The sequence below is a fragment of the Brassica rapa genome, chromosome A06, assembly GCF_000309985.2.
Source record: "Brassica rapa cultivar Chiifu-401-42 chromosome A06, CAAS_Brap_v3.01, whole genome shotgun sequence".
Taxonomy (NCBI): Eukaryota; Viridiplantae; Streptophyta; class Magnoliopsida; order Brassicales; family Brassicaceae; genus Brassica; species Brassica rapa.
In genome coordinates this window covers 15,216,266-15,284,983 of record NC_024800.2, presented here as the reverse complement: position 1 = coordinate 15,284,983, position 68,718 = coordinate 15,216,266, and the positions used below count along the sequence as shown (strand labels likewise).

Here is a 68,718-nt window from a genome sequence, read left to right as displayed (position 1 = left end):
GCAAATCAAGCTTCTCACAATTGATTCATCCTTGTTTGATTGGAACGACGAAGAAGCTGTGCTATTCCCAAACTGGGAAACTGGATTCACCTGATTTGAAAGTGGGATAACTTGTTCATCCCAACTACTATGAGATTTATTCAACTTCCAGGTGATTCTCCACCACTTTATGTATCCAAATAAAGCTTCTCACAAAGTGATTCATCCTGGTTTGATTGGAACAACGAAGAAGCTGTCTTATTCCCAAACTGGGAAACTGGAATCACCTGATTTGAAAGTGGGATAACTTCTTCATCCCAACTCCTATGAGATTTATTCAAGTTCCTGGTGATTCTCCACCACTTTATGTATCCAAATAAATCTTCTGACAAAGTGATTAATCCTGGTTTGATTGGAACGACGAAGAAGCTCTGCTATTACCAAACTGGGAAACTGGAATCACATGATTTGAAAGTTGGATAACTTCTTCTTGCGAACTCCTATGAGATTTATTCAACTTCCTGGTGATTATCCACCACTTTATGTATCCAATTCAAGCTTCTTACAAAGTGATTCATCTTGGTTTGATTGGAACGACGAAGAAGCTGTGCTATTCCCAAACTGGGAAACTGGAATCACCTGATTTCAAAGTGGGGTAACTTCTTCATCCCAACTCCTATGAGATTTATTCAACTTCCTGGTGATTCTCCACCACTTTATGTGTCCAATTCAAGCTTCTCACAAAGTGACTCATCCTGGTTTGATTGGAACGACGACGAAGCTGTCCTATTCCCAAACTGGGAAACTGGAATCACCTTAATTGAAAGTGGGATAGCTTCTTCATCCCAACTCCTATGAGATTTAATCAACTTCCTGGTGATTCTCCACCACTTTATGTATCGAAATCAAGCTTCTGACAAAGTGATTCATCCTGGTTTGATTGGAACGACGAAGAAGCTGTGCTATTCCCAAACTGGGAATCTGGAATCACATGATTTGAAAGTGGGATAACTTATTCTTGCCAATTCCTATGAGGTTATTCAAGTTCCTGGTGATTTCTCCCACAACTTTATGTATTCAAATCAAGCTTCTCACAAAGTGATTCATCCGGTTTGATTGGAACGACGAAGAAGCTGTGCTATTCCCAAACAGGGAAACTGGAATCACATGATTGAAAGTGGGATAACTTCTTCTTGCCAACTCCTATGAGGTTTATTCAAGTTCCTGGTGATTCTCCGCCACCACTTATGTATCGAAATCAAGATTCTCACAAAGTGATTCATCTTTGTTTGATTGGAACGACGAAGAAGCTGTGCTATTCCCAAACTGGGAAACTAGAATCACCTGATTTGAAAGTCGGATAACTTCTTCATCCTAACTACTATGAGATTTATTCAACTTCCTGGTGATTCTCCACCACTTTATGTATCCAAATAAAGCTTCTCACAAAGTGATTCATCCTGGTTTGATTGGAACAACGAAGAAGCTGTCCTATTCCCAAACTGGGAAACTGGAATCACCTGATTTGAAAGTGGGATAACTTCTTCATCCCAACTCCTATGAGATTTATTCAACTTCCTGGTGATTCTCCACCACTTTATGTGTCCAAATCAAGCTTCTGACAAAGTGATTAATCCTGTTTTGACTGGAACGACGAAGAAGCTGTGCTATTCACAAACTGGGAAACTGGAATCAAATGATTTGAAAATGGGATAACTTCTTCTTGCCAACTCCTATGAGATTTATTCAACTTCCTGGTGATTATTCCACCACTTAAGTATCCAATCAAGCTTCTCACAAAGTGATTCATCCTGGTTTGATTGGAACGACGAAGAAGCGTGTGCTATTCCTAAACTGGGAAACTGGAATCACCTTATTTGAAAGTGGGATAACTTATTCTTGCCAACTCCTATGAGATTTATTCAACTTCCTGGTGATTCTCCACCACTATGTAAAAATCTGTATTTGGATAAATAAAGTAGTCAAGAATAACCAAGAAGTGGAATAAATCTCATAGGAGTTAGGAAATAAAGAAATTATCTCACTTTCAAATCAGGTGATCCCAGTTTTCCTGTTTGGGAATATGGTAACTTCCTCGTCATTCTAATCAAACCAGGATGCATCGCGATGTAAGAAGCTATAATTTGATACATAGAGTAGTGGAGAATCACCAGGAGGAAAAATAAATCTCATAGGAGTTAGGATGAAGAAGTTATCCCACTTTCAAATCAGGTGATCCCAGTTTTCCTGTGTGGGAATATGACAACTTCCTCGTCATTCTAATCAAACGAGGATGAATTGCGATGTAAGAAGGTGTACTTGGATATATAAACTAGTGGAGATTAACCAAGAAGTGTAATAATCTCATAGGAGTTAGGAAATAAAGAAGTTATCCCACTTTCAAATCAGGTGATTCTAGTTTCATGTTTGGGAATATGATAACTTCCTCGTCCTTCTAATAAAATTAGGATGAATCTCGATGTAAGAACCTGTATTTGGATACATAAAGTATTGGAGAATCACCATGAAGTGGAATAAATCTCATAGGAATTAGAATGAAGAAGTTATCCCACTATTCAAATCAGGTGATCCCAGTTTTCATATTTGGGAATATGACAACTTCCTCGTCATTCTAATTAAACCAGGATGAATCGCGATGTAAGAAGCTGGCTTTGGATACATAAAGTAGTGGAGAATAACGAGAAAGTTGAATAAATGTCATAGAAGTTATGATGAAGAAGTTATCCCACTTTCAAATCAGGTGAACCCAATCTTCTTGTTTGTGAATTTGACAACTTTCTCACCATTCTCAAAACGAGGATGAATCACGATGTAAGAAGCTGTATTTTGAATACATACAATCATAGTGAGAATCACCAGGAACTGGAATAAATCTCATAGGATTTATGATGAAGAAGTGATCCCACTTTCAAATCAGGGGATCCATGTTTTCTTGTTTGGGAATATGACAACTTCCTCGTCATTCTAATCAAACGAGGATGAAGCCCGATGTAAGAAGCAGTATTTAAATAAAGTAGTGGAGTTTAACCAAGAAGTGGAATAAATTTCATACGAGTTAGAAAATAAAGAAGTTATCCCACTTTCAAATCAGGTGATCCCAGTTTTCCTGTTTCGGAATATGACAATTTCCTCGTCATTCTAATTAAACAAGTATGAATCGCGATGTAAGAAGCTGTATTTGGATAAATAAAGTAGTGGAGAATAACAAGGAATTTGAATAAATCTCATAGGAGTTAGGATGAAGAAGTTATCCTACTTTCAAATCAGGTGATCCCAGTTTTTCCTGTTTGGGAATATGACAATTTCTTCATATTCTAATTAAACGAGGATGAATCGCGATGTAAGAAGCTATATTTGGATACATAAAATAGTGGAGAATCACCAGAAAGTGGAATAAATCTCATAGGAGTTATCCCACTTTCAAATCAGGTGATTCCTGTTTCCCAGTATGGGAATATGATAACTTCCTCGTCCTTCTAATAAAACTAGGATGAATCGCGATGTAAGAACCTGTATTTGGATACATAAAGTACTGGAGAATAGCCATGAAGTGGAATAAATCTCATAGGAGTTACGATGAAGAAGTTATTCCACTTTCAAACAGGTGATCCGAGTTTCCTGTTTGGGAATATGACAACTTCCTCGTCATTCTAATTAAACCAATATGAATCGCGATGTAATAAGGTGTATTTGGATACATAAAGTAGTGGAGAATCACCAGGAAGTGGAATAAATTTCATTAGGAGTTAGGACATGAAGAAGTTATCCCACTTTCAAATCAGGTGATTCCAATTTTCCTGTATGGGAATATGATAACTTTCTCGTCCTTCTAATAAAACTAGGATGAATCGCGATGTAAGAACCTGTATTTGGATACATAAAGTACTGGAGAATTGCCATGAAGTGGAATAAATCTGATTGGAGTTAGGAAGAAGAAGTTATCCCACATACAAATCAGGTGATCCCAGTTTTCCTGTTTGGGAATATGACAACTTCCTCGTCATTCTAATTAAACCAGGATGAATCGTGATGTAAGAACCTGTATTTAGATACATAAAGTACCGGAGAATAGGCATGAAGTGGACTAAATCTCATAGGAATTAGGATGAAGAAGTTATCCCACTTTCAAATCAGGTGATCCCAGTTTTCCTGTTTCGGAATATGATAACTACATCGTCATTCTAATTAAACTAGGATGAATCGCGATGTAAGAAGCTATATTTTGATGAAATAAATATGATAACCAAGAGGAAAAATAAATCTCATAGGAATTAGGATGAAGAAGTTATCCCATTTTCAAATCATGTGATCCCAGTTTTCCTGTTTGGGAATATGACAACTTCCTAGTCATTCTAATCAAACGAGGATGAATCGCGATGTAAGAAGCTGTATTTGGATAAATAAAGTAGTGGAGATTGACCAAGATGTATAATAATCTCATAGAAGTTAGGAAATAAAGAAGTTATCCCTCTTTCAAATCAGGTGATTCTAGTTTTTCTGTTTGGGAATTTGATAACTTCCTCGTCCTTCTAATAAACCTAGGATGAAACGCGATGTAAGAACTTGTATTTGGATACATAAGTAGTGGAGAATCACCTTGAAATGGAATAAATCTCATAGGAGTTAGGATGAAGAAGTTATCCCACTTTCAAATCAGGTGATCCCAGTTTTCTTGTTTGGGAATATGACAATTTCCTCGTCATTCTAATTAAACCAGGATGAATCGCGATGTAAAAAGCTATATTTGGATACATAAAGTAGTGGAGAATAACCAGAAAGTGGAATAAATCTCATAGGAGTTGGGAAATGAAGAAGTTATCCCACTTTCAAATCAGGTGATTCCAGTTTTCCTGTATGGGAATATGATAACTTCCTCGTCCTTCTAATAAAACTAGGATGAAAAGCGGTGTAAGAACTTGTATTTGGATACATAAAGTAGTGGAGAATCACCATGAAGTGGAATAAATCTCATAGGAGTTAGGATGAAGAAGTTATCCCACTTTCAAATCAGGTGATCCCAGTTTCCTTGTTTGCGAATATGACAATTTCTTCGTCATTCTAATTAAACCAGGATGAATCGCGACGTAAGAAGCTATATTTTGATACATAAAGTAGTGGTGAATCACCACGAAGTGAAAAAATCTCATAGGAGTTAGGAAATGAAGAAGTTATTCCACTTTCAAATCAGGTGATTCCAGTTTTCCTGTATGGGAATATGATAACTTTCTCGTCCTTCTAATAAAACTAAGATGAATCGCGATGTAAGAACCTGTAATTGGATACATAAAGTACTGGAGAATAGCCATGAAGTTTAATAAATCTCATAGGAGTTAGGATGAGGAAGTTATCCCACTTTCAAATCAGGTGATCCCAGTTTTCCCGTTTGGGAATATGATAACTTCCTCGTCATTCTAATTAAACCAGGATGAATCGGGATGTTAGAAGCTGTATTTTGATACATTAAGTAGTGGAGAATCACTAAGAGGAAAAATAAATCTCATAGGAGTTAGGATGAAGAAGTTATCCCACTTTCAAATCAGGTGATCCCAATTTTCCTGTTTCGGAATATGACAACTTCCTTGTCATTCTAGTCAAACGAGTATTAATCGCGATGTAAGAAGCTATATTTGGATAATTAAAATAGTGGAGATTAACCACGAAGTGGAATAAATCTCATAGGAGTTAGGAAATAAAGAAGTTTTCCCACTTTCAAATCAGGTGATTCCAGTTTTCCTTTTTGGGAATATGATAACTTCCTCGTCCTTCTAATAAAACTAGGATTAATCGCGATGTAAGAACCTGTATTTGGATACATAAAGTACTGGAGAATAGCCATGAAGTGGAATAAATCTCATAGGAATTAGGATGAATAAGTTATCCCACTTTCAAATCAGGTGATCCTAGTTTTCCTGTTTTGGAATATGATAACTTCCTCGTCATTCTAATTAAACCAGGATGAATCGCGATGTAAGAAGCTATATTTTGATACATAAAGTAAGGGAGAATCACCAAGAGGAAAAATATATCTCATAGGAGTTAGGATGAAGAAGTTATCCCACTTTCAAATCAGGTGATCCCAGTTTTCCTGTTTGGGAATATGACAACTTCCTCATCATTCAAATCAAACGAGGATGAATCGCGATTTAAGAAGCTGTATTTGGATAAATAAAGTAGTGGAGATTGATCAAGAAGTGGAATAAATCTCATAGGAGTTAGGAAATAAAGAAGTTATCCCACTTTCAAATCAGATGATTCTAGTTTTCCTGTTTGGGAATATGATAACTTCCTCGTCCTTCTAATATACCTAGGATGAAACGCGATGTAAGAACCAGTATTTGGATACATATAGTAGTGTAGAATCACCTTGAAGTAGAATAAATCTCATATGAGTTAGGATGAAGAAGTTATCCCACATTCAAATCAAGTGATCCCAAATTTCCTGTTTGGGAAAATGACAATTTCCTCGTCATTCTAATTAAACCAGGATGAATCGCGATGTAAGAAGCTGCATTTGGATACATTAAGTAGCGGAGAATAACCAGGAAGTTGAATATATCTCATAGTATTTAGGATGAAGAAGTTATCCCACTTTCAAATCAGGTGATCCCAGTTTTTCCTGTTTGGGAATATGACAACTTCCTCATATTCTAATTAAACCAGGATGAATCGCGATGTAAGAAGCTATATTTGGATACATAAAGTAGTGGAGAATAACCAGAAAGTGGAATAAATCTCATAGGAGTTAGGAAATGAAGAAGTTATCCCACTTTCAAATCAGGTGATTCCAGTTTTCCTGTATGGGAATATGATAACTTCCTCGTCCTTCTAATAAAACAAGGATGAATCGCGATGTAAAAACCTGTATTTGGATACATAAAATACTGGATAATAGCCATGAGTTGGAATAAATCTCATAGGAGTTAGGATGAAGAAGTTATCCCACTTTTAAATCAGGTGTCCCAGTTTTCCTGTTTGGGAATATGACAACTTCCTCGTCATTCTAATTAAACCAGGATGAATCGCGATGTAAGAAGCTGTATTTGGATACATAGAGTGGTGGATAATCACCAGGAAGTGGAATAAATCTCATAGGAGTTAGGACATGAAGAAGTTATCCCACTTTCAAATCAGGTGATTCTAGTTTTCCTGTATGGGAATATGATAACTTCCTCGTCCTTCTAATTAAACTAGGATGAATCGCGATGTAAGAACCTGTATTTGGATACATAAAGTACTGGAGAATAGCCATGAAGTGGAATAAATCTCATAGGAGTTAGGATGAAGAAGTTATCACACTTTCAAATCAAGTGATCCCAGTTTTCCTCTTTGGGAATATGACAACTTCCTCGTCATTCTAATTAAACCAGGATGAATCGCGATGTAAGAAGCTGTATTTGGATACATAAAGTATTGGAGAATAACCAGAAAGCGGAATAAATCTCATAGGAGTTAGGAAATGAAGAAGTTATCCCACTTTCAAATAAGGTGATCCCAGTTTTCTTGTTTGGGAATATGACAACTTCTTCGTCATTATAATCAAACGAGGATGAATCACGATGTAAGAAGCTATATTTGGATACATAAAGTAGTGGAGAATCACCAGGAAGTGGAATAAATCTCATAGGAGTTAGGAAATGAAGAAGTTATCGCACTTTCGAATCAGGTGATTCCAGTTTTCATGTATGGGAATATGATAACTTCCTCGTCCTTCTAATAAAACTAGGATGAATTACGATGTAAGAACCTGTATTTGGATACATAAAGTACTGGAGAATAGCCATGAAGTGGAATAAATCTCATAGGAATTAGGATCAATAAGTTATCCCACTTTCAAATCAGGTGATCCTAGTTTTCCTGTTTTGGAATATGATAACTTCCTCGTCATTCTAATTAAACAAGGATGAATCGCGATGTAAGAAGCTATATTTGGATACATAGTGGACAATAACCAGAAAGTTGAATAAATCTCATAGGAGTTAGGAAATGAAGAAGTTATCCCACTTTCAAATCATGTGATCCCAGTTTCCTGTTTGGGAATATGACAACTTCCTCGTCATTCTAATTAACCAGGATGAATCGCGATGTAAGAAGCTATATTTGGATATATAAAGTGGTGGTGAATCACCAGGAAGTGGAATAAATCTCATAGGAGTTAGGACATGAAGAAATTATCCCACTTTCAAATCAGGTGATTCCAGTTTTCCTGAATGGGAATATGATAACTTCCTCGTCCTTCTAATAAAACTAGGATGAATCGCGATGTAAGAACCTGTATTTGGATACATAAAGTACTGGAGAATAGCCATGAAGTGGAATTAATCATATAGGAGTTAGGATGAAGAAGTTATCACACTTTCAAATCAGGTGATCCCAGTTTTCCTGTTTGGGAATATGACAACTTCCTCGTCATTCTAATTAAACCAGGATGAATCGCGATGTAAGAAGCTGTATTTGGATACATAAAGTAGTGGAGAATAACCAGAAAGTGGAATAAATCTCATAGGAGTTAGAAAATGAAGAAGTTATCCCACTTTCAAATAAGGTGATCCCAGTTTTCTTGTTTGGGAATATGACAACTTCCTCGTCATTATAATCAAACGAGGATGAATCGTGATGTAAGAAGATGTATTTGGATACATAAAGTAGTGGAGAATCACCAGGAAGTGGAATAAATCTCATAGGAGTTAGGAAATGAAGAAGTTATCGCACTTTCAAATAAGGTGATTCTAGTTTTCCTGTATGGGAATATGATAACTTCCTCGTCCTTCTAATAAAACTAGGATGAATCACGATGTAAGAACCTGTATTTGGATACATAAAGTACTGGAGAATAGCCATGAAGTGGAATAAATCTCATAGGAATTAGGATGAATAAGTTATCCCACTTTCAAATCAGGTGATCCTAGTTTTCCTGTTTTGGAATATGATAACTTTCTCGTCATTCTAATTAAACCAGGATGAATCGCGATGTAAGAAGCTATATTTTGATACATAAAGTAAGGGAGAATCACCAAGAGGAAAAATAAATCTCATAGGAGTTAGGATGAAGAAGTTATCCCACTTTCAAATCAGGTGATCCCAGTTTTCCTGTTTGGGAATATGACAACTTCCTCATCATTCAAATCAAACGAGGATGAATCGCGATTTAAGAAGCTGTATTTGGATAAATAAAGTAGTGGAGATTGACCAAGAAGTGGAATAAATCTCATAGGAGTTAGGAAATAAAGAAGTTATCCCACTTTCAAATCAGATGATTCTAGTTTTCCTGTTTGGGAATATGATAACTTTCTCGTCCTTCTAATATACCTAGGATGAAACGCGATGTAAGAACCAGTATTTGGATACATATAGTAGTGGAGAATCACCTTGAAGTAGAATAAATCTCATATGAGTTAGGATGAAGAAGTTATCCCACTTTCAAATCAAGTGATCTCAAATTTCCTGTTTGGGAAAATGACAATTTCCTCGTCATTCTAATTAAACCAGGATGAATCGCGATGTAAGAAGCGGCATTTGGATACATTAAGTCGCGGAGAATAACCAGGAAGTTGAATATATCTCATAGTATTTAGGATGAAGAAGTTATCCCACTTTCAAATCAGGTGATCCCAGTTTTTCCTGTTTGGGAATATGACAACTTCCTCATATTCTAATTAAACCAGGATGAATCGCGATGTAAGAAGCTATATTTGGATACATAAAGTAGTGGAGAATAACCAGAAAGTGGAATAAATCTCATAGGAGTTAGGAAATGAAGAAGTTATCCCACTTTCAAATCAGGTGATTCCAGTTTTCCTGTATGGGAATATGATAACTTCCTCGTCCTTCTAATAAAACAAGGATGAATCGCGATGTAAGAACCTGTATTTGGATACATAAAATACTGGATAATAGCCATGAGTTGGAATAAATCTCATAGGAGTTAGGATGAAGAAGTTATCCCACTTTTAAATCAGGTGTCCCAGTTTCCTGTTTGGGAATATGACAACTTCCTCGTCATTCTAATTAAACCAGGATGAATCGCGATGTAAGAAGCTGTATTTGGATACATAGAGTGGTGGATAATCACCAGGAAGTGGAATAAATCTCATAGGAGTTAGGACATGAAGAAGTTATCCCACTTTCAAATCAGGTGATTCTAGTTTTCCTGTATGGGAATATGATAACTTCCTCGTCCTTCTAATTAAACTAGGATGAATCGCGATGTAAGAACCTGTATTTGGATACATAAAGTACTGGAGAATAGCCATGAAGTGGAATAAATCTCATAGGAGTTAGGATGAAGAAGTTATCACACTTTCAAATCAGGTGATCCCAGTTTTCCTCTTTGGGAATATGACAACTTCCTCGTCATTCTAATTAAACCAGGATGAATCGAGATGTAAGAAGCTGTATTTGGATACATAAAGTATTAGAGAATAACCAGAAAGTGGAATAAATCTCATAGGAGTTAGGAAATGCAGAAGTTATCCCACTTTCAAATAAGGTGATCCCAGTTTTCTTTTTTGGGAATATGACAACTTCCTCGTCATTATAATCAAACGAGGATGAATCACGATGTAAGAAGCTATATTTGGATACATAAAGTAGTGGAGAATCAGCAGGAAGTGGAATAAATCTCATAGGAGTTAGGAAATGAAGAAGTTATCGCACTTTCGAATCAGGTGATTCCAGTTTTCATGTATGGGAATATGATAACTTCCTCGTCCTTCTAATAAAACTAGGATGAATTACGATGTAAGAACCTGTATTTGGATACATAAAGTACTTGAGAATAGCCATGAAGTGGAATAAATCTCATAGGAATTAGGATCAATAAGTTATCCCACTTTCAAATCAGGTGATCCTAGTTTTCCTGTTTTGGAATATGATAACTTTCTCGTCATTCTAATTAAACAAGGATGAATCGCGATGTAAGAAGCTATATTTGGATACATAGTGGACAATAACCAGAAAGTTGAATAAATCTCATAGGAGTTAGGAAATGAAGAAGTTATCCCACTTTCAAATCATGTGATCCCAGTTTCCTGTTTGGGAATATGACAACTTCCTCGTCATTCTAATTAAACCAGGACGAATCGCGATGTAAGAAGCTATATTTGGATATATAAAGTGGTGGTGAATCACCAGGAAGTGGAATAAATCTCATAGGAGTTAGGACATGAAGAAGTTATCCCACTTTCAAATCAGGTGATTCCAGTTTTCCTGTATGGTAATATGATAACTTCCTCGTCCTTCTAATAAAACTAGGATGAATCGCGATGTAAGAACCTGTATTTGGATACATAAAATACTAGAGAATAGCCATGAGGTGGAATAAATCTCATAGGAGTTAGGATGAAGAAGTTATCCCACTTTTAAATCAGGTGATCCCAGTTTCCTGTTTGGGAATATGACAACTTCTTCGTCTTTCTAATTAAACCAGGATGAATCGCGATGTATGAAGCTATATTTGGATATATAAAGTGGTGGTGAATCACCAGGAAGTGGAATAAATCTCATAGGAGTTAGGACATGAAGAAGTTATCCCACTTTCAAATCAGGTGATTCCAGTTTTCCTGTATGGGAATATGATAACTTCCTCGTCATTCTAATTAAACTAGGATTAATCGCGATGTAAGAACCTATATTTGGATACATAAAGTACTGGAGAATAGCCATGAAGTGGAATAAATCTCATAGGAATTTGCATGAAGAAGTTATCCCACTTTCAAATCAGGTGATCCTAGTTTTCCTGTTTTGGAATATGATAACTTCCTCGTCATTCTAATTAAACCAGGATAAATCGAGCTGTAAGAAGCTATATTTTGATACATAAAGCAGTGGAGAATCACCAAGAGGAAATATAAATCTCATAGGAGTTAGGATGAAGAAGTTATCCCACTTTCAAATCAGGTGATCCCAATTTTCCTGTTTGAGAATATGACAACTTCCTCGTCATTCTAAACAAACGAGGATGAATCACGATGGAAGAAGTTGTATTTGGATAAATGAAGTAGTGGAGATTGACCAAGAAGTGGAATAAATCTCATAGGAGTTAGGAAATAAAGAAGTTATCCCAATTTCAAATCAGGTGATTTTAGTTTTCCTGTTTGGGAATATGATAACTTCCTCGTCCTTCTAATAAACCTAGGATAAAATCGCGATGTAAGAACCTGTATTTGGATACATAAAGTAGTGGAGAATCACCTTGAAGTGGAATAAATCTCATAAGAGTTAGGACATGAAGAAGTTATCCCACTTTCAAATCAGGTGATTCCAGTTTTCCTCTATGGGAATATGATAACTTCCTCGTCATTCTAATTAGGGAAGTTGACTCAGATATTATATATTTTAGGACTTATGACCAGAACCATACAAATCTTTTTTTTATTACTGGCATTTTTTAAATGCCAAGCGTGCCCTTTATCCACGTTATGAGAAAAAACGTATTTACGAGAATGCATTACTTTTTAACGCCACGTAAGCAAAAATCCGGCGACATGTAGGAATACGCTTCCGTGTTTTCATTAAGTCAGCTGTAAAAGAATACATCTTTCGTTACGGCTGGTATATGTATAAGTTTCGGCTGACTTATAATAAAATAGTTGACTTAGTAAAAAAGGCTGATTTAAGACAATAAGTAAACCACGTGTAAGGGTTGAGTTATATGAATCTAGTTGAGTTATTGGACAACGGGTGACTTACGTACTGACGTTACGGCTGACTTAATCATCGATGGATTGATTTCTGGAAAATTTGGTTGAGTCGTAGTAAAGACACGACTCAGTTATATACCCACGGCTGAGTTAATGAACACCGAATGGCTGGGTTATGGGATGTTTGACGGCTGGGTTATCTTAAATCAGCCGAAACTGGATGGTTTAACATGAAACTCAGCTATATTGTGGTTGAGTTATTAGCGAAAGATTAATTACTAGAATAATATTGTTTTACGGCTGAATTGTTAAACGATATGGTTGGCTTATTGTATTTCATCCTATTTACAGCTGGGTTATCGAAAAAGATTAATTACTGAACTAGTATCCACGTTTCGGCAGAATTACTTACTACATGTGGACTGACTTATGGTGTCTGAGTTATATATTATTTTGGTGGCTGAAAAACCGAATTTCCATGTCAGCTGCCATGTCATCAATTCGGATTTGCCTTGTCATCAGTAATGAAAGACTTCAAAACTAGGTTTTAATCAGCCTGTTCATATTCCTCTCCTCCCTTTTCATACCCGCTATTTCTCTTCTTCATCTATCTCAGTTGGTTATGGATCTGGTTATTATTGTTTCCGGTAACTGGATTAAGAAAAACAAATATGTATTCAACGCTGATAGTAGAGGGTGTAGAGTTCTCCATTTAGATGAGAACTCTACACATGAAGCTTTCGCAAAGTCTGTTCTCGATGATTACGGATTGAATGAAATGAGATATCATATTCAGCTAAGCTACATGTTCTCGAATAAATCATTGAAAACAATGGCGCACGACACTCCACCAGTGTACGTGTCCAATACTCGGCAGTTGCAAGGTTTTGTAGCCCTAAAGAAAATCGAACAACTACGTCGTTGTGTTGAGATTACGGAGAACAAGGACGACAGAGCAAGAGAGAAGACTAAAACAAATTTCAGTTTTAGCTCAGAAGTAGAAGCGTCAGAAGTTGAGTCCAGAGACGATAATTACAGTGGGAGTTACGATGGTTGCAGTTCGGAGAAGGAAGAAGAGGACAATGAGATTGATTGCTCTAGTATTGTGGAAGGAGAAAATCAGAACGTAGGCGGAGAAGATGAAACAGGCAAAGAAAACGAAGAAGACGATGAATTTGATAGCCGATTTGATATGTTCGACGACTCGGACGGTGCGTCATCTGAATATGATAACTTCAGCTCATACGGTGAGTCTCCTTTAGAAGACGAAGAGTCACCAACGATACCTCCCAAGAAGATATATCAGAACTTCTCGATGAGCGGGTCTAAAGAGAGTGAGGAGGTTCTTCCAAGGTTGGAGATGTCGTCGTTAAATCTTGCGGTAGGGCAACGATACGAGAGTAAAGCGGATTTGGAGAGACGACTGAAACTTCTTACAGTGAAGGATCGATTTGATTATGATGTAGACATATCAACCCGAACATTATTCATTGTTAAGTGTTGGGTTGATGGATGTATCTAGAGGGTTCGTGCTTCTACCAAAGGGAATCCCCGGCGTTCTATGTTTGTATTTACGAATCGAATCATACATGTTCTACAACTGAGCATTCTAATCGATGTCAAAATGCAACACCAGATATTTTAAGAGAGTTGTACAAGAACTTTCTCGGCGACGTTGGTCCGGCCGTTCGCCCTACGAGTGTTGGAATAGCTATCACTAAGCAGTTTGGTGTAAAGGTAATTACTTTGGTGTAACTGAGTTATGTTTACAAAACAGCTGAGTAATATGTGTTTCGTAGCGGCTGATATATTTACACAATGCGGCCGAGTTATATTAAAATAGTGTTGAATTAGTTTTACGTTGTGACTGACTTAATTGTATGATGTGGCTGAGTTATGTGTATCGTTTTTCATGTGAACAGATGAAATATTGGAAATCTTACCGGACGCTGAAATTTGCAAGGGAAATCGTTCAGGGAACACCTGAGAGTGGGTTTGAACGCTTGCCTTCTTACTTATACATGATAATAAGGGAAAATTCGAGTACAGTTGCGCGTCTTCAAATCGATGAGAATGGAAAATTCATGTATGTGTTTCTTGCGTTTGGTGCGAGCGTAAATGGGTTTCCTTTCATGTGTAAAGTTGTGGTTGTCGACGGTACGTTTCTTAATGGTAGATACAAAGGGACGCTTCTCACAGCACTAGCTCAGGATGGTAACTTTCAGATTTTTCCAATAGCCTTCGCAGTGGTTAAAACTGAAAATGATGATTCCTGGCATTGGTTTTTTACGCAACTAAAATTTTTGATTCCTGACGACGAGGGTCTTGCGATAATCTTGGATAGGCATAACTCGATTGGGAAAGCAATTACAAATGTGTATCCGCTTGCTTCTCGTGGAATTTGCACGTACCATCTATAGAAGAATATACTGGGACGGTACAAAGGAAAAGATGCATTTCGTCTGGTGAAGAAAGCGGCGAGATGTCTGACTTTACTCAGATTTTTGAGGAGATTGAAGCGATTAATCCAGCACTCCACGGCTACCTCCAAAGGGCTGATGTCCGACTGTGGACGCGTGTTCATTTCCCGGGCGAGAGGTACAATTTGATGACTACGAACATAGCGGAATCAATGAACAGAGCATTGTCGAATGCTAGAGGTCTTAACATTGTTCGGATATTAGAATCAATACGGGTTATGATGACCAGATGGTTTGCTGAACGAAGAGAGGATGCCAGATCGCAGCGAACCACGCTTACTCGTGGTGTGGAGAAACTACTACATGTAAGTAAGCCTTTAAAAAAATTAGTCAGCCTTTAAATTCATAAGTCAGTCTTTACAGCTCTTAAGTCAGCCCTTAAGATGTACTAAGTCAGTCGTTTCACATTAATTATATATTTTTTAATAGGGTCGTGTAACTGCTGCCAGAGATTTGGCGGTACAGAGAATTGATGATCATCACACTGAAGTTAAATATGGATCTTCCGGCGAGTCTTTGCATGTTGTTAATTTGGTAGAGTGAAAGTGCACATGTCGCCGTTTCGAACTCGAGAAATTACCATGTGTACACGCAATCGCAGCGGCGGAGTACATGAATTTTTCTCGTATATCCCTGTGCAGTCCTTACTATACCAGCAATTATTTGGTTAGCGCATACGCTGAATCGGTCATGCCGGTTGATTCAGCGCAACCTGTTCCAGAACTCGTGGCTAACCAACGCTGCTTGCCCCCGACTGTACGTCAACCACCAGGTAGACCGAAGAAAAATAGGATGAAATCTGCTTTAGAAGTTGCACTATCAAACAAACGTCCTAGGAAAGAGCACACATGTTCTCGATGTAGACAGAGTGGTCATAATGCGAAAACTTGTCCGATGTAAGCAAGTGTTGTAGGGATTTTCATGTTTTTGTATTACGGCTTAGTTTATGGTTTTAATGTTTTTGTATTACGGCTGATTTGTTGATTTTCATGTTTTTATTACGTCTGGGTTGTTGTAGGGATTTTCATGTTTTTGTATTACGGCTTAGTTTATGGTTTTAATGTTTTTGTATTACGGCTGATTTGTTGATTTTCATGTTTTTCTTACGTCTCGGTTGTTGATTTTAATAGTTAATACTTATGGCTGGCTGTTATTTTTCATGTCCTTTGGAAAGCATCTCAACGACTCTGATATGCGTAACGGCTGGGTTAGTGTTAACATGGGCTGAGTTTTTGTTTACTAAGGCTAAGTTACCTTTTTAACGGCTGAGTTATTTTGAATTAGTAGTATGAAATAGGATGATTTGATCCTATTTTTCTTATATCATTATGCGAAAACTTGTCCGATGTAAGCAAGTGTTGTAGGGATTTTCATGTTTTTGTATTACGGCTGATTTGTTGATTTTCATGTTTATTCTTTAAAATTCCCGCCAAAAAAAAAGAAAGGTCGTCAGACGACTGAGTTTCACACTGCCAATAAATAAGACTTTCAACTGTATATTTTTACACATTTTCTCTGTCTATCTAAATCAATTTCACCCCTGAGAGAGTAAATGGAATTTTTCCCTCTTCTTGAATTGCCTGAAGAAATTCAGGCGATAGTGGTTGAACGTGCGGCCCGTAACTCCATCCAAGATCTCTATGGCCTCAAAGCATCGTCGAGGTCGATGAAGGCGTTAGCAGAGCGGCGTGGGGTTTACCATTTTCTCGATGTTTTATCCGTTCCCTGGGGACTCAATATGCCTTCTGAGTTGTTGAAAGCTTGCTACGATGAGGGAAATCCAAGCACGCTTTATATAAAAGGTGTACAGTTTTTCTACTCCTTGGACCTTCATGAAGAAGGGCTTTCTCTCATGAAGCGTGCAGCAGATGCTGGATATGAGCGTGTTGTGTATACACACGCAATGACTCGAGCAATCTTTGAGGGTGAAGGGAAGTATTTTCATGGTATTCCATTTGAATCTGTTGACAGGATCGGTAAACTAGTGGGCTTTGTTAAATGGGGTTGGGGTTTGTGGCATGGTGACTATTTTTGCGACCATAAGGTCCTGTTCATTAGCTTTTTTATGTCATCGTTCTACAGATGCCAATGTGCAAATCCTGTGCAGCGACAATGTCACTGCTTGTGGCACATTGATGTCACTAAGGATGATAACATGTGTAACCGCTGTTTCTGGATCAAATAGCTCGGCTTGTTCTTACGTGATTTTGAACCGATAAGCCTGTTAAGGGACACAAGGAAGTGGTGAAGATGTAATGTATCGAAACTTATCTTTTTATGTTATTTGCTATTCCAGTATGTTGTATGTTGAGACTAATATTCTATGGCTAAGTTGTTGTTTTCTAATATTTGATTAAATGCTATTTATAGGCTGAGTTAATTGTTTCGTTGGCAAAGTTAAATATATTTGAAGACTGAGTTAATGGTTCCTAAGGCAACGTAAAATCTATTTGGAGGCTGAGTTAATTTTTGTAAGGCTAAGTAAAATCAATTTAAGGGCTGAGTTAATTGTTTCCAAGGCTGAGTTAATTGTTTCTTAGGCTAGGTAAATGCTATTTGAAGACTGAATTATTTGTTTTTACAGCTTAGTTAATTTAATTTCACGGTTATTAAATGATTTGATTAAAACATAGAACTGAATTAAACCAACCTAACAAGAAACTCCATTAAAGAAAATTTTATTGTCTCGATAGTATAAAGGTCTCGATATTTGTTAGAACCTTGACTTATTTTCACACGCCTAAAATTAAATTTGATTTATTAAAATTCACGTGAAATCCCAACCATCGCGAATCATGTTTCGACTGAGTTGGCTGAATTATATCTTACTGGCCAATTAGAGTCGAGGAAAACATCGAAAAACTCATGGCAACTGAATTTGATCACGCGCATAATAATGGTCTCGATTTACACTGGTCTGGATAAATGAACCGTCTTGCTGAGTTATTGTTAGTTATAATACATGAGTGCTTGCCGTATCCCTATATGTAAAGACATACTAATAATGAGTCTCGATATTATCATGGCAGCCAAAAATTCTCACACGCATAATAATGTTATTTTCTGATATTTGATTAAATGCTATTTAAAGGCTGAGTTAATTGTTTCCAAGGCTGAGTTAATTGTTTCTTAGGCTAGGTACATGCTATTTGAAGGCTGAATTAATTCTTTTTACAGCTGAGTTAATTTTATTTCACGCCTAATATTAAATTTGATTTATTAAAATTCACGTGAAATCCCAACCGTCGCGAATCATGTTTCGACTGAGTTGGCTGAATTATATCTTACTGGCCAATTAGAGTCGAGGAAAACATCGAAAAACTCATGGCAACTGAATTTGATCACGCGCATAATAATGGTCTCGATTTACACTGGTCTGGATAAATGAACCGTCTTGCTGAGTTATTGTTAGTTATAATACATGAGTGCTTGCCGTATCCCTATATGTAAAGACATACTAATAATGAGTCTCGATATTATCATGGCAGCCAAAAATTCTCACACGCATAATAATGTTATTTTCTGATATTTGATTAAATGCTATTTAAAGGCTGAGTTAATTGTTTCCAAGGCTGAGTTAATTGTTTCTTAGGCTAGGTACATGCTATTTGAAGGCTGAATTAATTCTTTTTACAGCTGAGTTAATTTTATTTCACGCCTAATATTAAATTTGATTTATTAAAATTCACGTGAAATCCCAACCGTCGCGAATCATGTTTCGACTGAGTTGGCTGAATTATATCTTACTGGCCAATTAGAGTCGACGAAAACATCGAAAAACTCATGGCAACTGAATTTGATCACGCGCATAATAATGGTCTCGATTTACACTGGTCTGGATAAATGAACCATCTTGATGAGTTATTGATGCATAAAAACTGATTTGTGTTAATTTATGTCACGGCTGAGTTATATGAATAGGTAGAAAATAAAACATGATGTGTGTTACATAGTACATAAAATCCGGTCTTAAAAAACATAAAAATAAAAGAGAAGTTGATGACATGAGATTAATCATCCAGCATCCATTTTTCATGAAGCTTACACCAGTCAGGGTAGATGACCTTCACAGCTCCCAACTCTGCTTCGGCTGCACAATGCTGAGCGGTAAGTGTCTCCAACTCAGCCACGAGGTCAAATTTGCCTTCGGCCTTGATAATGGCATCAAGAAATTCCATGCGCGCAGCAATAGAATTTACTTTGCTGGAGGCGTCGTTCCATTCAGATTCAGATTGCCTTTGTTCCTTGGCCAAGCGGAGAAACGCCCTGTAATGCTCCGTCGTTTCCATTTTCCCTTTGTTATAACCTTCAACAGCATCCGCGCCATAGACATCCTCCATAGGACGTTTCATTGATCTTTTCGATCCTTCCATTGCCACTTGATCGCTTAATGAGGGTTTGGATTTATGGCATTGTGCGCTTTGTATTTATAGATAAAAAATGATCTATTGGAGTAGTTTGGAAAGCATCTCTTCGACTGAGTTAATTGTTTCCAAGGCTGAGTTAATTGTTTCTTAGGCTATGTAAATGCTATTTGAAGGCTGAATTAATTCTTTTTACAGCTGAGTTAATTTTATTTCAAGCCTAATATTAATTTTGATTTATTAAAATTCACGTGAAATCCCAACCGTCGCGAATCATGTTTCGGCTTGAGTTGGCTGAATTATAAATAAGGTACTGAGAACAATCGGACTCTCAACAGCCAATTATTACACATTTTCTCTATCTCTCTAAATCAATTATAGGCTGAGTTAGTGTAGATGGAATTTTTCCCTCTTCTTGAATTGCCTGAAGAAATTCAGGCGGTAGTGGTTGAACGTGCGGCCTGTAACTCCATCCAAGATCTCTTTGGCCTCAAAGCATCGTCGAGGTCGATGAAGGCCTTAGCAGAGAGGCGTGGGGTTTACCATTTCCTCGATGTCTTATCCGTTCCCTGGGGACTCAATATGCCTTCTGAGTTGTTGAAAGCTTGCTACGCTGAGGGAAATCCAAGCACGCTTTATATAAAGGGTGTACAGTTTTTCTACACCTTCGACCTTAAAGAAGAAAGGCTTTCTCTCATGAAGCGTGCAGCAGATGCAGGTTATGAGCGTGCTGTGTATACACACGCAATGACTCGAGCAATCTTTTGGGGTGAAGGGAAGTATTTATCTCGTATTCCAAGAGAATCACTTGACAGGATCGGGCAACTAGTGCGATCTGTCAAATGGGGTTGGGGTTTGTGGCACACACCCGAGTTCAAAGAAAGAATGGCCCTGTTCATATCACATATTCTTCCAAAGTTCTAGAGTTGCCAATGCGGAAATCCTGTGGAGCGAGACTGTCCCTGCTTGTGGCACATTGATGTCACTAAGGATGACAACATGTGTCCCCACTGTTTGTGGCTCAAAGAGATCGGCTTATTCTTACGTGAATTTGAACCGGTTAGCCTTTATAGGGACACAAGAAAATGGTGAAGATGTAATGTATCAGAACTTATCTTTTTATGTTATTTGTTATTCCAGTATGTATGTTATTTTCTGATATTTGATTAAATGCTATTTAAAGGCTGAGTTAATTGTTTCGTTGGCTAAGTTAAATATATTTGAAGACTGAGTTAATGGTTCCTAAGGCAACGTAAAATCTATTTAGAGGCTGAGTTAATTGTTTCTCAGGCTGAGTTAACTTAATTTTCCGGTTATTAAATGATTTTATTAAAACATACTGATTTATCAAAAGACTGATTTACGGTTTCGGTCAGGTTATCGTTTACATAGGACTGAATTAAACCAACCTAACAAGAAACTCCATTAACGAAAGTTTTATTGTCTCGATAGTATAAAGGTCTCGATTTGAACTTTGAGTTATTTTCACACGCCTAATAAAGGGCGGCATAATTGATTGAAGCGACTAATATTAATTTTGATTTATTAGTTCGGATAATCACACAATATATAAGTATCCCTATATGTAAAGACATACTAATAATGAATCTCAATATTATCATGGCAGCCAAAAAATCTCACACGCATAATAATGTTCACGATTTTCGATACTGGAATATGAACCGCAACTTTTAAAATAATTCTGATGCTGAGTATAACGAAAATTCGAGAAGGTTGAATAATACTCCCTCTGTTCTTAAAAGTAGGATTTTCTAGAGTTATTTTTTGTTCTAAAATAATAGATTTTCTAAAATTTTAAGGTACTTTTAGTAGTTAATGTTTATAAATTCTATGGTTTTAAGAAAAATTAATTGAAAATATTTGAATTGATTAAATACTATTGGTTGATGGTTATTGGAAAATGTATAATGACATAAATAATTAATTTAATTGTAAACATTGATTATATTCTTTATTTCAGGAACAGTGGGAGTATAATACATATTTACAAAGGCGTGTTAAATACGACTGAGTTACGTTTGAATTAGTGTTAACGGGGGCTGAGTTCATTTTTATTTAGGCTGAGTTCATCCCTACGACTCTGATATGCATAACGGCTGAGTTAGTGTTAACAGGGGCTGAGTTATTGATTAATAAGGTTGAGTTACGTTTGAATTAGTGTTAACGGGGGCTGAGTTCATTTTTACTTAGGCTGAGTTACGTTTGAATTAGTGCGAAGTTTTTATACTATAATTCATGTCCTTTGGAAAGCATCTATACAACTCTGATAAGGCTGAATTAGTGCGAAGTTTTTATACTAATGTGGTCGAATTTTTTAAAAAATAAACAAAATCTCATTCAAAAACCGAAATTATCAGGTCCAAACTCTTCAAACATGTCGACAAGAGCAAGCCAAACTCTAGTTATCATCCACTCAGGCTTATCGCCACCCTGCGCCCAACACCTTTTCAACCATCGCATTTGAGATCGAAACATCGTTCTGGCCACCAGATTGAAATGCGTCCATACTAAAAAATTATGTCTCGGATCCCAATTGTTTCTCTGCTAAAAGAAGAAGATAACAGAATATTAGAAACCCAGCGTTCCTTTAAACATATAACTGCTGTTTAATAGAATATATATACATAATCGGTGCTTACAGCGAGTATAAGAAACCAGCGTTCCTTAAAATGAGCGGGGATGAAGCGGTATGTCGGCCACTCATGAACCCATCTTTCTCGAGGAATATTTGGGATCGCCTGCGAAAGATCATGTAAAAATCTAAACCACGTAACAAAGGTTTTGTCAACGTAGACCCCTGGACCAGCGTTTAGAACCGGGAGGTTTTTCCGATCTGCAGAACTTAGAATGGCATTCACACTGCTGGCGAACTTTAATGACCAGCCAGGAACAATCTCCATATCCATATGGTTTAGGTTTTTATAAAGAGTGAATGATATTGGAAAGAGAATGAAAAGGAAAATTGGACATATATAGAGCCCAATGGAAATGCGAATAGTCGCCAAATTCAAAGAATAAAAATTCCTAGTTGCTATCTTATTTCCCCGCCAAACATCAACATTTATCAAACGTGGCGGCCGAGTTATATAGCCTATTACGGCTGATTTAATATTTGGGATTTAGGGTTTAGGGTTTAGTATTTAGAGTTTAGGTTTGTTTATTTAGGGATTTATGTTTAGGATTTGGAATAACGGTGTGATAAATATAACAAATAACATAAATTTAGTCTTAAAATGCGTTGTATATAGTTTAGGAGAGTTGTATTATGATCACACTCTATATCTACATGTAAGGTCTTAAGTAATTGTAAGACAACATATACCTCAAGATCATGATCGATTCTAAACTCGTTAATTCAAGTATATCTAAACTCGTTAATTCAAGTATATACAACGTTCGGTTGATTATATATTCACTTATTAGGGAATGTCATAACATTTTTAAGTATAAACATATCAATTATTTTAATTCAGGATATGGTTTGAGATTTGGCTAAGCTATATCTAACGTAACGACTGACTTAATAAAATAAAACAACATTAAACAACTTAAGGTTATTGGAAAGTCTGATTGAAAATAACAAACACAGATTCATTTGGATAGCTAATTGTTCTACGCCCTGTTTCCTCCTTCATCGAGGATCTTTGCCGCCATCTTCAACCGTAAACCTTGAATATTTTTATCGTTTATCCCAGCAAAACTTACACCAAGCGCTAGACACTCCACAAACTTCAACGCATACACCCCACAATCGCCAATCTGGGTGTTTTGTGGAGTGTACCTTTTGCTCATCCTCCTGAATGCGAACTTCTTCCTACTCGGGGTTCGGAGATTGGCAGGAATGTTTTGATTCAAAATATCGGGAAGCATAAGCGTTATCGGTTTAAACTCTTCAAGCATTTTCGAAGCACTTTTGGCTGTTACCTCTCCAATGATTGAATCATAGCAATCAACCTTAACCTTCTTCAGATCCACGTGAAAAGCCACCCAGTGATTTCCGCCGGTTGGAAGACATCCGTACAAGTGATCCACGTGTTCATACCACTTCAAGTTTGTTTGAAAGTTACAGGGAAGCTTACCGTGTACAAGATTTTCATAACCATTCCTGTGAACTTCATCATATTAGGTTTTATCTTGAACTGCTTGTAATCGTCAACCCACTTCTTCAAGAACCAAGGATCAATGAAGGCAATTCGCTTGGTCCAGAATGGGGTGGGATCTCGCATGGACCTCTTAATGAGGACGTTAATATACGCAGAGATATGCTACACAATAAATATTAACAAGTCAGCCGTAAACAAATATATAAGTCAGCCTTAATAGAAGATAGAAATCAGCTGAAATATAATGTAAAACTCTGTCGTAATTATAGACTTACATCATCAAACAACCATCCATATTGGCTATGCGGCCACGGTCTTTCAAGGATGAGTATGCTGTAGAAGTCACCCTCACGAGCGGCGGATCTTACAACTCTTTTCTTTGCTGGTGCTGGTGGTTTGGGTGGAATTCTCGAGATGTGTTGCATAAGTTTATCCAATACAATCGGATCAACAGGTGCTATAGGGTCATATATTGCTGATGAAGGCTCAACATTATTCCTCATGCACGTCGTTCCATTGTCTCCAATGTACGGAAAAACTGGTCTTGAAGAACCTTCAGACAATACAAACCCTTGTGGAGATAATTTAACCATTTTCTCCCGATATTCCTTTACTATAGCAGATCTAATCAATTCCTGACTCGCCATAGGCGACTCCGGCAAGATTTCATTCTCCTCCGCAAGAACTTCGTCGGTCATTACAGCAAATTCACTGTCCTCTACAGAATCTTCAACCTTGCATCTTTTTACATTGGCACGCGGTGTAGTTATATTCTTTCTCTTCTCATTATCGGCTTCTTGATTCTTTAACTCAGCCAGTTCTTCATTCATTAACTCAGCCTGTTCTTGATTCTTTAACTCAGCCTGTTCTTCATTCATTAACTCAGCCTGTTTTGGTTTCTTTAACTCAGGCTGTTTTTGCTTCATTGAGGCAGCCGCTTTTCTCTTAGCGGCAGCTTTCTCCTTCTTCTTCAACACAGCCTCTGCTTGCACAGCTTTTTTCTTATCTTCTGCATCCTCATCCTTTATAGTACGGTTGCGCGTGGAGCGGCGACGTAAGTCTTCAGCCTTAGTTGCCTTTGCAGGAGAAACATATAGGAAATCAAGAACATTAGCACCCTCATCTTCAGCATGTGTTCCAAACTCCTTAGCTAAAGTTTTTTTCATCCCTCTCTCCTTATCAAGCTCGTTGGACAAATTGTTCCTAGGTCCCATATCCTTTCCAGGGGTTTCAGCTAACAGTGGACTACAGACAAACTTCTGCTGGGTATTAGGCTGCGGTGATGACAACGGTTCAGGTTGTTGGTCGGCGGCGACGTTCGAAAGGTTTTCTTTGTTTTGGGGATTTTTTCCTATCCCCATAACTTTCAGACGCTCCTCCACTGCAACTTTCACCATGTCATCTATCGACTTCTGGTCCACCAATGGTTTTTTAAATCGCGCGTCCATCAGATCAAATTTTCTGGAAAGTTTATCCAGAGTACTCGCAATGGCCATCAGACTCGCGTTGTTCCCCGAATCTTTATTACCTTCCTCTTCGCTTGAACCCTTTCCCGTTGCAGCAGCTTCACCCTCATTGGTCTTAACTTTATTCTGCTTCTTATTGGGTGGCTCAGCTTTCTTCTTCTTCTCGTTACCCTTCCCCTCCGCATTTCCATGCACTTCCCAAAAACCTTTTACAAATCTACCTGCATGTATGTCTGTTATCAAGTTAACGAGTTGTGGGTCGTCAGGTTGACACGACCATTCAGGCAACAACTCTTCGATTGACTCCTTCGAAACCATTCTCCTAACACGCACCTGTAACACCAGGACATAATATAACTCAGCCACCAAATAAACACAACACTCAGCCATTAAGTCTAATAAATCAGCCATTTAAGAAATCAAAACGCAGCGTTACACCTTACCTGGCTATGTTGTTTTATCTCGGCAGACAACAAGTTTTCGAAATTTGCACGAGTACGCTTTCCACCCCATCGTAAAAGTGGAACGTCTTCATTATTCACCACTCTCCCAAAACACTCGCCAAAGCAGACGATGGATTCATACGCCCAAATCAATAACGCATCCTTTAGGCCGCTTAATGTGTATGACCCCCTGTCTGGAGCCAACGTTTTAATAGAGTCAATGAGAACTTCGTATGCAGTCCGACCCCATGGATACGACTTCATGGCTTCATCGTCAAACACTCTTTTGGCACTTTCAAATGGCACCCGAGAATTTTGATGCAAACAATAAAGTACCATGTGTTGAAGAACTAATAACCCTAGCCATTTACGCTCTTTAAATGTCCAACTCGGGCAGACCTCTATTGAGTTCTTCAGTTCATCCAACGTGGGTCCCCTCCCAAGCGACACCTTCAGCTTCGCCCAAAACGGTTTGTATTTATCAGGATCAGGTTCAAAACTTTCTGTTGGCAATGGACCAGTGTTTAACCCAGTTATCTCACCAAATTCTACCAAGTTAAACCTGATAGGCTCATCAACCACCAGACTCCATATCTCCTTCCTATGTACTCGCAGCTGTCTACATAGTAGATAGTGTACTGTTCTACCAGACCACACGCTTCGGCGTTCAACTAGCCTAGCAACTACTCCAATGGGAGAGTTCACCAGTGCTTTCCATACATCTTCTCCTAGTGTTTCTATAATATGAGGTAAATCTCGTGAACGGAAATTTTGATTAATATCTTTATTTTCTAGGTTAGAAGACCCTACAGGATAAAGTCTTGGAGGGTAACCCCGTGATTTAACATCAGAAACATCCATCTGAACAAATAAACAAACAATAACTCAGTCACGACATATAACAATAACTCAATGAATATAACAATAACTCTGCCACAACATTAAAATAACTCAAACACAACATAACAATAACTCAGGGAAAACATAACAATAACTCTGCCACAACATAACAATAACTCAGCTACAACACAACAATAACCTAATCACAACTACACCCTAACTCACTCGAAACATAGCCCTAACTCACTCGAAACAAAACCCCAAATCAATATTTAACGTCGCGACATCCTACCGAAAAGACGAACTTGTAGATATGAACGCGGCGAAGACGATACAAACGAACGATAACGATAACGATAACGGAGATCTCACAGTTATTTTTAGAAAGAGGAAGTAAACACAATGTCGACGGCGATTTCGTATCCTTGCGGTTCCTTCTCCGTTTCCGACAATGTTTTTTTTTCTAATTGTTAGGTCAATCATTGTTACTGGTTGATGAGACTATCTGAGCATAAAAGTAAATAAAACTAACCAAAGGCTATTTATGTCATTTACCAGAGGTAAGAAAACATTCTCGCTTTTATCAATTTGATTTAACGGCTGAGTTATATATTAATAAACGCATAGTTTTGTTTACATACGACTGAGTTAAAACAACTTAAAAGTTAATAAAGGCTGAGTTACATAACACGCGAAAGCTGACTTATGATGACAAAACATGACTAAACAGAGAAGTAGTAGTAGCAAAGTATCGCCATTCCAGCCACACAAACAACCACATTCCTCAAACACCGACTCTCACTCAAACATTCGCCTCCTTTTCTCTCAGATTCTGTCTTTACTCCATTCGCCAACCGAGCAACGTTAACTCGCAACTCCGAGATGTCTCTATTCATGCCATTTATCACTGCCTTAATATCTTCAACCTCTTCCACCAAGCACTCATCCGCCCATTTGAATAAATGACTCTGTTTTCACCAATGTAACCAGATCTAAGTATTACGTTTCCGAACATGGGAAATAAGAACCAGAACTAACCTTATGATATCCTTTTGCACAGCAATAGTACAATCTTCCTGGATTTGTTTCGCTTCCAGATGTAAAAATGTCAGATGGTGCACCACACCAACACTCTTTCGGCGTTCCTCTTTCCGTATTCCTACGTCGTCTGTAATAATTTCCGGAGGTGAAGGATGAGGAAGATATTGTTAAAATATATTTCAAAGTCCTTGGAAACTAAAAATTGTTTTACTTTGTAAGAAGAGATACGACATCACAGATATAATACTATTAAATATATAAAATACAATATAATATCAGTGTCTCGATATTGTAAATGAAACATATATATAAAAACTCATAATAATGAGTCTCGATATTATCATGGCAGCCAAATTTTCCAACGCGCATAATGATGGAACTTCTCATATACCGCCTCTTAAAATTAAATCGATGCTGGGTTATTTAAATACAATGATGACTGAGGTATTTATATTAGATGTGTGGCCGAGATAACATTCACAAACAGAAATAATGCGTTTCAAAATATAATTACGGCTGAGTTATTGAAACAAGTTATGGCTGAATTATATAAAATGTGTGGCCGAGATTACATTCAAACTAGTTGCGGCTGAATCATTGAAACAAGTTATGGCTGAAATAATGAAGTTCAAAATACTGACACGAAAAGACTTTCAGGAACCAAAATTATCTGGACCAGACTCTTCAAACATGTGGCAGAGATTACATTCAAACTAGTTGCGGCTGAATCATTGAAACAAGTTATGGCTGAAATAATGAAGTTCAAAATACAGACACGAAAAGACTTTCAGGAACCAAAATTATCTGGACCAGACTCTTCAAACATGTGGCAGAGATTACATTTAAACTAGTTGCGGCTGAATCATTGAAACAAGTTATGGCTGAAATAATGAAGTTCAAAATACAGACACGAAAAAGACTTTCAGGAACCAAAATTATCTGGACCAGACTCTTTAAACATGTGGCAGAGATCAAGCCAAATGCTGGTTAGCATCCAAGTTGGCTTCTCGCCTCCTTCCAACCAAGTCCACCTCAAATGGTGCATCTGACAACGAAATAGACTTCTGGCCACAAGATTAAAATTACGCCAAACTGTCAAATGATGCCTTCGATCCCATGTGTTTGTCCGCTACGGCAAAAAAAAAATACAAAGATTACAGACCGATGGTATATATTAATATATATGAACAAATGTCGGGCCTTACAGCGAATTGAAGAAACCAGCGTTCTTTAAAATGATCGGGAATGTCGCAGTATGTCGGCCATGCATGAACCCATCCTTCTGCAAGAATCGTCGGGATGACCAGGGAGAGATCAGTTAAAAATTTAAACCATGTAGGGCTGGTTGTGTCAAGCAAGTCACACGGACCAGGGTATAGAACAGGGAGGTTTTCACGATTTACAGAGCTTAGTATCGCAAAAACACTGTTCTCTAACCTCTCTGAATTTTCAGGAACAATCGGCATGGCTTTTGATGGGGATAGAGAGATATTGTTTAGGTTTTTTCTAGAGAGATAAAGGCGTAAGAAAGGGTATTAGAGAGGGCACTATATATAGAGAAACATAGAACGTGAAACGGCGGGAATTGAAATTTCTCAAAATTCATTTATCTTATTTCCCGCCAAACAACAACATTTAACAAACGTGGCGGCCGAGTTATATAGCCTATTACGGCTGATTTAATATTTGGGATTTAGGGTTTAGGTTTTAGTATTTAGAGTTTAGGTTTGTTTATTTAGGGATTTTATGTTTAGGATTTGGAATAACGGTGTGATAAATATAACAAATAACATAAATTTAGTCTTAAAATGCGTTGTATATAGTTTAGGAGAGTTGTATTATGATCACACTCTATATCTACATGTAAGGTTTTAAGTAACTGCAAGACAACATATACCTCAAGATCATGATCGATTCTAAACTCGTTAATTCAATAAATAGGAGACGTTCGGTTGATTATATATTCACTTATTAGGGAATGTTATAACATTTTTAAGTATAAACATATCAATTATTTTAATTCAGGGTATGGTTTGAAGTATGGCTGACTTTTATCTACCTTAACGGCTGCTTTATGAAGACGAATCGGCTGACTTATTAAATATTTTTCTATCTTAGGGTATGGTTTGAGGTTTGGCTGAGCTATATCTACCCAAACGGCTGTTTTATGAAGACGAATCGGCTGACTTATTAAATATTTCCCTATTTTAGGGTATGGTTTGAGGTTTAGCTGAGCTATATCTAACGTAACGGCTGCGTAATTTAAACAAGGTGGCTGAGTTAGGATAAACAAATCATAACTTTAAGTCAAGTACAAAATATCTAGCCATAAGTCATACAAAACTCATCTTCATTCATCGCCAAACGACCCTACCAAACTACTACAACTTCCTTCATTGAAGATATCTGCTGCCATCTTCATTCTCAGACCTTGAATATTTTCATCCGATATCCCATCAAAAGCTACACCAAGCGCTAGACACTCGACGAACTTCAATGAATACACTCCACAGTCGCCTCTCAAGTTGTTTTGTGGAACAATACGTTTTGTTCTTCGTCTGAATACAAACTCTTTCTTGGTAGGGACTCGGATATCATCAGGAATAAGGGCATTCAGAATCGCAGGGAGCATACGAGTAAGCGGCCCAAAGAAATTTAGCATTCTCAGATCACTTTCGAGTGTTTGCTCTCCAACGATTGAATCATAGCAATCAACCTTCTCTTTATGCAGATCCGCGTGAAAAGCCACCCAATGATTGCCGCCAGTATTAATCACTCCGTACAAGTGATCTACTTCTGTAAACCACCGCAACTTTGTCTGAAAGTCTGTGGGGATCAAACTGTTTGCTAACCCCTCGTAACCACTTCCTTTGAATTTGACCATTTCCGGTTTGACTTCGAACTGCTTATAATCGTGAACCCATGATTCAAGGAACCAAGAGTCTATAAAGGCAACACGCTTGGACCAGAATGGGCTGGGATCTTGTTTGGACCTTTGAATGAGGACTCTAATATACGAAGCAATATGCTGCACAAATAATATATAACTCAGCTGTACCATACTTATAACTTAGCCGTAAAGTAAATATAACTCAGCTGCATACTTACATTTTGAACCAGCCATCCATATTCTTTGATGGGCCAAGGTCTTGGAGTGATGAGGATTCTGTAGAACTCAATATCCTCGTGAGCTTCTCCATGTGGAATTTCCCTGATAATTTAACACAACTCAGTCTTTGCAAAATCTTTTTATTAGCTAAAATCAACAAAATGGTGCAAAAGTCCTTACTCGTGTGGCTTTAGGTGTTGCAAAAGATTATCCCTTTTAACCGGATCAACAGGTCCTAGGGGATCATATATTGCAGGTGAAGGTTCATAAACCTAGTTGGAGAGGGAATATTCTCCTGCTCCTGAATTTTCGCTGCGGTGCGAATATCGATCGATGTTCCTGTGTGAGTTTCGATCAATGTGAGCGGTTGTTTTGCTGGGCTAGGGTGGGTATCGACCGATGTGGAGTGCACAACGTCGAACGATGTTGGAAACGTGTTTGTGAACTTATGTGTTTCAAGTCTTTCATCCTGCAAAGACATTTCTATTGCACGTTCCTTCCAATAATCCTCATCGTATTCTTCTGTATGTTCCTCATTAGGTGAAGTAATTACAGTGTCAACTACAAACCTTTCATGGAAACCACTGTCTGCCCAACTGCCTATGGAATAATCATCATGTCCTCTCTTGCTTGGAGGTTGGAAGGCAAAGTGTTGGTAACAATGATTAGGTGGAGCGAAATGGTCAACTGGGTGCATTACGTCGAGTGACGTGTTGTTGCGGTCATCGGTAACCGTTGACTTATTGGAATCGATCGATGGAAAGGTTGGGGTGTCGATCGATTCCGAGTACTCTGTTTCGTACTCTGATTCATACTCTGCTCCACAATGGCATGCGCCAATGAAGCCAAGTTCTTTCCCGTAATCCACATAATTAATGACCTTTCTCTTAGGTCGGACGGGGTCGTAATGGATGTTTGGGTCTATGAGCGTTAGACACAATTTATTTTTGTTCATGTCACATACAGCTCCTACTGTAGCTAGGAAAGATCTTCCAAGCAAAAGTGAAGAGTTCCAGTTAAGCTCGATGTCTAGGACATGAAAATCTACAGGGACAAGGGCATTACCAATATGTACCTCCAGATCTCTTATGTTTCCTCCTGATCGTTTCTCTGAAAGATCCACGAAGGTGAAGGATTCCGTTGAAGGTTCGATGGTCAAACCAAGCTGGTCTGCCATGATCCTAGGGAGGATACTAACTGCTCCTTCTGTGTCACACATTGAATGGGGAAATTCAACACCCTTGACTACGCATGGTATTGCAAACTTCCCAGGATCACTCTTCTTCGTCAATTTGATCCTGTGTTTCATCTTCTCTCTGACTTGATGAAACATTCTCCTAATGTCCTCCTCAGTTACCTTTGTTTCTCTGAAGAACATCCACAACCGGTGTGTGAAGTAAGCTTCATCAAACGTTTTTCGATTGGGATTCTGAGGACTCTTTTAGTGAAACCATCCATCTCCTTATCGTTAGCTTCCCTCTTAAGGTTTTTAGGAATCTTCTCCTTTCTTTTCCTTAACCTTCTCCCTTCAGCTTCTTGTTCTTCTTGAACTGATTCTGGTGAACTATTTAAAGGGTTGGGTTTTGGTTCGGGTGGGCTAGCTAATGGTGTAGGTGGTGGTCTGAGTGCGTTGCTGTAATCATTATCGATTGAGGGTAACCGCACTCGGTATGTCAGAGGTGCCTGTCGATCGATGGGAGGTGTGTTGTGACGATCGACGTCGGACTCACTCTGTCGATCAATGGTTGGCTCAACCGATCGATCGATTTTATCATAGAAAGGGGAGGGTGGGTGAGGATGCTTAGCTGCGAATTCTTCATGAGTTAGAATTCGAACCGCATTGCATTCAGTCGATTTAGCGGACGACGTCGATCGATGACTGGAGTAATCCGTCCATCGATCTTCATCATGGTCTGTCGATCGATGCGAGTTCATCGACATCGGTCGACACCATTGAGAACCGCCGAGATTCACGGAGCTTTCGATTTTGAAGTCTCCTTCCTCAAGCATTTCATTTCTCATCACTTGCTAAAAATCATCATCTATGATGGCATTTACGTGGTGTTTCCCTTTGTTGGCTCCTGCCTCTCTAGCGAAAGCTTCTTGCCTCTTTATAGTCTCGCCCGTCTGAATTACTTGGGTTTCAAGTTTTCTCACCTGAGTCCCTAAGGTCTCGATTTTGGTGTTCAGATTGTTATAGGCGGAGTCTATTTTACCGTTGAAATCCACGGTGATTTGTTGTTGTCCCAACAGTACTCGATCAAGCATTTCTTCGATCTTGCTTTCCTGAGTCTGGGTGGTGGATTTTGGTAGTAAGAGTTCAAGTAGCTTTTGCTGTTGTTGAAGGGTTTTTGAAATTGTGAACTTTGGTTACTTCTTTGACCATTTCCAAAGAAGTTTCTGTTTCCGCCCTGGTTTCCAAATTTCTGGAATCCGGTACCTCCGATGTAGTTCACATTTTCTTCTCCTTCCGTATCTGCTACTTCTTCTTCAGCTGAACATACTTTCTTCCTAAGAAGCTCGTGCACCACATCTAACTTAGCTCTTACTTCGTCCATCTGTTCCTTCCCGATAGAGGCTACAGACTTCTTCCGTTCAGAGTCAGTGTTTTTGGTGCTGCTGCTGTTAGCAAAGTTTCCTTCACTAGCCGTATCAAGAGCCATTTGATATTGTAAGGTGAGACATCAGAAGAAAGTGCTTAGCAGCTGCACTTCGTTAAATCTGTGGTGTGGACAGTCTCGCTGGAAGAACCTAAATCTAATCCACGCATCTTTGAAGGACTCTCCAGCCTTCTGCAAGAATGTGGAAATTTTGTTCCGAAGTTCTTCATCGCGCGCCTCATCGAAGAAGTTTCGTAAGAAAGAATTCTTGATGTCGGTCCAGGATGTTAAAGATCCTGTGGGTTGCAGCCTAAGCCAGTGCATTGCTTCTCCATTCAACGTGTATCTGAAGAGCTTGCACAGCAGGTAATCTTCGGGGACTCTTTCCATCCGAATAGCAGCAATTAGATCCTTGAACCGTTCCAGATGGTCCATAGGATGCTCGTGCGGTAACCCAGAGTAGGGTATCTGCGACACGAGAGTGTAGTATTGAGGCTTCAGCTCGAAATTCTGCTTCTGGATCTCCGGAATTCGAATAGCCGATCTGTTGGAATAGTACTCATCTGGGCGATTGTAGTCGGCCAGTGGTTTCGATCGAGCGTCCTCATCTACAGGTTGAGCAGCTCCTGTATCATCAGCATCAGGGATTACAGTCCTCTGAGCATCTATTTTCTGACCTGTTGTATTACGCATATGACCGGCCTGGTCATACAGGTTTCCGTTCTCGTCCTGTGTTAGAATAATAATGTTTACCATTTTTGACGACACGGTATCGATCGACGTACGCGGCGTAGTATCGATCGTTGTCGAACGATTGGGATCGATCGACGATGATGGTCTGGTGTCGGTCGACAGTTGGTTGTGAGTATCAATCGACGACGAAGTTGTTGCGTCGAGCGATGTGGAACGTTGACCTCTACGGATGGTGCGTTCCAAATGAGCAGGATCGTGTGAGAACAGCAAGTCTTTCTCCTTGTTGCTTCTGGTACCGCTGGGCATGCACCTGAAAAGACAAGAAAAAAGATTATTAGAAAGGGGGTAGAGAAAAGAATAAGAATCAATAAAACTAAATCTAATGGCGATCAAAGCTCCCCGTAGAGGTCTAAAGAGTGTCGAATCCAAAGAGGTTCAGATGTAGTACTTAGGGATCGAATCCACAAGGAGCTAGGGAACAATTAAATCTACTGTTTATTAATTCAAAAGGTTGCAAATGTTTAAATGAAATAGAAATAGTAACAAGCGAGTAAATAATAAATGTAACTTGGTTGGAAATGATATTAGATCCAGAGCCACTATTCAGGTGTTGGAGATTATAATACCTATAGATGCCTAACTGTTGCATGCATGATATATTAGAGCTCAATCGCTTAACTCAGTGATCAGTTGTCGCATGTTTCACTGGTTAACAGACTAGATCTCGTGTCTCATCGGTTAGTATGTCGACAACGAGAGAGTGTTGATCGATGGTCTATTAAGACGTCGACCGATACACCTTTGCCAACGTCGATCAATAGCCAGTTGAGGACATCGATCGACGGGTTCTAGCCAGGCCTATGCGCGAGTATGATATGTCTTATTAAGATACTAAATTGGCGGTTAACCCTCTCTAGCAGTCCTAATATGATAGATAGATGTTAGGATGGGATAACAAGGGTGCTTGAGTATGCAATCCTATGATCAAGTTCTAGTTAGCAAGGCTAAAACAAGCAATGAATACAAATCTATCATAAATATCACAACAAGGCAGATCTATAGTTTGGGGCTAATCCCACAAACCTATCTGAACCCTGGATCTAATAATTGAACTACTCAGACATATTAAAGCAATTCATAACAATAAAGAAATAGAAACTCATAGTATAGATGAAAAGAAATAAAAACAAGGAGTTCCAATCACAAGTGATCTTCTCTCCAAAACTCTCTTGTCTCTCTCTCTCTCAAAATGAAACTTGTAACAAAACTAGGTCTAAAAAGCTCTTTTGCCGTCAAAACACTTAGGCAGTATATAATCTACTAGGTTAAAAACTCGTCAGAGCATTTTGTTAATTTGGCTTGGCCTTGGGTTTTAAGTCTGCTGAATCCAAAATGTCGCGTGTCTGGTGTCTCGACATCGATCGATGGTACTTGTGTACATCGATCGATATTAATCTTCATCTGTCGAGGCATCTCCTGGTATCGATCGATAGCACTGATGCGCATCGATCGAATGTTCTTCCTCTCGTCGACCTCTACGTGGTCAGCTCGGGTGAAATGTCCTTTTAGCTCCAAAATGCTCCAAAGTCATAGCTTTACTCCAAAATGTACCTGAACCTGAAAACATACCTAGAAGAGTAGAAAACATATATATATATATATATATATATATATATATATATATATATATATATATATAGTAAAACACCTATATACCATGGATGAAAACGGGTCAAATCCAAGGTATATCATATTAGCAGATATCTGGGACCTCTGAGAAACTAGGGTTCTCCTACTTTCCTAATTTAGACGGAAATCGACAGTGGGAATTTCGGATCCCACAGTTTAGCGCCAGGAGGGGGGTACGGATCAATCTAACTCGCAACCACATCACGCTCAACCAGACTTGTCAACTGACGACGCGGACAACATGCAAACTCCTATTAACGGAGGCAGCATCACTGATCTCAACACTCCAGCAGCGGACGTATCCGCGGCAAACGCACCGGCCAACGCCGCGGCGTTCGAGGAGTTTAAAAAGATGTTCGCCACCAACGAAAAAAGGTCGGAAGAACAGGATAAGCTCGTGAGCACCTTGACCAAACAGGTTGAAACATTAACGGCAAGGACACGAGCAATCCGCCCCCGCGGAACCACTAAATCCGCGGGAAAAGACTTGACTTCGCAACCCCACTCGATAGGCCTGGAACCGCGCGGGAACGACCTTAGGGTCAAAACTCTAGCGAAAAATCTCCCGTCGAAAAGGGGAAACCTGAGAGTCCTCTGCCTCCCGCAAAGGGTTCAGAGGATAATGAAGTCAAGAACGTCGACCTGGATCCCAGCGACCTCTCCAACGATACCAACGAGGATGTCGACAGACATCCAAGAAGGACCAGAAGCCGATCCGCTCGGGAAAGCTCTCCGTTCGACAAACCAATGATGGAGGAGGAGGAAATCCTCTATTGGAACGAGCAAGAAGAGCTGGCTGAGAAGCAAACCGAGCTCACTCGCAGTAACCGCCGACAGGCTCGAAAATCTGCTGACGAGACGTCGGATATCCGTGATCTTCGCGACTACATCCCCAAAACTGCGGCAGAAGTAAGAGCTGTGAAATTCCAGATTCATCATGCTACTAGCGCTGCCCCCGAGATCGACAGGCTGCTGGAAGAGGCTCAAAAGACCCTCTTCACCACTCGCATATCTGATATGAGGGTATCTGACCCGGGGAAAATAAAAGTGCCAAAGTATGATGGTACAACCGATCCGAAGGCGCACCTTCAGGCTTTCCACATCACGATGGGAAGAGCAAGACTGAAGGACGGTGAAAAAGACGCCGGCTATTACCGCGTATTCGTTGAGAATCTGGAAGGAGCAGCCCTCGAATTGTTCGTACGTCTTAAGCGAAACTCTATCGGGAGTTTCCGATAGCTCGCATTGGAATTTCTCAAACAATACTCTATGTTCATAGGTAGAGAAACTTCCTATGTCGATCTCTGGAGCCTATCCCAGAGGGAGGACAAACCCCTCCGCGAGTTCATCAGCCGATTTAAGCTGGTAATGTCCAGGTTCAACGGGATAAGCGACAAGGTGGCCATTGACGCGCTCAGAAAGACGCTCTGGTATAAGTCGAAATTCAGAAAATGGATCACCCTCGACAAACCGCGGACGATCCAGGACGCCCTCCACAAGGCGATGGACTACATCATAATCGAAGAGGAAACAAAAGTCTTATCGCAAAAACATAAGTCGACGAGACCATCCTCGAAAAACGTGGACCCGAAAACGAAGAGGAAGAACTCTCGTAACGACAAGTACGTCCATCACGAGGGGGAAGATCTCCAAGGAGAGCACAATTACGCGATCAGTTCAAACCAAGGCCGAACCACGGGTAATACGTGGACTCGCAATCGAGGATATGACGAAAACACCTTCTGTGAGTTCCACCAGTCCCGAGGACACTCCAAGACTAACTGCAAAGTCTTGGGGGCAAGGCTGGCCGCGAAACTACTAGCTGGAGAGCTCTCAGAAGTGACCAGCATGAAAGATCTCATCCTCGAGACTGATCGCCCCCCGAAGACGGATAGAAATCCGCCCGCGGAGAAATCCCCTCAAAGGAACCAATCCGGGGATACACGCGGAAGAAGGCCGGACGACAAAGGAAATCGCAGAGTCAACATGATCATGGGAAGATCGCAATACTGCAACGATACAGTTTCGGCCATCAAGGATTACCAGCGGAAGGCAGAGTCGAGTACAAACTGGACTACATGGTCTCCTCCCCGAGACGGTCAAAATTGCTCAATCACCTTTACGAAGGAGGAAGCCGGCGGAATCGATCAACCTTACTGCGATCCACTCATCGTAGATCTCGTCATACGAGATCTGGAAGTCGGAAGAGTACTCATTGACATGGGAAGCACAGTCAACGTTAACTTCCGTGACACTCTCAATCAGATGAGCATCGAACTCGGAGAAGTAACTCCAATGCCGAAACCACTCACAGGTTTTTCGGGCGAAGTGTCGATGACTCTCGGATCAATCCAGCTGCCAGTCATGGCCAAGGAGATCACGAAAATCGTCGAGTTCGCGGTGGTCGATCATCCTGCCATCTACAACGTGATCATGGGAACCCCATGGTTCAACACCATGCAAGCCGTTCCATCGACATACCACCTGGGTATCAAATTCCCAACCCCAAACGGAGTCGCAGCTATCTGGGGATGTCAGAAACAGTCGCGGCTATGCTTCCTCGCGGAGCACAAGTTAAGGCAAATCACGACTTAGGCAACCGCAAATCGCAAGCGCACGAAGATAGATCAATCTTCGGCCAAAAACGCTTCAAGGAAAGACAATTTAACATCGTCTGCTGAAGCAAAAGCTTGAGATGTCGAAACTCAACACGAATCCGAAGCCGACGCTACAACTGAACTGGAACATCCGGAAAAGAGCACTGACCCGGCCACGGTCATCACGATCAAGGCGGTCAGCACGGCGACAACCGCCGAGTAAAAACGCTCGCGGTATAAAATAGAACTACGGGATGGTTTGATCCTCGAAAGGGGTACGTAGGCAGCTCGTCGAAAGACGAGTTCAGCTATCCCCCTCTCTAAAAAAGGGGGGAGTGTGTACGTATACTCGTATACTCCCACATGGGAAAAGATGCGTCATTTTTTGAGATTTCGAAAACTTTTTTTACTACAATATGCGTTGCCCTTTTTTATTAAAACGCTTGCACTTCAATTAACGCAAAAATCCCAGGACACGCCTAGAAAATCTACAAACGATAAGACTCTTGTCAGCGGCCTCATCCGGCCCAAAATTTCAAAATAATCATTTTTCATCACTCAAGATATACGTATAATCTTCGAAACAACTGCGAGACGTCGCCAAGTTAAAATTCGAGATGATGCAAACAAATTTTGCGACCGCAACCACCAAAAAACCTTACACCCCGTTCGTCGATTGGCCCCGACGAACAAGCCAGTCGTCTTAAACAAGCGCAACTTGATCACTCTTTTGATCTTCGAACGTCCAACACAAGGATGAGAGCGCACTACAAAAAAATCCGAAATTTTGGTCTAGCACTTCCAGTTGGCTTAAAAATTGTCTCTGGAAAGATGCTTGATTCATACCATACAAGTCATATAGGCCGAGAACTTATCGCGGACTTTAAATCGGTACGAATCAGGTAGAAATCGCAACAGGAAAATCGATAGACGGCTAGTCTCCGCATAAACCTTAAACCGAGAGTAAACCTAAGTCTTGCCCTAAACCCATCGCATTGGTCTCAGACATCTCAAGGCATTATATCTAAACGATACGAGATCCTAAATCATGTCTCTCCGTTCACATCTCAACGTTCCCGAAATTCGTAAGAATAAGTAATTTTTACGAAAAGTCACGAACGAACCGACAGATTGAACGTCTCAACGGAATTAAACATTAGACGACAACTCATATTTACTTCAAACCTACTCAAAACAAAACAATTCGAAATAAACGCCCATCATATATAAAAACCGCATAAGCGGCAGGGATTCAAAGCCACCAACGGCCAGTCCCGGTAAATGGTAAAACAGCCAAAACAGGCTCATGCAATGTCTCGAAATAAAAGCCACACTCGGCACAAAAAAAATAAATAAAGACCCCACTCGGCCACAAACGCAGGATAAACAAACTCCTCCCTCTGGATGATCACTCCACCTCTCAAGGTTCAAAGTAAAACTTCCCGGACAACAAAGCTCCAAACGCATCCACGGGATGATCCACCTCCTCGCAATCACCGGGAAACTCGGTCGTGGTCTCTATGGTATCGGGAGAAACCGGGATGGGATCCCAGAATCCCTGAATCCTCCCGTCGATCGGAGGAATGAGCGCCTCAGCTTGAGCATGATCCTTCATGCCTCCCTTCATTAACCCCATCTCCTTCTCGAAAACATAGTCGTCCGCCTGCGACTTCCAATGGCTCCAGACTGAACCGCGACACTCACGATAATCGCCCACTAAGGTGAAAGCAACCTTGAGGTTCCCGTACTCGATCTGGAATTGAGAAGCACGGTTCATCATCAACTCGACGATCTCCCACTTACCCTTCTGTTCTGCCTTACGAACGGTCCTCGCGTGGTCACGAGCAAGTTGCGCATCGCGCTCCAACATCTCGCCTTGCATGCGAGCAAGATCCCTCTCCGCTTTCTGATATACCATGATTTTCACCCGTTTTTATACATGGTATATAAGAGTTTTAAGATGTATTAATCATGTTGTAGAGTCTTTTCAAAGAAATTACAGGTTTATTCACCTGATGGAAGGAAATGATACTTTTGGGACATTTTAGAATGCTTTTATGCAAGGAAAATCGATCGACGCTTGAAGAGCAACATCGGTCGATCAGAATCACTTACCATCGATCGACAAACATACATGTGCATCGATCGATGCCTAGTCACACGAGTGTGATCGCGAATTAAAAGATTTCATTTCCTAGAAGATCTATTATTTGCAACTTAAGCCTCTAGCCGCCTGTCAGGCTATATGTACTAGGGTTTTTATATCATTTGGGGGAGACACTTGAAAAATACCTAGTTTGGAGAAGGAGCATTTTGGCTACCATTAGAAGAGCTTAGGATTGGAGAGATAGATCTGAGACTGCAAAACAGAGAAGATCTTGAACTCCTTTATTTCTATTACTCTATCTATTTGTGTTCTATGTTTCATTTGAGTTTATTTCACGCCATCATGACTTTGTCTCTCATGAATATGTTTGAGTAAACCATTTGTTAGATTTAGGTTTCTCACCATGGTTGAAATTATGTACTGCTAATATGACTATTAAAAAGGTGTTTTGATTGTTCTTTCATTGCTTGTGAACTTAATGCTAAAATTGAGATTGATCACCTTCATTTTAGATCTTAGGATTAATTGAGTCCAACTAACCGTTTTCCCTCAATACCTGAACCCACTTGCGTGATCTAACTAACTCAGGCGCAACGACAGTTGGTCTGAGAAGGTTAGAGAACAAGTTAAACCCGTTCGCAAAGCTCGCTAGAATAACCATCGATCGACGCATCTATCGTTCTGTCGGTCGGTTGTTACAAAGGTGTATTGGTCGATGTACATCAAGTCACATCGATCGACACTCTCTCGAGATTAACATACGACAGTTGAGATCCGAGATCTAGTGAAGATAACCTATCCAGTTAAATCATTGTTTAGTTCAAAAACCATCAAACCCTTTAGTCTAAACTAAGTGCATGCGTTTCATACCTGAGATTTACCTGAATCTAGTTGTTTTCCCATTCTTGAAACCACTTCAACTCAATCTATCGTTTCACTATTGTTTTCGATTTATCATTTACTGCTTTTAAAACAATTAAAACCTCTTAGTCTATCTTCATTTCTAATTATTTAAGTCTGTTGAGTAATCCTAAGGTCTCTGTGGATTTGATCTCTAAGTACTACACCTGAACCTCTTTTGCTGAGAGTAACACTCTTTAGGGTAATTCGAGTGATATCAAATTTGGCGCCGTTGCCGGGGACTCTTTCTTATTACCATTAGATTTAATTTAGAATTTAGTATAGACTTGTTGCGAAAAACTTGCTAAAGTTTTCTTTCTTAATCTGTTACGCAGACATAAATAATGGAGAACACAGAGCGCGACCAACCATCGATCGACGGAGACACACACTACAAGAAATATTGGTATTGGTAGCACCCGAAAAACGCTATTATAAGGGTTTCGTAGCGTTTCGAAGAACACCGTGACAGCCGCAGCTATGGTAGACTTCCTCCATATTGTAGCGTTTTTTCATGTGCTATAATAAGTAGAGATATTATAGCGTTAAATCTGAGCTATAAATTAACATTTTATAGCATTTAATTTGTGCTGTGATGTTCTTTTTATAATTTTTTACTGATGTAAAATATTTTACACTGGCATATATATAATAATGCTATAATTAAGATAAATTAATTAAAAAAAAATTAAATTAAATAATTAAAATTTAATTGATTAAAAATTTGATAATAAAATGAAATTGAAAATTTATTCATAATTAAAAATTAAATTTTATTTTTTAATTCTAGAATTAAATACTTAATATTGGTTTACAATTTATTATCGGTTTACACATTAAACCATAGAAACAATAAACCATAGAAACTTAAACCAAAAAAATAATTAATACACATTAAACCAAACCTAATTAACCTAAACGTAGTTAATCAATAACTAAACCTAAGCAGCCTCCATCACGTGCCTCTTCTCCGCCTCCTCTGTCCTCTCTGCCTCCTCCTCTCACGACCGCCGCTGCCACCTCTGCTAATGACCACTGTGATAAGATCCTGGAAGGATCGAATCTGTAGAACAGAAAGGGAGGGAGAAATGACGAAGAGCAAAGGGAGAAGAGATAGAGGTAGAAATTAGGGATTTACCCAGTTTGATTTGATGATCGTAATTGATAGTTTCTTACAAAGACAAAGTAGACTTATATAATGACAAGTAAATAATAGACTTGGGCTTTTCTTGATTTACTTCATCCCCGAAGCCCACTTAAAACCCATTTGGAGACTTATCAATACTCCCCCGTTAGAGATCCGACTTGTCCTCAAGTTGGCAATGAGATAAACCATTTTGTAATCATTGCCTTTGTGTCAAGAACTTCCGTTTGGTGAGTTGATTCCTGATTCCAGTGAGCAGAATAAATGGTACACAGACTAACTGCTCTGGAGGTCTTAAAGCGTCAAAGCACTCCATCATGTCGGTGGACTGAGAATAGACCAACTTGATAATAGTGATCATGCTGGACATTTTCTCTTGTAGCTCCTGTTCACCATCACGAGTGTTTCTCTTGATCACCAAATTTGCTTTCACATCACTCTTGAAAACGTTTTGCAGCAGCCACATAAGAGTTGAATATTTCGTTGGAGTAGGCTTATCCATAACAGAAGACTCTTCTGGCTCAAATTCTATATGTTCTTCAGATCCGCAAGTGAGCTTCTTAGAGCCAAGCAATGAATTTCCAGTCACTTGAACCACTTTCACAGTCTCAGTTTTCTTCTTGTTATTCACTCCTGTCTCGTCTTGAAACAACTGTGGAAACCTGCACTTCTCAATAGGTAATGTGATATCCCATACATCTCCAACCACCGCATCAGTGTATGATAACCATGCATAAGTTCCTTTACATGCTTCTGCCAAACTCAGCTTGTCAAGTTTTCCTATTACCTGAGCAAGAACCCATCTCGGCCTTAGCCGCTTCTTATAAACCCTTCTCTGTGTTTCCTGTCCTCCAGCCTGCAATGCACGTTCCAGCCATCCTTGTACTTCTCTCAGTTGCTCACCTTTGCGCTTTTCTAACTCTGGTGGCCTTGGTGATAAAAACGTTCCGTATGTAAATACCGAAGGTAGTAATGGCGTGTTCTTGTAAGTGTATTGTTTCTTCATTATTTTCTCACCACAGAGCCTGAGCTTTCTCCCCGGTAGAAGAACAGTCTTGTCCTCAAGGCTGAAGGAGACAAAAGCTGACCCCATGATCTTAACCCCATCACATGAATTTACCTTTTGACTCGCTAGTGATCTCTTAAGACCACGAACATCCACACGCTTGACCTCGATGTACAACTCAGAAATCCACAACTTCTCAGCTATAACACTGCTATAGCTCTTGTCTTCTTCAACCAATAGAACTCCAGGATTCCACACACGGTTGCCATTGACGTTAGGATACTGGCTACCAGCACCACCACCTTCACAATAACTGTCAACTACTCTCAAACACTCAGCTTGACCAAAATTTGATTCCTTAGCCCACGTCTCCATTGACTTTTTAACCATATGAATGGATTGCTTCTGGTCCGTAATTTCTATCTCAAACTCCCATGTATCTTCCTGAATCTCATCATGACCCCAAGGATATAAACCAATCTCAAATTCTCCACTGCCCTTTGATGTAAGGCGCTCTTCTCCCACAGCTCGTTGTTCTCGTCCATCTGTTCTTACACCTAAGAACATCCTTGCACCTTTCATATGACTCATAGATTCAGCCCTGGTGGAAGAGACTATGTCTTTTCACCATAACCTGCGTTTCCTCACCTTATAGTTCCACTCCTGAACCGAGATCTTCGAACTTCTACCGTCTCAGGAAGCATCACGCCCACAGGAAGCATCACGCCCACAGGAGAAACAATGATTTTGGCCTTATAGCCTGATTCAGCCCCAGCTTTCAAGAAACATTTGAACCCCGTTTCCACGGCTCCAAGCAGCTTAACTCGCTTCCTAACCTTATAATAGTACCATCTGACCATAAGCTTTCTTGTATACTTTCTTCCTTTGTGAAGCAATTCTGATTTCTCCAGCTTGAAAAGTTCCCCATCTTTTGTCACCTTCTCAGCTGGTACTTTACAGCTTCTGCGAAGTCTAACCTTGAACCGAACCTTATGAAACCCTCGTTTCTCTCGTTGCCTCATCTGTTGTTGGACCTGAGAATGATTGCCACGGCTCTTATACTTGCTTTGTTCCTCCGATTCAGTCTCCAGTGTTGCATCATCCTGCAAAGACTTCAGTACTGTTTCATCCTTCACAGACTCCATCGCAGCATCAGGATCATCATGTTCTAGCGCTGTAACATCCTCAGCGAAGATACTTTGATCCCCTATCAACGTATCGACTTCACACTCTATATCCATAGGAGCATAAGACGTAAACCCATCCCCAAAGTGATGCTCATCTCGCTTCACTCCTGTATCGACGATCTGTCTTGTTCCCACGCGGATCTGCAAATCATTTTTAGTGTCTTTACAACCCGAAGATTCACATAACACTCCTAAACTTTTACAAGCTTGCGCAAGCAGTATTGCTTTCTTCTCTCGGTTGTATTGTTTCTTCATTCCAATAGTCTTCATTCTCACACATCTCCTCTGAGATGTCGCATGCCCCGTAAGGTCTAACGAACCCTTAAAATCAAGAGCTCTTCTTGGTGGCTTACTGTTCAGGTCCTTAAACCGAGATCTGTGGTAGTTTTGCTTGATCGGAATTCTTTTGAACCTGGTACCTCCGTTTAGCTTGAGATCTTTAAACCTTTTAGGGATGAAAGCGTTATAAGGATGAGATTCACCATACGGCCGCTTCCGCCGCTTCCGATACTCCTCAACGGAACTCCTCATGCAGTCTCTGACTGTCCATTCGAAGCTCCTCACGCAGTTTCCAATCCACATCCATCTGTCTAAATGATTGTAGTAGCTTCTCGAGCTTCTCACTGAAAACCATTTTTTTTTAACTCAAGGTCAAAGGAACTTGAGCTCTGATACCAATGATAAGATCCTGGGAGGATCGAATCTGTAGAACAGAAAGGGAGGGAGAAATGACGAAGAGCAAAGGGAGAAGAGAAGAGATAGAGGTAGAAATTAGGGATTTACCCAGTTTGATTTGATGATCGTAATCGATAGTTTCTTACAAAGACAAAGTAGACTTATATAATGACAAGTAAATAATAGACTTGGGCTTTTCTTGATTTACTTCATCCTGAAGCCCACTTAAAGCCCATTTGGAGACTTATCACACTTGTCCACTGTCTTTGCTCACAAACGCCTCCTCTATTAACAAAGGCCTTCAATGGTCATGACAACAAGCTCTGTCACGACCAGCACCTTTACCAAGAACATAAATATCAGATTCGTAGAGAGAGAGAAAGAGAGACAGATAGAGAGTTACTCGTGGTGGTGGGGAATGTCACACGAACAAACCAGACCGGATCTAAAGGAGATGACATACCAAGTGACTGCAAAGAACAACAACCTTTAGATCTGTTACCCATCAAGAACTTGACGGTGAGAACAGCGGCGGGAATCCTGGTGTCCTCGGTTGTTGGAATTATCATTCAAAGGGATGATGAGATCAAAGCGAAGAAGTTTAGAAGAAGAGATGAGAAGAGAATAGGTATCGACAGACAGAAGAGAGAAGGAAGAAAAAGATTTTAAAAACTAATTAAAGTAGATTAATTTCAGCCTTTAGATCAACACTCATCAACGGCCAGAACTAAATATCGCTGATCCACCTTTTTCTAAATGAACCAATCAGAATAGATCGATTGTGGACCTTTAGATTTAATTTAAAGAGTGGTCAAGATTGTGATCCGCGTACTTGATTCTAATTGGCTGTTTGCAACCTAAATATTTCTTTTGTTTTTGTACATTTTTTCTTCTTGTTTAATGGTTTAATTTAAAATTTTGAAAGCTATAATATAACAAAAATTTGATTTTTAATTTAAAATTTAGGACTAAGAATATATATATACTTTGACTTTAAAATTAATGGTGGTCCACATCTTTGTGAAATGAACCAATAGAAAAAAAAATGGTTTGTAGTTTAGGGTTAAGGGTTTGATATTAAATTTTTAAAACCAGAATTGAAATATTATTTTGAAAAGTAAAGCTTTCTGTAATATAGGTCTGGTGTTTGGAGTTTGAGGTTTAACAGTATATTTAAAATTATATTTGTAGCTTATGTTTGTGTTTGAAATAAAACTTAACTTGGGGTTTAGGGTTTCATAGAGAGAACTGAATTAAGTTTAGTGTCTGGGCATTATGTATCCAAATTAATTTAGGTATTCATAGAGATGACTGGAAAGATTATATACTTTTGTCTTAGTCATAAATTTCTACAAAATGTTAATTTTGAAATTTATTGTAAGTTGTGAATGTTGGAATTTAGGGCATGTTTAGGGTTTAGAAGTTGAGGTAAAAAGTATTGTTTTTGTTTTTTTTTTCTCTGATCTATTCCTAGTGTTAGATTCTTTTTATCATATTATTTGTTGGGTTATCTTTGGATTTTATGAAGAAATATTAAAAATATATTTTTGGAGTATGATTAATAGTATTTCTAGACATATATTAAAAACCTAATATTATTTTAAATTGAGCTGGTTTCGAGTGTGATTCAACACCCAATATTATTTTAAATGTGTACTTTTAAAGCTAGAGATAAAAGAACAAGTAATATAAATTGACTGTCTTTACAATTTTGGCTACTTGTCTCAATATTCAGTATTGCTTTCACACAGAGAGTTCAAGCTCGTTGCCCTCGAGTCTCCTAAAACGATGAACCAAAAAATGAAAGGCCGAAGCTCTAACACACAACACGTCATCATCATACCTCAGCCACAGGACCTACACTCACAAAAAGAACGTCACAATAAGAGTCAAAACTCCTCGAAACGTCTGTGGCACGGACAAACCTATATCATTTGCTCACAATTGCTAAAGTCTTCAACTTGTTTAGTCTTCCTCTTGTAGTAAAGCATTCATCTTCTTATCTAATAACTCGTCAAACCACAAATCAAGCACCATTCAAAATGAAATTAAAGCAAGGGTTCCAGGTCTGAACCTTAATTTCATTTAAACCTCAATTTCAATAATCTAAATGTGAGTTAGAAACAAAATTCACAGAGACAGAACCTAACCCAAGAAGCGTATACATTACAATCGAATCATCTGCAATCGAAATCAATTAACTGAGTCAAAGGCAAGAAACAAAAGGGTGAAGCAGTTCGAATCAGATGTCAAGTAAACCATCACCTGAGATGGATAGTTCGGAGACACAGTGACGAATCCGGAGATGCAGCGGCGTTGCCGGAGCGGCAGATGAGCCAGCATATGGAGTAGATCTGATTCGTCATCCATCGAAGCCTCTTCTCGTCCTCTGCAGATGAGCCACCTTGCCACTGGCACTGCTCCGCCATCTCTGTTTGTCACCTGCCATGAAGAAACTGACTGGCAAGCACGACGGAGAAGAGATGGAGACGAAGAGAATGAATTCGCGAGAGAGAGGTGGAGACTCCGGTTTACTTTTCTGAGAAACAATACAAAGTCATCTCAGCGAATCTGAGAAGTGTTTTGGTAGTAAAATATATATATATTTTTTTTCTTTAGTTTTGGCGGACAAAACTAAAATAGTAGTGTATATTAGTTTTACATCAAAATAATTACAATTAAATTATCATAGACATCAAGAAGAAAATGGCTCTCGAACGATGGCTAGGGTTCTCAACCAAAATACCCAGATCTGCTTCACCTCTTCAAATCTAAAAGCTGCAGACCCTAGAAATCATTCAGCAAAGGCAAGAAGAAGCCAAGCTGCTCCCTTTAAGCTTCAATAGCTCTCCTTTTCCCCAAATCTCATTCGACCCGTCGATAGTAGTTCTCAGATCTATCCGATTTGGTTTTCTCATTAGGCCTTTGTGGCTTCAAATCTCTCGTTTTCACCTTCAAAGTTCTGTCTTTTGAAAATGATTTCCTCCGCAAGATCCCGTTCTGGATAAGAATCAGAGGTCTGTCTATTCACCTCCTTAAGAAGCAAGCGGTTGAAAGTCTGGTTGGGCCCCTGGGAAAGGTGGAGACAGTAGAGTTACACGCAAAAAACTCATAGTCAGTGGAATATGTTCGATCGCTCGTTTGGATAAACTCTGATGAACCCCTCCAGTTCAGGAGGATAGCAAGATTCAAGTTTGGGGAAGTGATTTCAACCGAGCTGGAATATAAGAGACTTATCAAAAATCTGTTTTCTTTGCAAACGTCTCACGCATGATCAAACAAGATGCCCACTTCAAGGCCAACCCCAAGGTCAACCCCTTAGAAGAAACATCCCAGCAAAGGCGTTTGCGGAAGAAGGCTCTGGTTCTAGGAGAGGAACACAAAGAGGAACACAACCCAAAGAGGGCACAGCCCCCCGTCCTAGCCAGTCTCGCGCAGTCTCTACGAGAAGGACATCCAATACTTCAGGTCAAAGGAGGAAAACGGATAGGAAAGGGAAGGGCATAGCAAATGCTTCCATTCAAGTATGGAAGCAAAAAGAAGTTCCAGAAACACCGAAAGGAACAAACTCAAAGAGCACAGGAGAATCCTCCGTTCCGGTCAACAGAAGATCGAGCTCCTCTGGAAAGAAAAACTCTTATTGTACTAGATCACCCTCCTCTAGTCCTCCTAAGGAGCCAATCTCTGTCTTTGAAAGGCTAGGAAACAATGAAGACAGACCTCCCGAAGTATTTGGGCTGAATGCACAATTGGAAATAAGGACTAGTGGCTCTAAAGACTTATCAGCGCAGAAGGATTCCCATGAAGGAAGATCAAGCAAGGGAAGCAAAAGCCCCCCCCCCCCCCCCTCAGTTTTTGAGCGTCTTGGGTCTCTTTCCAGAAGCTCCTCGGGGAAGAAAAGGAGTAGTTTGGAAACAACAAACTCTAAAAGACGGCGTCTAAACAACTGTGGAGATCGAGAAGCAAAAAATTCCCGCATCGAAGCTCAGGAAGCCTCAGTGTTTCACAGGCTAGGAGTCACGGGAGGCGACTCTGGAGGAAAGCTCTCAGAAAACCAATCTCATTATGCTCTCATGGCAGCATCTTGCCCGAACCACTCTGTCCGTAGGATAGTACTCGGAAGTGGCAAAATCTTGGAAGAAGGGTTGATGAATAATTCCAACCCTTCAAAGTTAATATGAGAATTCTCAGTTGGAACTGTCAGGGGTTGGGGAATACCCCTACAGTTCGACATTTACAGGGGATTCTTGGTCAGTTTCCTCCTGAAATTTTATTCCTCAGCGAGACCAAAAACAAGAGAAGTTATCTAGAAAGTTTAGTGGAAGTTTTGGGTTACCACAATCTGCAAACAGTGGAACCCATTGGTATTGGTGGAGGTCTAGCAGTGATGTGGACAGAGAGTTGTAAAGTGGAGATACTGCAGACAAACAACAGATTAATGGATTTGAAGATTCTCTGGCAGGACAAAAGCTTCTACCTCACATGCGTATATGGGGAACCAATCAAAGGGAGAAGAAGCGATGTCTGGGAGAGAATCACAAGGATAGGTACACTCAGAACCGGACCGTGGGTAATGACCGGAGACTTTAATGAATTGATTGACCCATCTGAGAAGCTTGGAGGTGCTGAAAGAGGAGAGGAAGAAGGGAAAGATTTCAGACAAATGTTGAGAGCCTGCGGGCTATGGAACATCCAAAACATAGGTTATCAATTCTCATGGGCAGGTACAAGAAATAATGAGACAGTTCAATGCAGGCTCGATCGAACAGTCGCTAATCAGGAATGGTCTGACATGTTCCCTCAAGCCTTAGCTACCTACCTTCAAAAAGTCTGTTCAGATCATAGTCCGGTCCTGACCACCTTAGTGGAATGTTTATGGAAGAAACGCGCAAACTTCAAATATGATCAAAGATGGATCAAACGCGAAGGTTTCTTCGACACAATAAATCATTCTTGGAAAAGACAAGCTTCAGGGCAAGGTAGCTTGCTAGGGAAGATAGCCACATGCAGAAGAGATATATCAATCTGGAAACGAGGAGCAAAACCAAATTCAGCACTCAGGATCCAGGAGCTACACTCCAAGATTGATGAAGCAACAAGGAATTGTTTTGCGAACAGAGAGGAGCTAAGCAATCTGAGGGAAGCGTTAAACGAAGAATACTATAATGAGGAAAACTTTTGGAGACAAAAGAGCAGACTCAATTGGCTAAGATCAGGAGATCGAAACACCAAATTCTTCCACGCTGTCACAAAGAACTGCAGAGCTTAAAATCGCATCCTCAGCCTGTTTGATGAAAATGACGTTGAGTGGTTTGATGAAGACAACTTAGGGAAGATCGCTGACAGACATTTCAAGCTTTTGTACTCCTCAGAGGATGTAGGGATTGGCTTGGACAGCTGGACTGACATTCCACCGATCATTACAGAAGAGCAAAACATCAGTCTGATAGCTCCTGCTACCAAAGAGGAAGTTAAAGCCACCGTTTTTGACATCAATCCCAACAAGTGCCCAGGCCCCGGCGGCATGAACGGCTTCTTCTTCCAGCAGTTTTGGGAAACAATGAGCGAAGACATCTTCACAATGGTCAACAACTTCCTCAGTACCGGAAAGCTTGAAGATGGAATCAACAAGACAAACATATGTCTCATTCCCAAGAAACTGGAAGCAAAAAAGCTTGTTGATTTTAGGCCTATAAGCCTGTGTAACATTGCTTATAAGATAGTTTCAAAGCTCCTTAGTAAGCGTCTTAAGAGTGTACTCCCTGATTTAATCACAGAAACTCAAGCGGCTTTTGTCGAGGACAGGCTTATCTCAGACAACATCTTTGTGGCTCACGAACTCTTACACGCACTAAACTCCAACAACAGCTGCTCCTGAGACTACATTGCAGTAAAAACTGATCTCTCAAAGGCCTTCGACAGAGTTGAATGGTCTTTCTTGGCAAGAGCAATGAGTACACTGGGCTTCTCGGAGCTGTGGTGCAATCTCATTATGGAGTGTGTCTCCACAGTAAAATATCAGGTCCTCATCAATGGCAACCCGTATGGAGATATCACTCCTACAAGAGGAATTAGGCAAGGAGATCCTCTCTCTCCTTATCTATTTGTGATCTGCACTGAAATGCTAGTCCAAAAGTTGCTGAAAGCTGAGAGCCGGGGAGAAATTATGGGTTTGAAAGTGGCAAGAGGAGCACCAGCCATCTCACACCTCCTCTACGCAGACGATAGCCTTTTCTACTGTAAGCAATCTGACGCAGAGCTAAATAAGCTAACTGAGATCCTACAGGAGTACAGTCTAGCGTCAGGACAACAGATAAATTATCAGAAATCCAGTATCTACTTTGGGAAAAACATCCCCTTGGAGCGTCGAGAGATAATCAAGCTGAAGCTCGGAATGGAGCAAGAAGGAGGAGATGGCATCTATCTAGGCCTCCCTGAGTCGTTTGGAGGTTCCAAAGTCAGAATACTGAGTTTTCTCAAGCAGAGACTGGAGGAGAAGGTCGGTGGTTGGCAAAATCAATTCCTGATCTCCAGGCGGGAAAGAGGTACTACTGAAAGCAGTAGCGCTTGCATTACCAACATACACCATGTCATGCTTCCTCATTCCAAAGACCATATGTAAGCAAATCTCTTCGATTATGTCGGACTATTGGTGGAGGAATAGCAAAGCATCTAGGGGAATGCACTGGAAGAGCTGGGAGGCTTTAAGTTCACCAAAGGAGAAAGGCGGTCTTGGCTTTAAAGACTTGGAAGCTTTCAATATAGCTCTCCTTGGGAAGCAATTATGGCGCATGATCACTCATCCTGAATCCCTTTTTGCTCGAGTTTTTAAAAGAAGATATTTCCGCAACTCTGACCCCCTAAACGCTCCCATGGGATCAAGACCCTCCTACGCATGGAGAAGTATGCATGCGGCTCAGCAGCTGATCAGACAAGGGGCCAAAGTGATAATAGGCAACGGCCGCAACACCAATATATGGCAGGAGAGATGGCTAGGAAGTAAACCAGCGTATCCCATTGATTCCACAAAGCTCATTCCAGAGCAATATCGTCACTTCCTATCACCACAGACGACAGTGAGCGATCTGATGTCCTCTTCTAATAAAGAAGTGAACACGAGCCTGATAAGAAACCTGTTTCCTCTGGAAACACAGCTCAAGATTGCTCATATAAACCTCCACGGCGACAAAGGTGACGATATCTACAGTTGAGAGTTTACAAAGACCGGTCACTACACAGTGAAGTCTGGCTATTGGGTTCTCAAGAATATCATTGAGGCAGAGCATAAGGGCACAACAGTCGACCAACCAAGTCTTGATGGTCTCTACCAAAAGATTTGGAAACAACAAACGAGTCCAAAGGTACATCACTTCCTATGGAGATGCATAAGTGACGCATTACCAACAGCAGCAACGATGAAACGTCGTCATATCTCAAAAGAGGGTAGATGCATGCGCTGCTCCATGGAAAGCGAAACCGCGAATCACATACTGTTCCAATGCCCCTACGCACGCCTGGTCTGGGCAATGTCTCCCATTCATGCCCCGCCTGATGGTATAATGTCTGACTCGCTATATTCAAATCTCTGTCGTGTGCTGAGCTTACAGGCACAATACCCTCAAGAAGATGTAAATGCAGAGCTGATTCCATGGCTTTTGTGGCGTATCTGGAAGAATCGTAATGCTTTTGTTTTCCAAAACAAAGACTACACTGCTTCAGATACTGTCAACAAGGCCATCGAGGACATGAAGGAATGGAAGGAAGAAAGGAGGAAAGTGTAGAGGTTAAAAAATCTACAAGCAACAGAAAGGTGTTCAACTGGAAACCGCCAATGCAAAGCTGGATCAAATGCAACTCCGACTGTTCTTGGAGCAAGGAACACCAGAATCAAGGCATTGGTTGGATAAGTAGAGATGCTACTGGTCGGTTGCTGTGGGCTGGAGCTCAACGGTATCGAGGAATGGGATCACCAATAGAAACTGAAGCAACAGCTCTCAAATGGGCAATGCAATCGATGTTGAGACTGGGATACACTCAGGTCATCTTTGAAACAGATTCTATGGTTTTAGCGAGGATGATTTCGGGAAAGGAACCTATTTGGCCAAAGCTCAATCCAATCATCCAAGAAATCTCCCATCTCCTCTCGACATGCCGGAGCTATAGGGTCGAGTATTACTCACGAGATGGTAACAAGTCGGCATATAGGATAGCGAAGGAAGCTCTTTCTTTTATGAATTATGTTCCTAAGTTGTATTCTATGGTGCCAAGTTGGTTAAAACAGATCTTTGAGGTGGATGTACCTATGTTAAGAGTGAACAATGATGTAGGTCCAATCCCTTTTGGTTAATAAAAAGTAGAAGTTGAGCCAAAAAAAAAAACTAAAATATTAGTGTTATCGTAAACAAAATTCGCGAATTCATTTATCCGCTTAATAAAATTTTATCCTAGCGTTAATTTAGTGCTACGATAGAGTTACCGTCCCAACTTCTTACTTTTAATAGCAGTTGGTAAATTCGTGCTACCGCGAACTGCTAAGGAGCTGCAAACATCGATCGATACAGCCCAGCCGGAAGTAGGTAAGTTTTCTCTGTCCAGGCCCGCTAATGAGAAAGTAGTCCAAACTGAACTAAATGGTCAAACGAGCAATAAAGTTAGCCAAACTGAACAGGGGACTGAAATCCCTGTTAAGGAAAATTCCACCTTAACTAAAGGTGAAGATATAAAATTGTCCATACAAGACTACCTTGATCCTGGTAGGACCTATTCCAATAGGTCCGCTATCAAAATACCAGGAGACGATACCAAAAAATCTAAGTTTAATGCAGATTACTACCGTATGGTTCGTCAAAACCCATTCCGTGGATCCCTCCCAGAGCACCTTCACATTGAAACATTGGAAGAATTAATACTAGATGAATATGACCGTTGCAAACTATTCTCATTGTCCTTAGAAGGAGAAGCCCTCAGGTGGTTAAACTGTTTAGCAGCAGGATCACTCACTTGTTGGGAAGAGATTAAAAGTGCCTTCCTTAGAGAATTTTTTGATGATGAACGCTACTGGGAAGTAAGAAGGCAAATTTTTACATTTTGCCAAGGTCCACGCGAATCGTTTAAAAACGCCTGGAGAAGATTCAGAGGCTATGAACTTGAATGTCCCCATCATGGTTATTCAGAACCACAACTTCTTAACATCTTTTATGGACGTGTTAACTTGAGCTATAAAACCACACTCGATACAGCGAGTGAGGGAAATTTCATCACTAGGAATCCCAAAGAAGCTAGACGCCTTATCAAGAATATGACAACGGGAAGATCCTATGAAAGGATGGATGAAGAGATAGAAAATTCCACAAGTCCAAAAGACAAATCTGATTTGATAGAAATTAAGAATTCCCTTAAATCCCTTCATTCATTTCTTCAAAACAAACACCATCTGATATAGCCCAAATCGACGACAACGCTTTGTCTGACACCAATGATTATTTGGATGAAGGAACGAACTGTTCCGATCCCTACTTTGTGCTTAACATCGATAGCTTTACCCAAGCTTATAACACTGCTGTAAAATCACGTACCGGAAGAGAGAGGTTCAATATCAGACAAGATCTTACTGGCAACCGTAAGACAAAATCGGAGTTTTACGAAAAAATAAATATAGTTTACGGAGAATTAATGGAAAAAGCAGATTATTTGGGAGAACTAATCCGAAAATTAGAAGGTCAAGTAGCTGAGATTGCAACTGCCATAATAAGAGATGCAGGATGTTTTCCCGGGAGAACTGATTTAAACCCGAGACGTCAAGCCAGTGCCGTAATGTTGCGCAGCAAGAAAAACCTCGCAGCAGATACGAGGATTAACACAGATGTTGGAAAACCTGACGACACTGACAAAACCAGCAAAAGCAACTCTCATCCTATTATTCTTAACGATCTTGACCCAAATCCATCTCAAGAAAACCGGAAAACCACCGCTGAAAAGGCTAAGGAAAAGGCAATAGACTTAGAATTAGAAGAAGATACGAAAATTGAGGACGAAATCGATCGACAGTACGGAACTGACTTCGATCGACCTGAAAGACCTACAATCGATCGACAACCTGAAAAACCCGTCGATCGACAGTTTACTCAACCCGAACCCATAATTGAAAGAGTCTATAGAACTTTACCCCCTTTCCCTCCTAAAACGCAAACTAAGAAAACATTAGAGAACGCGATCTGCAAGAAAGCCTTAGATATGATTTCTGTTGAGATGTCCCTTAGTGATGCTATAAAAATAGCACATTCGATTAAGAAGTATATAAAGGACATGACATCTCCAAACTACCCAATTGCAGAACATAGCGTGATGATGATTTCAGAAGATGTAAGTGCTATGATTAGAGGAGAAACTCTAACAAAGAGACCAGATCCTGGTAGTTTCGTCCTAGATTGTAAAATAGAAAACACGCGTTTTCCTAGATCATTATGTGACCTCGGCTCTAGCATGAACCTTATGCCTTACTCTGTTGCAGTAACTTTAGGATATAAAGAGTTTATGCCAACTCCGATCACCCTGGTTTTAGCTGATAGATTTATCAGGGTACCCGAAGGAATTCTCGAAGATGTTCCCATAAAGATTAATGATTGCATCGTGCCTACGGATTTTGTTGTGTTAAAATACATACAAGAACCTAAAGACCCCCTCATTCTGGGTCGGCCATTCCTAGCTACAGCTGGAGCAATCATTGACGTCAAAGAAGGACGAATTAATTTGAACATAGGGGATATCTCGATGACTTTTGATATGGAAAAACTGATTAAGCGACCCCTAATAGATGACAAGGCCTTCTACGTGGAAAAAATTTCTGAGGATGAAAAAGACTCTTTCATAAAAATGTGTTCAGACAACCCCTTAGAAGATACCCTTAACCACGTGGAAAATGGAATTTTCAGCATATCAGATAGGACAGAAGATTACATGCGACTAATGGATGCTAGCATCGAAGTTGCAAACGTAGAAGAAAATGACGACTCAGAAGTTGTCATCGATCGATACCTTCAAGATACCGTCGATCGACAACCTCCCTCGCAATCAAATTGGTCTAAAGATAAAGCACCAAAGGTAGAACTAAAACTTCTACCCAGCAGTCTTAAATACGCTTACCTTTATGACCAGTCCTACCCTGTTATCGTCAACGCCAATCTCACTAGTGGAGAACTTGCTTTATTGCTAAATAAATTGTGCAAGTACAGGAAAGCGATCGGATATTCTCTCGATGATATTCCTGGAATCTCTCCCGATCTTTGCATGCATCGAATCAACTTGGAAGATGACGCTAAAACGTCAAAGGAGATTAAATCCGAATCTAAATGAAGTAGTCAAAAAGGAAATTATAAAACTCCTTGATGCTGGAGTAATTTACCCTATTTCAGATAGCAAATGGGTAAGCCCCGTACATGTTGTATCCAAAAAGGAAGGTATCACTGTAGTGAAGAATGAAAAGGACGAACTCATTCCGACTCGTACTGTTACTGGTCATCGGATGTGTATTGATTATAGGAAATTGAATGCCGCTACTAGGAAAGACCATTTTCCCCTTCCCTTTATTGATCAAATGCTGGAGAGATTAGCTAATCACCAGTATTACTGTTTTCTTGATGGATATTCCGGATTTTTCCAAATTCCTATACACCCGGATGATCAAGAAAAGATAATGTTTAAATGCCCCTATGGAACTTTTGCATATCGCAGAATGCCATTTGGTCTTTGTAACGCCCCTGCCACTTGCCAACGTTGCATGATGTCGATCTTTACGGATATGATCGAGGACTTCATGGAAGTATTCATGGATGACTTTTCAGTCTACGGATCAGATTTTAAGAGTTGCCTCGATAATTTATGCAAAGTATTGGAAAGATGCGAAGAAAAGAACCTTGTCCTAAACTGGGAAAAATGCCATTTCATGGTTAACGATGGAATAGTGTTAGGACATAAGGTTTTCGCTGCTGGTATAGAGGTAGATAGAGCTAAGATTGAAGTAATGACCAGTTTACCTCCACCTAAAACTGTTAAAGACGTGCGAAGTTTTCTCGGATACGCCGGATTTTACAGGAGATTTATACTGGACTTCAGCAAAATCGCTAGACCTCTAAATAGCCTGTTATGCAAGGATATTAAATTCGATAGCTCCTTGATTGTGGATAGCTCCTTGATTGTCACAATGCATGGTCATGGGAGTAGTCTGCTCAATCTCTAGATGCTTCAAAATACCCTTGATCCACACCAACTCATTTGTCAGCTTCAACATAGCTCTATACTCAGCTTCACCCCTAGAACATGAGATGACCTTCTGTTTCTTACTCTTCCAAGTAACCAGATTTCCTTCAATCAATGTACAATACCCAGTGGTTGATCTCCTGTCCACTCTATCTCCTGCCCAATCAGAATCACAATACCCAACCACTTTTGTACTGCCATTACAACCCATCCAAACTCCTTGTCCATGCGAGCCACTCAAATACCTCAGTATCCTATCAATCATCTTCCAATGATGTACCTTTGGCGCCTGCATATGTTGGCTCACTTGATTCACAGCAAAGCATATATCAGGTCTCGTGATCGTCAAGTAGATCAGCTTGCCAACCATCCTCCTATACAGCTTAGCATCCTCAAATAACTGGTTCTCTTCAACCTCCCCCTCACGTAAGACCTTATACCCCTCCTCAAGAGGTGTCTTAGCTATCTTCCCTCCAAGTACATCAGTCTCCTTCAACATATCCATAGTGTACTTTCTTTGAGACATAAACAATCCTTCCTTAGATCTGCATATCACAATTCCCAAAAAAAATACTTCAGCTCTCCCAAGTCTTTAATATCAAACACAAACTTCAGAAACTCTTTAGTGACTTTAATCCCAGCCTTATCACTTCCTGTGATAATCAGATCATCCACATACACTAAGATCACTATGATCCCTGATGGTCCGACCAGTGTGAAGAGTGTATGATCTAGTTTAGACTTCCTGAACCCTCTTCCATTGAGAGTTGTACTAAGTTTCATGTACCAAGCTCTAGGAGACTGCTTTAACCCATATATTGCTTTCTTCAATCTCAAAATATTTCCTCGCTTCACTAGATGCTCAAGACTAGGAGGAGGAAGCATATATACCTCATCTTCTAACTCACCTTGCAGGAAATCATTCTTTACATCCATCTTACACAAACCCCACTCCAAGTTTGTGGCAATGGATAGCACAATCCGGATTGTATGAAGCTTGGATACTGGTGCAAAAGTGTCAATGTAATCTTCTCCATAAGTCTGTGTAAACCCTCTTGCTACCAGCCTGGTCTTCCTCCTATCAATTGTTCCATCAGGTAGATACTTGATAGTAAAGATTTATCTGCTTGACACTGCTCTCTTCACTTTAGGTAGCTCACTCTCATACCAAGTATCATTTCTGACCATAGCATCAGCCTCAATATTCACTGAATCTCTCCACTCTTGAATCAGCATAGCTTCTTCATAGCTTCTTGGAACATAACTCTCATCTACACTCAGCATAAAAGCTTAGTGTTCTTCTGGAAACTCAGCAAAGGAGCACACAGCTTGGGAAGGATGCTTCACAGCCTGGGCATTGTAGTACACTCCTGTGTTTACCCAGTTGGAAGCATCCCTCTTTATCCTTGTGCTCCTTCTCAACTCCTGAACTTGTTCTTCTTGTTGTTCTTGCCCATCTTCACTTGACTGAGCACCACTCTCATCTGAACCAGTAGACTCTCCTTGCCAATCTCTACTAGACTGAGTACCACTTTCCTCTGAACCAGTAGACCCTTCTTGCCCATCTCCACTAGATTAAGCACCATTCTCTACTTCATGTGTCACCTCTTGATTATGCTGACCTGAATCTCCTTGGTTTTGCACCTGCTAACCAGATTCAGTTCCATTCTCTCTCTCATGATTAAAAAGAGTTGTTCTTCCAGCTCCACCAGTCTGATTGGAAGGCTCTCTCCTTCCGGGTTCCTGATCCTGGGATAACCCTATCCTGAGCTTCTCCAACAACACTCTCAGTGTTGTTGCCTTATCAGATGGAGCTTTAGATAAATCCTTCAGATTTTCTCACTCCCTTTCTTCATAATAACCTTTTCCTTCAACAAACTTCACTTCTCTAGATACCATCACTCTCCTTACTTCAGGATCATGGCACTTGTACCCCTTCTGAGTGATAGAGTAACCAATGAACATAGCCTTAATACTCTTTGCCTCTAGATTGTTTCTCTGCCCTCCTGGAACCATGACATAGCACACACACCCAAAGACACGTACGTGATCAATGAATGGCTTGCTCTTGTTCAACACTTCAAATAGACACAGAGTAATATCTTGGTTGGAACCCAGTTGATGAGATAGCAAGCCGTCTGAACAACATCTCCCCAAAAATGTTTTTGGACATTTGCATGAAACATCATCGACCTAGCAACCTCCATCAAGTGTCTGTTCTTCCTCTCAGCTACACCATTCTGCTGTGGTGTATATGGGCAGCTGCTCTGATGTACAATTTCATGCTTGGCTAGATGACTCTTGAAGGTGTTGCTGATGTACTCATCTCCATTGTCTGATCTCAGTACCGTCATAGAAGCATTGTATTGATTAGATACATATGCTTGGAAGTTCATAAATGCTTCTAACACCTTATCTTTAGATGGAAGCAATGTAAGCCAAGTATACTTAGACTTCTCATCAATGAATGTCACAAAGTACTTCTGGCTATCTCTAGACAAACAAGGAGCAGTCCACACATCTGAATGAACTAGATCAAAGCAATGCTCATAAGTAGTTTATGATGTTGGAAAAACAGTCCTACAATGCTTTCCTAATATGCATGCTTCACACTCCAAGTGATTAAATGACATATTAGGATCTTTCCAATCTAGCATGCCAAGTTCCTTACATCATCCATTAAGCTTCTATCACTGATTATGTGATGACTTGCTCCAGAATCAACAATAATGGTTTTGTTGGATGTGGATGCTTTGGCAGGAGCACCTTGTCTCCGGGTCGTACCCAAAGCATACACATACTTGACAAACTCATCCCATTCCTCCTTTGTGGTACGCTCATCCGCTCCTTTGGTCTCTAGCTTCCTCATAACCCCACTGCTCTCTACAGATTCTCCCATGTAATCTGAGTACGAACACTCTCCTACTTGCATACACTCCTTGATATCCTTCCTCCATAATCTGCTCATCATGAACCACATCTTAGAAAGTTTTCTCAACTTTCCCTTTTTGCAGCTAGTACCTCTCTTCCATCTATCTGGCTTCTTGTTTATCTCCCACACATCACAAATGTGTTTAACCAGCTCACATATCTCTTTTATAAGAAAGCTAAAGATCACATCCTGATTCCTCCTTCCTTGACACCAACTCGGACTTGCTTTATGAGTTTTCACTATACCCAACTCTGATTCTACTTCTCTCAGCCTCTCCACAAGCTGATATAACTCGTCCTTTCCTTGTCTTAGACTGTAGATCACACCATTGGCTTCATGAACCTTCAACCTTGTTGTCTGACCTTCTTCAGCAGCTACCTCCTTTAAAGGTTCCACCTTTACTTGAATCTCCTCCAAACTTGTTGTCTGATCTTTCTCAGCAGCTCTCACCTTTAAAGGCTCTTCCTTTACATGATTACTCCAAATCCGATAGCTCTCCAAGGCTGTCTTCATCCAGAATGGCCAAACACACTCGTTATCTCTCTCTTTCTTCTCTGCACTTCTTAATCTTCTCTTCTCCACCATGCTTAACTCGTTTGAATCCATTAGAAACTCTCCACATATTCAAATCGATCTCAAGCACAACAAAAAGCACCAAGAACACATCAAAAACACCAAGAACACCTCAAGAAACTCAGATTTCTTAAACAAGAATCAAACACACTCTCCCCTTTGTGCAACCTAGCTCTGATACCATAAACACTTTTGTGTTTTAAAGTGTGTTTAATAATTAATCTGAGTGATTTGTGCAATGTTTAAGAGATTAAGAGTTTTAGAGAGAATAAGAACAAGAGAGAGAGACTCAAAACTCCATTAATTGATTCAAATGAGAGATTATAAGCTATAAAGAGATTACAATCATGTCTAGGTTCAATGTTTTCAATCTAGACCTATAAGCATGTGAAGTCAATAGAAATACTAGGCTGAGATGCTTCACATGTTTGGACAGGCTGTCACTTGCTGTAAAGGTGCTTATCCTTTCCAGCCAAGAGAAACCTTATCCTTGACACTCTTTGGACGAGTTTCTTCTATTTTCTTCACCAAGGTAACTTCTCATCAGATCATGTAACTTCCCAAGTAGTTACCGTGGTTAAAATAAAGTTACCACATTAAAACTCTAAAGTTACTGTCTCAGCCTCAACACTCTATTGAACCTCAAAGCTTCATCTCTTTACTTCCTGATCTCCATCTTAACACTTTACAATCAAATACAAGGCTGATGGGCAAATTGAGAGGAAAAAGACTAGACTAGTAGATTCACTCAGACGTATGGAGAGGATTACATTGAGACATTTGCACCAGTAGCCAAATTACATACCATTCGGATTGTTTTGAGCTTGGCTGTTAACCTTGGATGGGGATTGTGGCAAATGGATGTAAAGAATGCATTCTTACAAGGAGAACTTGAGGATGAAGCCTACATGTATCCTCCACCAGGTCTGGAACATCTAGTAAAGAAAGGGAATGTTCTGAGGCTAAAGAAGGCTATCTATGGGTTGAAGCAATCACCAAGAGTCTGGTACAACAATCTGAGCACAACACTGAATGGCCGAGGCTTCAAGAAGTCTGAATTGGATCACACTCTCTTTACTCTGAATACTCCCTCAGGTATGATTGTACTCCTTGTGTATGTGGATGATATCATTATCACATGAATTGATAAGGAAGGTATCAAAGCAACCAAGGAGTTTCTTAAGTCTATGTTTGAAATTAAAGATTTGGGAGAAATGAAATACTTTCTTAGAATTGAGATTTGTAGATCCAGGGAAAGATTATTCATGTCCCAAAGGAAGTATACACTTGATCTCTTGAAAGGTGCAGGTGCTTATGGAGGCAAGACAGCAAGGATGCCTATGGAAGATGGCTACAAAATACCAAGAGAGGAGGAGATTAAACACAACAAGCCATTTCATGATCCTAAACTCTATAGAAAGCTTGTTGGCAAATTGATTTATCTTACTATTACAAGGCCTGATATATGCTTTGTTGTGAATCAGGTTGGCCAACACATGCAGCTTCCTAAGGAACATCATTGGCGCATGGTGGAGAGGCTATCTGAATGCTCGCCGGATCAAGGAGTATGTATGGGGTGCAATGGAAGCACTGAAGTGGTGGGCTATTGTGATGCTGATTGGGCATGAGATAGAGCTGACCGGAAATCAACAACCGGCTGTTGCACATTCATTGGAGGCAACTTGGTTACTTGGAAGAGCAAGATGCAGAAAGTGGTGTCTTGTTCAAGTGCAGAAGCTGAGTATAGATGCATGATGAAGCTTACAAACGAGCTAGTATGGATCAAGGACATCTTGAAGCACTTGGAGATTGATCAAGACACACCAATGAGTATAAATTGTGATAACCAAGCCGCCATTTACATTGCATCCAACTTAGTGTTCCATGAGAGGACAAAGCACATTGAAGTGGATTGCCACAAGGTGAGGCAGATGATTGTTCTAGGAGTCATCTTACCATGTTACACTAGAAATGAAGATCAGTTGGCGGATTGGTTCACTAAGGCTGCAAGATAAAAGACTATGGAGTCCATTCACATCAGATTGGGACTCATAGATCTTGGGAAGATGAAGAGCTGATCCCCCTTAGTCATGAGGTGTTTACTCTTTTTCCCTTATCAAGGTTTTGTCCCAGTGGGTTTTTCTTGGTGAGGTTTTTAATGAGGAAGATCTCATGGCTGTCCAAGCTTAGGCTTTCACAAAGCTAAGCTTGAGGGGGACTGTTGAGATCAGATGAGTAATAAAAAGAGAAGAGATGATGGGTTGAGGAAACAGAAGAGAAGGTAAACTGGGGAATGAATGGGAGTGTTTAGGTCGACCTTGTCCATACCATCCGTACCGTTCGTACGAGGCGTGGGCGACATAAACCTCGACCAAACATTCACCAAGTTACCCGAGTAACTTAAGTAAAGAGGAGAAGTTACCTTAGCCTTTCAAGGATGAATCAGACCGTTGGAAAGGATAAGAGGAGTGTCTTGGACAGGCTAGCACAACTGGAAAGTAAAAGCAAAAGCATGAGCCAGCTAAGGGAGCCTCTCACACGTGCGGATCACCTAATTGGATGGTTTTGAATTAGCCATTGACTCCACATGCTTACCTTATCTTCTTGGATACAAAAACCCTAGATATCTCTTGATAAAAATATGTAAAATCTCTCATTAATAAGATCAAGCAAGTTTTGAGTCTTTCTCATAGTTTTTAATTTCAATGGTTCCACTTTCAAATTAGGTGATCCCAGTTTTCATGTTTGGGAATATGACTACTTCCTCATCATTCTAATCAAACGAGGATGAATGACGTTGTAAGAAGCTGTATTTGGATACGTAATGTAGTGGAGAGTCACCAGGAAGTGGAATAAATCTTATAGGAGTTAGGATGAAGAAGTTATCCCACTTTCAAATCAGGTGATCCCAGATTTCCTGTTTGGGAATATGACAACTTCCTCGTCATTCTAATCAAACAAGGATGAATCGCGATGTAAGAAGCTGTATTTTGATACATAAAGTAGTGGAGAATCACCAGGAAGTAGAATACATTTCATAAGATTTAAGATGAAGAAGTTATCCTAATTTCAAATCATGTGAACCCAGTTTTTCTGTTTTTTGGGAATATGACAACTTCCTCATCATTCTAATCAAACGAGGATGAATCACAATGTAAGAAGTTTTTTTTTGGATACATAAAGTAGTGGAGAATAACAGTAGTAGACTTAGGTTCACCTGATTTGAAAGTGGGATAACTTCTTCATCCTAATTTGGATCTCCTGATTTGAAAGTGGGATAACTCCTTCATCCTAACTCCTATGAGTTTATTCCACTTTATGGTGATTTTGCACTACTTTATGTATCCAAATACATCTTCTTACATCGTGATTCATCCTGGTTTAATTAGAATAACTGGGATCACCTAATTTGAAAATGGGATAACTGCGTCATCCTAAATCCTATGAGATTTATTCCACTTCATGGTGATTCTGCACTACTTTATGTATGAAAATCAACTTCTTATATCGCGATTCATCCTGGTTTGATTAGAATGACGGGGAAGTTTTCATATTCCCAAACATGAAAACTGGAATCACCTGATTTGAAAGTGAGATAACTTCTTCATCCTAACTCCTATGAGATTTATTCCACTTCCTGGTTTTTCTCCACTACTTTATGTATCCAAATAAAGCTTTCTTACATCGCGATTCATCCTGGTTTGATTAGAATAACGAGGAAGTTGTCATATTCCCAAATAGGAAAACTGGGATCACCTGATTTTAAAGTGGGATAACTTCTTCGTCCTAACTCATATGATATTTATTTAACTTCCTGGTGATTCTCCAGTACTTTAGATATCCAAATACAACTTCTTACATCGCGATTCATCTTGGTTTTAATAGAATGACGAGGAATTTGTCATATTACCAAAAAGGAAAACTTGGATCACTTGATTTGAAATTGTGATAACTTCTTCATCTTAACTCATATGAGATTTATTCAATTTCCTGGTGATTATCCCCTACTTTATGTATCCAAATACAACTTTTTGCATCGTGATTCATCCTGTTTATGTTCTCTTTCATGGATACCATACCGGCATAAATTTTCGGGTTGAATCTGATGTTGTTCTGAGAAGAACTACTCCTCGCAGGCCTGCCTCCTTTTCTTTTAGGGTTTGCAAGTACATTCGCACCGTCTGCTACATGAGAAAGGTCATCACTTGGGGGAGAAGATACTCCAATAGAAGCTAGGGAAGCTGTGGTAGAAGCTTGAATGATATTAGTTGCAGCCGCCTCTAACGTACCATCCTGTTCACTTTGTAGGACGCGTTGTTGTCGTGTTGCCCTTTCAGTTGAATCCTCGACGTTCATATACTGAAGAATGAGCTCTCTCAAGTCTTCCACGACCTCTTTTGTGGATGGAACAGTAGGTAATGGCGGGATGTCTGTCACATCCAGATGGCAGCCCAAAGAGGGGCATGGAGAGCGACTATGTCTTCATTGGGAAGTAGCTTCTTGATCTCCAGCAGGGGACTTGTCTCTCCATTGGAGCCTCAGGGAATGGCGATTTGCCGCACTGCTTCCATCTTCTTGAACTTCTCCTTGGTGATTAAGGCGACGTCTTGAGTATGCAGGTGTAGACGTGATCTATCTGCTTAGTAAGGCGAGGTTAGTTCTCTCGAGCTACATACCGATGAACGTGGTTCACTGCAGGAGCGATCTAGTTCCGTGGGACAAGGAGCAGCTATCGAGATTCTGTTGCCAAAGGTTCTGCTATGCCGGTCCACCCTTTTCTGGAAGGGTCTCGCTTGGGGTATTACAAGGCTTCTCATGTGTCTTGAGCTGGAGAGAATGTTAACTAATGTGTCCAAGTAACGAGGAGAGTTTGTATGAGGTTCAAATTGAGGTTTTTCGATACCACTTGCTCTTTTAGGGCATTGAGACTTTAGATAAGAGTGTCGGAAGCAGGTAGAGCTGTGGTTTCCTAATCTTTAATACTCCAGAGTGATCACACTTTCCTCGCCAGTATCAAAATCCAAGGTTGGTTCCATAACTAGCGGTTTATAACTTCTTCATCCTAACTCCAATGAGAATTATTCCACTTCCTGGTGATTCTCCACTACTTTATGTATCCAAATAAAGCTTCTTACATCGCTATTCATCCTGGTTTGATTAGAATAACGAGGAAGCTGTCATATTCCCAAATAGCAAAACTGGGATCACATGATTTTAAAGTGGGATAACTTCTTCATCCTAACTCATATGACATTTATTTAACTTCCTAGTGATTCTGCAGTACTTTAGGTATCCAAATACAGCTTTTTACATCGCGATTCATCTTGGTTTTAATAGAATGACGAGGAAGTTGTCATATTACCAAAAAGGAAAACTTGGATCACCTGATTTGAAAGTGGGATAACTTCTTCATCTTAACGCATATGAGATTTATTCAACTTCCTGGTGATTCTCCCATACTATGTGTATCCAAATACAACTTTTTGCATCGTGATTCATCCTGTTTAAGTTCTCTTTCATGGATACCATACCGGCATAAATTTTTGGGTTGAGTCTGATGTTGTTCTGAGATGTACTACTCCTCGCAGGCCTGCCTCCTTTTCTTTTAGGGTTTGCAAGTACATTCGCACCGTCTGCTACTTGAGAAAAGGAGGCCATCACTTGGGGGAGAAGATACTCCAATAGAAGCTAGGGAACCGTGGTAGAAGCTTGAATGATATTGGCTGCAGTCGCCTCTAATGTAACATCCAGTTCACTTTGTAGGACGCGTTGTTGTCGTGTTGCCCTTTCAGTTGGATCCTCGACGTTCATATACTGAAGAGTGAGATCTCTCAAGTCTACCATGACTTCTTTTGTGGATGGAACAGTAGGTAATGGCGGGATGTCTGTCACATCCAGATGGCAGCCCAAAGAGGGGCGTGGAGAGCGACTATGTCTTCATTGGGAAATTGCTTCTTGATCTCCAGTAGGGGACTTGTCTCTCCATTGGAGCCTCGGGGATTGGTGATTTGCCGCACTGCTTCCATCTTCTTGAACTTCTCCTTGGTGATTAAGGCGACGTCTTGAGTATGCAGGTGTAGACGTGATTTATCTGCTTAGTAAGGCGAGGTTAGTTCTCTCGAGCTACATACCGATGAACGTGGTTCACAGCAGGAGCGATCTAGTTTCGTGGGACAAGGAGCAGCTATCAAGATTCTGTTGCCGAAGGTTCTGCTATGCCGGTCCACTCTTTTCTGGAAGGGTCTCGCTTGGGGCATTACAAGGCTTCTCATGTCTCTTGGCTGGAGAGAATGATAACTTATGTGTCCAAGTAACGAGGAGAGTTTGTATGAGGTTCAAATTGAGACTGCAGATGAGAGTGTCGGAAGCAGGTAGATCAGTGGTTTCCTAATCTTTAATACTCCAGAGTGATCACACTTTCCTCGCTAGTATCAAATCTAAGGTTGGTTCCATAACTAGCAGTTTATAACTTCTTCATCCTGACTCCAATGACAATTATTCCACTTCCTGGTGATTCTCCACTACTTTTTGTATCCAAATACAACTTCTTACATCGCGATTCATTTTCTTTTGATTAGAGGGACGAGGAAGTTGTCATATTCCCAAACAGGAAACTGAGATCACCTGATTTGAAAGTGGGATGACTTCTTCATCCTAACTCTTATGAGATTTATTTCACTTCCTGGTTATTCTCCACTACTTTATGTATTCAAATACAGTTCTTACATAGCGATTCATCCTGGTTTAATTAGAATGACAAGGAAGTTGTTATATTCCCAAACAGGAAAACTGAGATCACCTGATTTGAAAGTGGAATAACTACTTCATCCTAACTACTATGAGATTTAATCAACTTCCTGTTGATTTTCCAGTACTTTATGTATCCAAATACTCCTTCTTGCATCGCAATTCATCCTGGTTTGATTAGAATGACAAAGAAGTTGTCATATCCCAAACAAGAAAACTACGATCACCTGATTGAAAGTTGGATAACTTCTTCATCGTAACTCCTATGAGATTTAGTCCACTTTCATGTGATTGTCAACTATATTATACAGCTTCATACATCACGATTAGTCATGGTTTGATTAGAATGACGAATAAGTTGTCATATTCCCTAATAGGAAAACTGGGATAACCCGAATTTCAAGTGGGATAACTTCTTCAACCTTACTCCTATGAGATTTATTTCACTTTCTGGTGATTCTCCACTACTTATTATATCCAAATACAGATTCTTACATCACAATTCATCCTAGTTTGATTAGAATGACAAATAAGTTGTCATATTCTCAAATAGGAACACTGGGATCACCCGAATTTCAAGTGGGATAACTTCTTCAACCTTACTCCTATTAGATATATTCAAATTCCTGGTGATTCTCCTCTACTTTATGTATCCAAATACATATTCTTACATCACGATTCATCCTGGTTTGATTAGAATGACGAAGAAGTTGTCATATTCCCAAACAAGAAAACTGTGATCACCTGATTTGAAAGTGGGATAACTTCTTCATCCTAACTCCTATGAGATTTATTCCACTTCATCCAGATTCAGCTTCTTACAACTCGATTCATCCTGGTTTGATTAGTAGAATGACAAGGAAGTTATCATATTCCCAAACAGGAAACCTGGGATCATCCGATTTGAAAGTGGGATAACTTCTTCATCCTAAATCCTATGAGATTTATTCCACTTCCTAGTGATTCTCCAGTACTTTAGGTATCCAAATACAGATTTCTACATTGCGATTCGTTCTGGTTTGAATAGAATGACGAGAAAGTTTTCGTATTACCAAACAGGAAAACTTTAGATCACATGATTTGAAAGTGGGATAACTTCTTCATCTTC

At 39.9% G+C, this 68,718-nt stretch overlaps 2 protein-coding genes and 1 non-coding gene across 3 annotated transcripts; 2 read left to right on the top strand and 1 right to left on the bottom strand.

Annotated features, from left to right (window-relative positions):
• Positions 1 to 23,115: 23,115 nt before the first annotated feature.
• LOC117126100 lies at positions 23,116 to 28,862 on the bottom strand. The gene is made up of 6 exons (XM_033273491.1): positions 28,602 to 28,862; positions 27,084 to 27,323; positions 25,516 to 26,376; positions 23,882 to 25,405; positions 23,604 to 23,768; positions 23,116 to 23,547 (listed from the first exon to the last, which is right to left on the bottom strand). Exons 1-6 carry the CDS (start codon positions 28,860 to 28,862, stop codon positions 23,116 to 23,118), a joined length of 3,483 nt encoding a protein of 1,160 aa, XP_033129382.1.
• A 4,361-nt stretch (positions 28,863 to 33,223) lies between these two features.
• On the top strand, positions 33,224 to 33,330 carry LOC117126309. The gene has a single exon (XR_004448884.1). It is a non-coding gene; the product is annotated as a small nucleolar RNA R71 (small nucleolar RNA).
• A 19,604-nt stretch (positions 33,331 to 52,934) lies between these two features.
• LOC117126099 lies at positions 52,935 to 53,450 on the top strand. Its single transcript, XM_033273490.1, has one exon. It carries the CDS (start codon positions 52,935 to 52,937, stop codon positions 53,448 to 53,450), a length of 516 nt encoding a protein of 171 aa, XP_033129381.1.
• The last annotated feature ends 15,268 nt before the right edge of the window (positions 53,451 to 68,718 follow it).

What these genes read in the sequence shown, in the direction of transcription:
- LOC117126099 (XM_033273490.1), top strand. Translation starts at nt 52,935, where the DNA reads ATGCAAAGCTGGATCAAATGCAACTCCGACTGTTCTTGGAGCAAGGAA.
- LOC117126100 (XM_033273491.1), bottom strand. Translation starts at nt 28,862, where the DNA reads ATGCCGATTGTTCCTGAAAATTCAGAGAGGTTAGAGAACAGTGTTTTT. An exon ending in TTTGCTACTACTACTTCTCT is followed by an intron (nt 26,377 to 27,083) that starts GTTTAGTCATGT and finishes TTATTTGTTCAG; the next exon opens with ATGGATGTTTCTGATGTTAA. An exon ending in TGATGAAGTTCACAGGAATG is followed by an intron (nt 23,548 to 23,603) that starts GTTATGAAAATC and finishes ACAAACTTGAAG; the next exon opens with TGGTATGAACACGTGGATCA.